The sequence below is a fragment of the Gossypium arboreum genome, chromosome 1, assembly GCF_025698485.1.
Source record: "Gossypium arboreum isolate Shixiya-1 chromosome 1, ASM2569848v2, whole genome shotgun sequence".
Taxonomy (NCBI): Eukaryota; Viridiplantae; Streptophyta; class Magnoliopsida; order Malvales; family Malvaceae; genus Gossypium; species Gossypium arboreum.
The window spans coordinates 93,474,516-93,546,604 of record NC_069070.1 but is presented as its reverse complement, the minus strand read 5'-3'; the positions used below and the strand labels follow the sequence as shown (position 1 = coordinate 93,546,604).

At 34.2% G+C, this 72,089-nt stretch overlaps 1 protein-coding gene across 1 annotated transcript; it reads right to left on the bottom strand.

The window, feature by feature from the left end:
- Positions 1-18,222: 18,222 nt before the first annotated feature.
- Positions 18,223-50,424, bottom strand: LOC108482899 (ABC transporter A family member 1). Its single transcript, XM_017785998.2, has 40 exons — positions 50,088-50,424; positions 49,902-49,981; positions 49,656-49,824; positions 49,341-49,420; positions 48,564-48,780; positions 47,885-48,114; positions 47,703-47,763; positions 47,467-47,553; positions 45,981-46,213; positions 45,772-45,886; positions 45,595-45,684; positions 39,640-39,860; positions 39,444-39,556; positions 38,781-38,887; positions 37,872-37,934; positions 36,737-36,823; positions 35,670-35,768; positions 35,399-35,583; positions 34,853-34,907; positions 34,675-34,746; positions 28,255-28,953; positions 27,843-28,021; positions 26,667-26,877; positions 25,414-25,497; positions 24,574-24,615; positions 24,397-24,493; positions 23,677-23,801; positions 23,485-23,589; positions 22,616-22,762; positions 22,034-22,285; positions 21,805-21,940; positions 21,410-21,489; positions 21,201-21,308; positions 20,807-20,957; positions 20,130-20,266; positions 19,976-20,050; positions 19,570-19,873; positions 19,238-19,371; positions 18,912-18,970; positions 18,223-18,545 (listed from the first exon to the last, which is right to left on the bottom strand). The coding sequence occupies exons 1-40, from the start codon at positions 50,172-50,174 to the stop codon at positions 18,464-18,466; spliced, it is 5,658 nt and encodes a 1,885-aa protein (XP_017641487.1). The 5' UTR covers positions 50,175-50,424; the 3' UTR covers positions 18,223-18,463.
- Between the last annotated feature and the right edge of the window lie 21,665 nt (positions 50,425-72,089).

The window sequence follows — 72,089 nt, the reverse complement described above, 5'->3', positions numbered from 1 at the left end:
GTGAGTGATATTAAGGGAAATATGGTAAATTGGTCTTATTGTGTTAAATTAAAGGTTTAATTGGTGTTATTAATGACTTAATTGCATATTGGATGGTTGGATTTGCAAAAATGGGTTTTATTTTATAAAAGAGCAAAATGGCAATTGATTTGGTATGTTGTGTATTATGTTTTTAGCATGATTAAATTGTATGGAATAAATTGATATTTGGAGCATAAATTGTTGATTTATTGAACATTTGATAAAGATGTTCTAATTGGAATATGAATAATGGGAAAATGATATTTACTATGCTTAATTTTCTTGATGTTAAAATCTCTTAGCAACATGCTTTTACTTGTGTTTTAACATCCTAAATTAAGTGATTAAACAACAGATTTTATGCCTTGTATATATGATTATATTGGCAATATTGCATGGTGGATCCATTGGATATAGTTGGCATGTCATAGGATTTGTGAATATTCACCATTATTTGTGATATTGTGAGCATATGGCTCTTGATGGACTGATTTGTTTGGAGCAGATAAGGGAGTGTTGAGCTTGAGTCTCCACTCATTGAGTTATTTGAGGTGCTATAAGGGAGCGTGTGCCCTCAGCCCACTCAATTTGGAGGACTGTATTTGATTTGTGAGAGTTCAGAGATCCGTTTATCGAATGTATAATCACATGTTTACTTATTTCTATTGATGTATTATGCCAATATAATTGATTGGTTGTGCCAATATAATTGAATGTTTATGTGTTAAAAGATTATTTTACATGCCATGGAAAAGTTTATTCTTAATTCTTGAAATAGCATGTGATGTTATGGTGAAATGTTAACATGTTGTGCCTGAAAATTTAATGCTTAATTGCTTTGATTTATGCAAATTACTTGATGTTTTTACTATCATTCATTGAGCTTTTTAAGCCCAAACCCTCACATTTCGTGCAGAGAATTTCCAAGCATAAAGAGTCGAGAAGCGAGTGCAAGGGTGATCCAAGAATAAGGCTCGGTAGTGGCTTAAGAAATTTACTTTGGAGACTATATAGGGGCATTATGATGCTTTTGGGACTAGTGTTATTTTACTTGTAATGGACATTGAACATTAAATTTTGGACTTCAATTTTGGTGATTCTATAATTGCTTTAATACATGATTTTATGTCTAATTGATGTTTGATTTATGGTATGCTGATGAGTGTTCATATGGTGGTTGATAACACGGTGTATGAAGCATGTATTTTATACTAACAATTTTAGTTGAAGCTTATCATGGAGTGGATTGCTTGCGACTAAGGTATGTAGCTTATGTGAATTAATTGGTGTTTGCTAAGCGTGTAATTGGACGTTAAATTTTGATTAATTGTTGTATATTTGTTGTAAATAAATTAAATTGGAGATGTGTGGATGTTTATGGTAATTAACTGTAGCTATTTGAAGTTTAATGGGTAAGTAAAATATATAAAATTGGATAATTAAAAAGAATTTTTGACAAAATAGGTGCAATGGCCTACACATAGGTGTGTAGAAATTCCACATAAGCGTGTGCGATCGGCCTGAAATTTTTTCACAATTTGAACATGGGTTTTTAAACGACACACGGGCTGGGGACACGGTCATGTAGGTTTTGGGGGGTTTGGTTTTTGGTTTTTGTAATCGAGTATTCTAATGTGCTTAATTTATAATTTAGTCCTAAAACTTGATTAGATTAATCGAAGCCTTTAATGATAGGGAAACTTGGTAATAATTTAAGATTAGACTTGTAACTGTTAATATTTGGTAGAAACACTCTTAATTTTTTATTTGGAAAATGTACTAAAAGTTTGTAAAAGTTACGATTTAGTCTCTAATAATAAAACTTGAATTAGACATAGTAAATGGACTTGAATTAAGCTGAATTTTTTAGGGCTTGCATAATTTGACTAAAAAAATGTCAGTAACTATTTAGAAATAAAATCGGGATAGTTTAACTTTAGGTGGTAAAATGACTAAAATAACCTTAGGTTTAAATACTTAGAAAAGGTTTTAAAATGATTCACAAATTGCTTCTACTAATAAATGTGTGACAGCCTTAAAGTGACCCTAGTCGGAAAGCAGTTTCGGGACCGCTAAACCGAGTCACTAAATTATTTGAATATGATATTTATTGTCTAAAATATGTGAATATGAATGTGTGAAAGTTTTAAGCTTCGATTTAGTAAATTGCATGTGAATTTAGTCAATAGGACTTATGTGTGACACTTTTGAAATGTGGTAGGTCAAAACATAAGGATCTATTAGTGCATGTAATAAAAAGGGTGGACTTGCATGTCAATTTCCCCCTAATTAGTAGTGGTAAGCCATGACAAATAGGGTGGACAAAGTGTGATGGGCAAAACATGTCATAAACATGTTATGTTGGTGTTTCATGGGAGGAATGATAAAATAAGGAGCATAGTAATAAAATAATGGAAGGGAAAATGATGAAGACAAAGAAAAAAAAAAGTGTCCATCCTTTTACATTTTTTGGCCGAAAGTTCTAAGGAAGGAAGAAGGAAGGTGCTCTCTTGCTTCATGTTCGGCTTGGAAGAGGATTAGGAAGAGGTTCGCCATACTTGTATCTAGGTTAAGGTATGTTGATGTTGTTCCATGAGATTCATGCATGCTTTTAGTTGTTAGCTTGAGTTCTACCTAGCCCATGGTTCAAATCTTTGCTATGTCATGGAGATGATATTCGCTAAGGTGGATTGGTGTTGATGTCATTTGCATGCTAAAAGTGAAGCTTTGTAAGGATACATGTGAGGGTGGATTGATGACTTTTGAATTTTCTTTCTAGCATTTTTGAGTTAGACATTAAGTTCTTTGTTTAACCATGACCAAAATTGAAATGGTATGGTGTTTTGATGCATTCGCCATGGTAGGAAGTAGAAGAGAAATATGGTTGTTGTTCACGTTATTTGGATGAGAAATGGTAGTAAGGTGAAGTGCAATTGTTAGTGTTTGATTTACTAGTGTATATAGTTGTACTAGCGAGTTTTGAAATTGAAAAGGGCTTGAGCACCATGTGTGGTATTGAGATTGTTTGAGTAAATTCATAGTCATTTATATGATGAATTAGGTTGTAGATATACATGCTTGAATAAGATGCACGCATGAATGAATAGATGGATTGGTGTTGCATGTGTTCGGTTATAGGTAAGCATGATGATGAATCTATCTTGACTTGGATAATCGGCTCAAGGAGAAATTGCTAAAGTGCTTAGTAATTGATATTAGGTTAATGATGTGTGTTTTCGGTCATAAAGGTGCACATGAGGAAATGTTAGATTAATTGTATTAAAATACTCAATGTGATTAAAAATGCGTATGACAATTTTGTATTTGAGCTAAAAGTGGCCATATGACCTATCAAACTCCTTGTCATATTCGGCCATAAGCTAGCATAATGAGACTTTAATAAGTTAAATTTGTTTGAATTAGCTCAAGAGCTTAGAGGACCAAAGTTGGATAAGGGAAAGGAAAAAGTGATCGAATAGCCGCCGAAATCGTTCGACAACATCAGAGGTAAGTTTTCGAGTAATGAAAATTAGATTATGATTCGATTAGATTATGTTATAAGCAAATCAAAATCATGCCCTTTGTATGTAGCTTTTGAGCTGAAAATGTTAATGCTTAATACGTGACTTGTGTTTGAACTCTAATTATGAAAATGAGATATAAATGTGTAATGATTTATTGATATGTGCGTGAATATTCGGATGATAACCGGGCTAAGTCCCGAAGGCATTTGCGCTAGTGACTAGTTCCGGGCTAAGTCCCGAAGGCATTTGTGCGAGTTACTATATCCGGGTTAAGTCCCGAAGGCATTTGTGCGAGTTACTATAGTCGGGCTAAGTCCCGAAGGCATTTGTACGAGTTACTATATCCGGGTTAAGTCCCGAAGGCATTTGTGCGAGTTACTATATCCGGGCTAAGTCCCGAAGGCATTTGTGCGAGTTACTACATCCGGGCTATGTCCCGAAGGCATTCGAGCGAGTAGCTATATCCGGTTAAATCCCGAAAGTACCTGGCTTGGGAATGAGCGGTCTTGCTGTAATAATTTCAATTAATACGCTCGTAAAATCCCAGCGATGAGGTATGTTTCGTATTTGCATTGAATTGGTTGATTCCTTACAAATAGTATTCGCTCAGTCGATAAATGAGCTACCGGCCTTTGGCTAAATTGATCTTTTGTGTATGAATATAAGGGTCGGTAATGTGAAGTAAGTATGATATTGAGAATTTGTGCATATGAAATTATCCGTTTAGCCATACGAATGTTATACTTTAGTTGTGTCTAATTTCATGGCTCAAAACTTACTAAGCATTAAATGCTTACTCCGTTTCTTTGATTCTCTATTTTATAGATTTTGGTTCGTCAGCTATCGGACTCGGGATTGTCGAAGTCGAAGTCGTCCACACTATCAAAGCCCCTTTTGGTACACTTTTGGTTGAACTTTGAAATGGCATGTATAGGACTACCCTTTTTGATGTTGGTCATGTACCTTTCGATATTGTACAAATTTGGATAGCCATGCGAAAATGGCTTATATATATTTTTGAGCATAATGTTATAATCATTTTGTATGTATATGGTTATTTAGAGGTGTGAATATGCTTGGCAATGATTGGCCATTGGAATGGTTAATCACGATCATACTATGTGCTATATATGCTAAAGGGTTAGTTGAATCATGGAAACTATGTAATAGGTAAAGTCTACCTTAAAGGCAGATGCTGACAGCAGCAGTGGTGTGAATTTGAAAAATTACTAAAAATAGTAGGAATGGAATTAAATAGTGAATAAATTATGTAATCGAACCTTGATGAATCTACTTCCATATGGAAGAAACGAAACGGTCATATGAGTCGTATTTTAAGAGATATTTAAGTTTTCGTGGGACAGGGCCAGAGTGATTTCTGGATCCCCTGATCTGATTTTGGAAATTCATTATAAATTAACCAGAGATAATTATAAGTTATTCCATATATTTATAGATTCCTTTTTGATTCTAGTTTCATTAGAAACAAACGTCATAAGTATTGAAGCCCTGTATAAGGAGTTATCTAAGTCGCAATGCAGGAAGGTCAGTGTAGTCGAACTCTGTAACAGGGGAGACTTTAACTAATAAACTGTACTAATTGGCTCGACCAAAAATTCTAGAAAAAAATTTGTGGATGGATATATGAGTCTAGTTTTAGGGAAAAATTACAAAACTGATGTTCGAGTTTTGGAACTCAAGATATGATTTTTAAGGTGACAGTGACGCAGTTAGCCAGCTGTCTGGAAATTTTTAAAATGGACTGTGAACATACATGAATTATGTCTGTTAGCACCTCGTGGTCGCTTCCGACAACGGTCTCGGGTATGGGGTGTTACAATTTTATTGGTATCAGAGCTACGGTTTAGTCGATTCTAGGACTACCGTAATACGTTTGGGTCTAGCTATACATGCCATTATGTGATTATTTGATAGTGTGGTGATTTCTGACAATTGAAAATGTGTTTATTATAGTAATGGATCCCGATCCCGACCGAGCGGTAGCTGATGATCTTGAGAGTGTAGCGCCTGCTCCCGCACAAGGGACAGCTCCGGCGGACTCTCAACCTATTGCTAGTAATCCGAATGATGAAGCTAGACAAGCTTTCTATAGCGTGATGAATGATTGGTTCAACCAATATATTCGAACTAATACGGCTGTTCCACAACCTCCATTCCCGACTAATGCCACCCCCACACCTACAATACCTCCGGCAACTGACCAAATAAGGTCAAATAAGCCCCCAGTTGACAGAATCCGAAAACACAGGGCTACTGAATTTAAGGCTACGGATAGCGATGATGCCGAGCAAGCTGAATTTTGGTTGGACAACACTATCCGGGTACTCGATGAGCTATCTTGCACACCGATGAGTGCCTAAAGTGTACTATCTCCTTGCTACGTGATTCTGCCTGCTATTGGTGGAATACGTTGACTTCTGTTGTGCCCAGAGAGCAAGTAACTTGGGAGTTTTTCCAAACCGAGTTTCGGAAAAAGTATATCATTCAGAGATTTATGGATCAAAAACGGAAGGAATTTCTTGAACTTAAACAAGGTTCCATGTCGGTTACCGACTATGAACGAAAATTTGTGAGGCTTAGCCGATACGCACGAGAATGCATTTTCTCAGAAGCCGTAATGTGTAAACGTTTCGAGGATGGACTGAATGATGATATAAAGCTGTATGTTGGAATCTTGGAAATTCGAGAATTTGTAGTACTTGTCGAGCGAGCTTGCAAAGCCGAGGAGCTCAGTATGGAGAAAAGAAAAGTTGATATGGGAGCAAAGGAGTTTCGTAAAAGGTCTTCGGGGAGGCCCTTTCAACAGTCATCGAAGAAATTTAGAGATGATCTAGGCCGATCTAGAGACACTTCGGCTTTTCTAGACGAGATCGCGATCGACCCCTGTGAGTGCACGAGTCACTTGATCATGATGTTGGAAATGATCGTCGAGACGAGCGGAGTGTCGATGATTGTGGTAAATGGCATTCGGGAGTTGTAGATTCCATGACCGCTCCTGTTACAAGTGCGGATCAGTTGACCACTTTATTAAAGATTGCCCGAGGTTGTCTGAACAGAATGTAACTCAGAGTGGGAAACCGGGTGCTACTACTGCTCGAGGTAGACCATCTAGGAATACGGGCAATGCTAGTGGTGGTCAGAGAGGATCTAGAGATGCTACAACCAGATCTGAGGCTCGTGCTCCTGCTAGAGCTTACGCTATACGCGCACGCGAGGATGCTTCCTCGCCAGATGTTATTACCGGTAGTTTTACTCTCTTTAATACTAATGTGATTGCTTTGATTGACCCTGGTTCTACTCATTCTTATATATGTGAAACCTTAGCATCCAAGAAGACTCTACCGTTGAGTCTCTTGAGTTTGTAATTCGGTGTCAAATCCTTGGGTCGTTACGTGCTTGTCGACAAAGTGTGCAAGAAATGTCCCTAGTGTCTGAGGTTCTGTTTTCGGCCGATTTGATGCTTTTACCGTTTGACGAATTTGATGTTATCCTCGGTATGGATTGGTTGACCGTACATGATGCAATTGTAAATTGCAAAAGAAAAACCATCGATTTGAGGTGTGTAAATAATGAGATAATCCGAGTCGAGTCTACTGACTTGAATAGGTTGCCAGCTGTAATATCGTCGATGCTGGCTCAAAAATGTGTAAGAAAGGGGTGTGAAGCATACCTTGCATATGTACTTGATGACAAAGAGTTAGAAAAGAAGCCTGAATCTGTGCCAGTGGTTTGTGAATACCCGGATGTTTTTCCCGAAGAATTACCGGGTTTACCACCTGTTCGGGAGGTAGAGTTTGGTATTGAGCTTGTACCTGGGACTACACCGATTTCGATAGCTCCGTATCGTATGGCACCAACCGAGTTAAAAGAGTTGAAAACTCAGTTGCAAGAGTTGACGGATAGAGGTTTCGCTCGACCAAGTTTCTCACCTTGGGGTGCACCAGTATTGTTTGTGAAAAAGAAGGACGGAACCATGAGGTTGTGCATCGACTATCGTCAACTGAATAAGGTGACAATAAAGAATAAATATTCGATACCGCGCATTGACGATTTGTTTGATCAACTAAAGGGAGCCTCGGTGTTTTCAAAGATAGATTTGAGATCGGGTTATTATCAGTTGTGAATTCGAGATTCGGATATACCCAAAACTGCTTTCAGAACGAGATATGGTCACTACGAGTTCTTAGTGATGCCGTTTGGGCTCACTAATGCCCCGCGATTTATGGATTTGATGAATCGGATCTTGCATGATTTGGACCGGTTCGTAGTTGTGTTCATTGATGACATCTTGGTCTATTCAAGAGATGAGACCGAACATCTTTGAGCACCGAGATTAGTGTTGCGAATTTTACGGGATAAGCGGTTATATGCTAAGTTCATGAAGTGTGAGTTCGGTTAAGAGAGGTTAGCTTCTTGGGTCATGTGGTATCCGACGGGTATTCGAGTTGATCCGAACAAAATTTGACCATACTTAACTGGAAGCCTCAGAAATATTACCGAGGTTCGAGCTTTTTGGGACTTACCGGTTACTACCGACGGATTGTAAAGGTTTCTCGATGATAGCCACACCAATGACGAAGCTACTTCAAAAGATGTTAAGTTCAAATGGACGGAAAAATGTCAGAAAAGTTTTGATCAACTGAAAACTTATTTGATGAAGCTCAATTCTAGTGCAGCCGAATCGAGGCAAAGAGTTTGTCATTTATAGTGATGCCTCCCTACTTGGGTTGGGTTGCGTATTGATGCAAGAAGGTCGAGTTGTGGCCTATGCGTCGAGACAATTGAAGCCACACGAGAAAAATTATCCGACCCATGATCTCGAATTAGCTGCCATCGTATTCGCTTTGAAAATATGGCGACATTACTTATTTGGTGAGAAGTGCCATGTATTTTCGAATCAAAAAAGTCTCAAATATTTGATGACTCAAAGAGACTTAAATCTGCGACAAAGACGTTGGCTCGAGTTGTTGAAGGATTATGAACTTGTCATTGACTATCACCCGGGAAAGGCTAATGTGGTTGCGGATGCCTTAAGTCGTAAATCACTGTTTGCTTTACGAGCGATGAATGTACACTTGTCTGTTCTATCCGACAATGTGTTAGTGGCAGAATTAAAGGCCAAACCATTGTTGATTCATCAAATTCGTGAAGCTCAGAAAGTCGATGATGAATTGGTTGCAAAATGGGCTGAATGTGTTCCGAATATGGAATCAGAGTTTCAAGTTGATGATGACAATTGTTTGAGGTTCAGAAATCGTTTGTGTGTTCCAAGAAATTCAGAACTCATTTCGATGATTCTGAACGAAGCTCATTGTAGCCGAATGTCAATTCACCCGGGGAGTACGACCTAAGACGTCAGTTTTGGTGGCATGGTATGAAACGAGACATTTTCAATTTTGTCTCGAAGTGCTTAGTATGTCAGCAAGTGAAGGCGGAACATCAAGTGCCTACTGGTTTACTTCAGCCAATCATGATACCTGAATGGAAATGGGATCGAGTCACGGTGGATTTTGTATCTGGGTTACCAGTGTCAGCAAGTAAGAAAGATGCGATTTGGGTTGTTGTTGATAGACTGACTAAGTCAGCTCACTTTATCCCCGTACGCACGGATTTTTCAATGGATAAACTAGCTGAATTGTATGTTTCTCAGATTGTGAGATTACATAGGGTACCTACTTCTATTATGTCGGATAGAGATCCGAGATTCACCTCACGATTTTGGAAGAAATTGCAAGAAGCTTTGGGTACCAAGTTGCATTTTAGCACCGCTTTTCATCCCCAAACCGATGGTCAATCCGAGCGGATAATTCAGATACTTGAGGATATGTTGAGATGTTGCATCCTCGAGTTTAGTGGTTCATGGGAGCGGTATTTACCTTTGATTGAATTCGCTTACAACAACAGTTTTCAATCAAGTATTAAGATGGCACCTTACGAGGCTTTGTACGGTCGTAAATGCTGTACACCATTGTTTTGGACCGAGCTCGGTGAAAGTAAAATTTTCGGAGTTGATTTGATTAAAGATGCTGAACAGAAAGTAAAAGTAATCCGTGAAAGTCTGAAGGCAGCCACAGATCGTCAGAAATCGTATGCGGATTTGAAACGAAAAGACATTAAATATCAGGTGGGAGATAAAGTGTTTCTTAAAGTTTCTCCTTGGAAAAAGATACTTAGATTTGGCCGTAAGGGCAAGTTGAGTCCGAGATTCATTGGGCCGTACGAAATCTCCGAACGAGTTGGTCCAGTCGCGTATAGATTGATTTTGCCCCCTGAACTTGAAAAGATTCACGATGTCTTTCATGTTTCGATGCTTCGACGTTACAGATCTGATCCTTCACACATAATAAGTCCCTCCGAGGTTGAAATTCAAGCCGATATGAGTTATGAAGAAGAACCAATTCGTATCCTAGCTCGTGAAGTGAAAGAGTTGTGAAACAAAAAGGTTCCTTTAGTAAAAGTGTTATGGCTCAAACACTGGATGGAAGAAGCTACTTGGGAACCCGAGAACGCCATGAAAGAACGATACCCAAACCTATTTACCGGTAAGATTTTCGGGGACGAAAATTTCTTAAGTGGGGGAGAGTTGTGACAGCCTTAAAGTGACCCTAGTCGAAAAGCGGTTTCGGGACCGCTAAACCGAGTCACCAAATTATTTGAATATGATATTTATTGTCTAAAATATGTGAATATGAATGTGTGAAAGTTTTAAGCTTCGATTTAGTAAATTGCATGTGAATTTAGTCAATAGGACTTATGTGTGACACTTTTGAAATATGGTATGTCAAAACATAAGGATCTATTAGTGCATGTAATAAAAAGGTGGACTTGCATGTCAATTTCCCCCCTAATTAGTAGTGGCCGGCCATGACAAATAGGGTGGACAAAGTGTGATGGGCAAAACATGTCATAAACATGTTATGTTGGTGTTTCATGGGAGGAATGATAAAATAAGGAGCATAGTAATAAAATAATGGAAGGGAAAATGATGAAAACAAAGAAAAAAAAAAGTGTCCATCCTTTTACATTTTTTGGCCGAAAGTTCTAAGGAGGAAGGAAGAAGGAAGGTGCTCTCTTGCTTCATGTTCGGCTTGGAAGTGGATTAGGAAGAGGCTCGGCCATACTTGTATCTAGGTTAAGGTATGTTGATGTTGTTCCATGAGATTCATGCATGCTTTTAGTTGTTAGCTTGAGTTCTACCTAGCCCATGGTTCAAATCTTTGCTATGTCATGGAGATGATATTCGGCTAAGGTGGATTGGTGTTGATGTCATTTGCATGCTAAAAGTAAAGCATTGTAAAGATACATGTGAGGGTGGATTGATGACTTTTGAATTTTCTTTCTAGCATTTTTGAGTTAGACATTAAGTTCTTTGTTTAACCATGACCAAAATTGAAATGGTATGGTGTTTTGATGCATTCGGCCATGGTAGGAAGTAGAAGAGAAATATGGTTGTTGTTCACGTTATTTGGATGAGAAATGGTAGTAAGGTGAAGTGCAATTGTTAGTGTTTGATTTACTAGTGTATATAGTTGTACTAGCCGAGTTTTGAAATTGAAAAAGGGCTTGAGCACCATGTGTGGTATTGAGATTGTTTGAGTAAATTCATAGTCATTTATATGATGAATTCGGTTGTAGATATACATGCTTGAATAAGATGCACGCATGAATGAATAGATGGATTGGTGTTGCATGTGTTCGGTTATAGGTAAGCATGATGATGAATCTATCTTGACTTGGATAATCGGCTCAAGGAGAAATTGCTAAAGTGCTTAGTAATTGATATTAGGTTAATGATGTGTGTTTTCGGTCATAAATGTGCACATGAGGAAATGTTAGATTAATTGTATTAAAATACTCAATGTGATTAAAAATGCGTATGACAATTTTGTATTTGAGCTAAAAGTGGCCATATGACCTATCAAACTCCTTGTCATATTCGGCCATAAGCTAGCATAATGAGACTTTAATAAGTTAAATTTGTTTGAATTAGCTCAAGAGCTTAGAGGACCAAAGTTGGATAAGGGAAAGGAAAAAGTGATCGAATAGCCGCCGAAATCGTTCGACAACATCCGAGGTAAGTTTTCAAGTAATGAAACTTAGATTATGATTCGATTAGATTATGTTATAAGCAAATCAAAATCATGCCCTTTGTATGTAGCTTTTGAGCTGAAAATGTTAATGCTTAATACGTGACTTGTGTTTGAACTCTAATTATGAAAATGAGATATAAATGTGTAATGATTTATTGATATGTGCGTGAATATTCGGATGATAACCGGGCTAAGTCCCGAAGGCATTTGCGCTAGTGACTAGTTCCGGGCTAAGTCCCGAAGGCATTTGTGCGAGTTACTATATTCGGGTTAAGTCCCGAAGGCATTTGTGTGAGTTACTATATCCGGGCTAAGTCCCGAAGGCATTTGTGTGAGTTACTATATCCGGGTTAAGTCCCGAAGGCATTTGTGCGAGTTACTATATCCGGGCTAAGTCCCGAAGGCATTTGTGCGAGTTACTACATCCGGGCTATGTCCCGAAGGCATTCGAGCGAGTAGCTATATCCGGTTAAATCCCGAAGGTACCTGGCTTGGGAATGAGTGATCTTGCTGTAATAACTTCAATTAATACGCTCGTAAAATCCCAACGATGAGGTATGTTTCATATTTGCATTGAATTGGTTGATTCCTTACAAATAGTATTCGCTCAGTCGATAAATGAGCTACCGGCCTTTGGCTAAATTGATCTTTTGTGTATGAATAAGGGTCGGTAATGTGAAGTAAGTATGATATTGAGAATTTGTGCATATGAAATTATCCGTTTAGCCATACGAATGTTATACTTTAGTTGTGTCTAATTTCATGGCTCAAAACTTACTAAGCATTAAATGCTTACTCCGTTTCTTTGATTCTCTATTTTATAGATTTTGGTTCGTCAGCTATCGGACTCGGGATTGCCGAAGTCGAAGTCGTCCACACTATCAAAGCCCCTTTTGGTACACTTTTGGTTGAACTTTGAAATGGCATGTATAGGACTACCCTTTTTGATGTTGGTCATGTACCTTTCGATATTGTACAAATTTGGATAGCCATGCAAAAATGGCTTATATATATTTTTTAGCATAATGTTATAATCATTTTGTATGTATATGGTTATTGAGAGGTGTGGATATGCTTGGCAATGATTGGCCATTGGAATGGTTAAGCACGATCATACTATGTGCTATATATGCTAAAGGGTTAGTTGAATCATGGAAACTATGTAATAGGTAAAGTCTACCTTAAAGGCAGATGCTGACAGCAGCAGTGGTGTGAATTTGAAAAATTACTAAGAATAGTAGGAATGGAATTAAATAGTGAATAAATTATGTAATCGAACCTTGATGAATCTACTTCCATATGGAAGAAACGAAACGGTCATATGAGTCGTATTTTAAGAGATATTTAAGTTTTCGTGGGACAGGGCCAGAGTGATTTCTGGATCCCCTGATCTGACTTTGGAAATTCATTATAAATTAACCAGAGATAATTATAAGTCATGCCATATATGTATAGATTCCTTTTTGAGTCTAGTTTCATTAGAAACAAATGGCATAAGTATTGAAGCCCTGTATAAGGAGTTATCTAAGTCGCAATGCAGGAAGGTCAGTGTAGTCGAACCCTGTAACAGGGGAGACTTTAACTAATAAACTGTACTAATTGGCTAGACCAAAAATTTTAGAAAAAAATTTTTGGATGGATATATGAGTCTAGTTTCATGGAAAAATTACGAAACTGATGTTCGAGTTTTGGAACTCAAGATATGATTTTAAGGTGACAGTGACGCAGATTAGCCAGTATGTCTGGAAATTTTAAAATGGATGTGAACATACATGAATTATGTCTGTTAGCACCTCGTGGTCGCTTCCGAAAATGGTCTCGGGTACGGGGTGTTACAAAATGATAGTTAAATAATCATAATTGAGGTGTTATAAGGTTGGGGTGTGTGCCGGGTGATCCTTAACTAGAGAGTCGCTTCAGTGGCTAATATAACGCTTCGAATTCGGGTCAGTCCGTCTTGATCTAGTTTAGGGTGTCACATTTGGTGGTTTTAGAGCTACAGGTTTAACTTTAGGTTAGCCTAGATTTGTTAAACATTAGAGATCTTGGCAGGTAAAGATGAGAATCAAGTCTTGTTTCTATTACATGACTCTCCTCAAGGAGGTCATTCAAGAATTCAAGCCACTTTGTTCAGAATCAAGTCCTGTTTCTATTGCTCAAATCTTAAAAAGCAAGCCAGCTATTATGTGTAATAGTGTGGCATTTGTCAAAGAGCTAAATATGAGAATATAGCCTAACTAGGACTGTTACAACCAATTCCTATTCCTAACCAAGCTTGGAAGGTAATTTCTATGGACTTCATAAAGAGGATCCCAAAATCTATGAAATAAGATTACATACAGGTAGTTGTTGACAAGTTTACCAAATATGCTCACTTTGTGGCCCTATCTCATCCTTACACAGCCCCTTAAATTGCAAAAATCTACCTACACCATATTTACAAACTCCATGGTCATCCTAAATTTGTAATTTCAGACAAAGACAAAGCCTTAACCAGTTTATTTTTGCAACAACTGATGAAAAACCTAGGCACTACAACCTTATCTAGTACAGCATACTATCCTAAAATAGATGGTCAACCAGAAAGGCTTAACTAGTGTCCTGAACAATACTTAAGGTGTATATGCCTATTTAAACCAAGTCTTGGGAAAATTTGCTATCTCAAGTAGAATGGAAGTATAATACAAATTACCACATAGCTCTAGAGAGGACTCCATTTGAAGCATTGTATGGCTACAGACCTCCTAACCTAGTATAGGACACATATTCTCCAGTGGACAGTGTGCAAGATGTTATGCTAGAGAGAGAGTAGCTCAATGATATTCTTAAGGAACAGTCAAGGAAAACACAAAATAGAATGAAGGTATACGTAGATAAGAGAAATAGTGAAAGGAGCTTTGAGGCAGGAGATTAAGTATACCTCAAGTTGCAACCATTATACCTCAAGTTGCAACCATATAGGTAAACTTTTTTGGCTCTTCAGAGGAACTCAAAACTAGCTGCCTGTTACTATAGACCCTACATGATTGAAGTAAAATTTGGGCCAATAGCTTACAAATTAAAGTTTTCAGACTCTACCAAAATCCATCTAATTTTTCACATCAGTCTATTGAAGAATAAAGTGGAAATGGAGTCAATACTTGCCTAAATCCCTAAACGTTAAAGCAAATGACCTAAGGTGTAGGCTAAATTTGATAAAAATGCCCAATATAAAAATATATAGGGAAATGGGTCAGATTTTATGATATTTAGGGAAATAGGTCAATTTTGAAAAAAGAAATAGAAAATGCATCCAGCAAGACACCTTTTTCTGCCATGTCAAATGAAAATGTGTCCTGCTAGAAATACTTTTAGTTTCTCTCTTCAGCCTTTTTTTAAAAGGTTTAAGGTTTTTTAGGGTTTAGAGTTAGAACTTTAAGGATAAAAACCCAAATGTGTTTGTGTTTTTGTTTGAGGTAGACATTGTGATAATTTAAAGGTACATTTGAGTTCACGATGATGTGATAGCGCTCAGAGACCCACACATTTCATTTGATGTGTCGAGATGGAACCATTACCTTAGAATCCCGTCGCATTGCAACTCAGACTCGGAGTTCACAGTGTTTATATGGTCATGGGTTGAAGTATAAGTAAGGGTCCTAGTTGACAATGGTTATGAGGTAACAAGTTGGAGTATAACTTGGGAGCCTAGTTGACAGTGGTTATGTAGCCATAGGTTCAAGTTTTATGATACCACAAAAGGATGTTTTATAAACCCGATACAGAATTTTGAGACCATAATCATAGGGAAAACAAACGGGCTTTCTAGTATAATCAACTTATTCTTTTTCACCATCTCCAACAAAAGCAAATCCTAAACCTAATTTTTGAAACCTGTGATAGAGTTGGATGCAAGACGACTATTAGATGGGAGTGTCTATTGTGGTGGAGAAAAGGTAAAACTTGAATCGGGTTGGCAACGATTATAGTTATTAAAGATTTCTTTAGTCAAAGTAACTGCTTTCGCCCTAAAAAGACCTTCAACTTTTCTCCACCGAAACAGTCACTCCTCCCCATGAAAGTCCACTTGCCCTCAACTCTGTCATAGGTTTCAAACAGGGAGGTTAAAGATACTGTTTTGGTGAAGATGGAGAAAAAGAAAAAGTTGATTATACTGGAAAACCCCTTAGATTTTCCCTTTAATTATGGTCTCAAACTTATGTATTGGGTTTATAAAGTATCCTATTCAGGTAGCATGAAACTTGAACCTGTGACTGCATAACCACTGTCAAATAGGGCCCCTACTTATACTTCAACCCATGACCGTATAACCACGTGAACTAGAAGCTGAGTTGCAATGCGATGGGTTTCTAAGATGATGCTTCAATCCCCACACCGCAGATGAAATGTAGGGGTCTCTGAGTGCCACCGCATCATTGTAAACTCAAACATACCTTAAAACTATCACATTATCTCCCTTAAACACAAATTAATCTTTTCGCCCAAAAATCACAACACTCAACAAAAAAAAACAATTTAGGAGAGATTTTTTATGGTTTAAGGATAGTCGCCGAGAGAGTTGATGGAGTAGGGGGAGCAAACCCTCATTTATATAGGCAACCAAGGGGAAAGAATAGGAAAAAGAAAAACAATGTACCAGCTAGATCTGAAATTCATCCCGAGATTCCCGAGGTGTTTAAAAATTATCTTGGGATTCTCAAGGTGTTTAAAAAATATCTCGAGTTCTGAAAATTTTTCACAAGTTAGGGTTAAAAATGGCAAGGGGAAACACACTCTGGAAAACGCGTTTTTAGTTGAGGTGGCAAAATGTTTATTAAAAGCACGCACTATAGGATGTGCTTTCATCCTACATGGCAGCCATGTCAACTGAAAATACGTCCTACATAATGCACTTTTAGTGAACATTCTGTCACCTCAGCTGAAAACGTGTCCTGTAAAATGAATGCCCGGGCGTATTGTTGTCTTTCAATGGCACTTGCGGAGTTGTCGAGATAATTGAAATTTTCTTCCAACCATTTCATCTCTATTCAGCTACCAAAAAAATTCTCTAAAACCTTGCCTAGTAGTGCATCGTAAATGCCGCTCCAATCATGAATGTCCACTACCCTCGTAACGATTGGCCCATCCACCGGTAAACCAATACGTTGTGACGCTATGTCCTCGAGTGTGATTGCACATTCACTGCATGGAAGATGGAATGTGTGTCTTAGGTCTCTATCTTTCCACCAATACGCTGATAAGTGTGGGATCCCCCCCCCAGCATACGAGACACATGCAAAAATCATGCCTTTTACAAGTCTTCTTCAATTTCACATGGTGCCCTTGCAGATAATTTATGGATGTGCGTCTCTAAAATCCAATCTTCGGCCTAGTTATATAAACATAAAAGAATTATAAATTTTATGATGTAAACAACTTAATAATAAACTTATTTAAAATTAAAAATTAAAAATTATTTTCTTACCATTTGCAATTGGATATTTGAAAAGGTGCTTATCATCGAAATGAATTAGCATAATTTCCATTATAAAAATCAATTAGAAAAATAAATTACAAAATATACAATTAAAACAGTAAGATTTTTAGAGAAATTATCTTTTAAAAATTAAGAACTAAAACCTTCAGAGAATTGACAGAATGGATGAAGTGTGAGAATTGAGAGAATTAGAAGAATGGGATTTGAATGCAAAAGGGAGAAAACAGCTTAGGCTTATATAACAAATAAACTAGTCGTTTATAGCCATTAAAAATAATTTACCCGTCAGGATTTTTGACCGTTTGAAAAACTTACCATTGTCTGAAAACACGTCCAGCAAGAGGCGTTTTCATCTGCCATGGTAGGAAAGCATGTCTAATAAGACACGTTTTCTTTCTGTCTCTAAAATCTACTTTTTTTCCCTAAATAGAGGCCTAATTTACCTATTTTTTTATAAAATTTGACATATTTCTTTAATTTAACCCCAAGGTATATCCTGCTGCAGCCCTTGATAAACAAATAGTCAAACGCCAAAACAAGGCTGTCACATAGCTGCTGATCTAGTGGGTAAACACGGAAACTGGACACCTGGGAAGACTTCACGGTTAAGCGCATTTCCCAGATTTTGATCCTTGGGGACAATGATGGAGTTGATGAATAATTTATTTGGTACAGAATTCTTGCTATATATATACAACCTGCAACGACTGAATGAAAACAGTATTTTTCTCTTCTCAATTTGAAATCTCTAAATTTCCCAAATTTCTTAATTATTCTCCATTTATTCCATTTCACTTCTCGGTCACATGCTAGCTAGATTGTGACAGATTAAACCTTATGGTAACTTGATCCGATCGATAAAGGAGAAAAAAAAGGTTGCTCCTTGGACGTTATTCAGATTATAAGTTAGATGTACAGGGGAAAAAAAAAATAAAGATTTAACAATGTCATTGCTCATTCACCGTATTCAATATATGTTAGCATGCGGAATTTCTTCAATAGATATTTAAACTAAACTTATATTCAAATATAAGTATAATCATCTAAATATATAAAAACAAATCTTTATATCCTGCACCTTGACTTCATCTTTTCAAAAAACAGCCAAAAACAAACATGACCATCTATATCCTTAATTCCATTCAAATAAAAATATGAGAACATTAAATATACGTTTTAATTTGCTTTCAAAAAATCCAAAAGAAGTTTCTTTACATATTTCAATTGTTTGCTTCTCTACTTTTTTTTCTAACTAATATAATACACAATGCCTGCTTATGATATTCACATTTTACCCTCAAAATCTAGGTACAAAGTAACAAGTTGAGCCTTCATGAATTAGATGCAAAATGATTGAATATAGTCTCAAGAGTTGATTGGCTGATACTGTATTCAGCTATGCCCGATCCATTTCTGACGTAAAAATTTCTAAATTCAGTGAAAAAATCCCCCAAAATAATATTACTGAATTTATAAAAAGAAACCCTTCAACATTATCACTTTCTTTAAATAATTCTTTGTACTTTCCTTGCACCTAAATAAACACTTATCCTTTGATTTATATCTAAGCTCACTCTTATTTCAAGTGAAAAGTTAATTCATGTTAAGGTTTACTTAAATAAATTAAAGTTAAGGAGCTAATTTCGGTATGTGTTTAAAGTTTCAGGTGCACAGGAAGTACAAGGGGCTTATTTAAAAAAAAAACAGTGGTAAAGCGTAAGGGATTTTTAATTAGTTTAGCCAAATGAAAAAGGAAAAGGCAGTTTGAGAGATGCTTACCTGTTTCTCTCCAAGTGCCCAAAAACATCCGCTAACGAGAGACCTTCCCCATATGGTAACTGCATCAAAAATTTTCTGGATCAGTTACTATCACTTGACTAAAAATCATGAATCCGCAATATAATGTACAAAAGCGTGATATATTATTATGTTACTCAAACTTGATGAGTTTTGGGCATGAGTATGTCTTCAATATGAGTATACTCTTTTTATTTCTTTCTTTTTTAAAATGATCAAACAATTGAAAACTAGTTGGAAACTAAGGGAGATTGCTTGCTTAGACGTTACGGATGGCGTAAGTAGCTGAAAGTAACTATGAGTTTTACCTGATATTTAACACTTAATCCATTGCAGCCATGGAAAGTTGCACCAGGAAATGAAGAGACTATAAATGAATCAATGGCTGAAAACTTCTCTCGAGCTAGCCACCACTCGGAAAATATTGGCAATGGTATACCACCTATGGAAACTCATAATAAGTCAAAAATGCTGTAAGAAAGGAAAAATAAACAATAGAGGATGATAACACAATAAAAAATGTCTGTTTTACTATGCAGTATAAGTTTAAAATAGTGATAAGAAACAGCATCTTCAAAAAAAAGAAAAAAAGAATCTGCAGTGAATGGATATTAAAGTAACATCAGTATATCATTTATACCTTCCCGAACCAACTGCTCTGACAACTGTTCACCAAAAAGCCCATCAGAATTTGACCTTGAAGAAATAAGTGTCTTCACTCTTTCTTCATTTCCAAGCCAACGTCCAACAACAATTATCATCTCCTTTGACAAGCTAATTTCTGCAACTGATGCATTTCCAGATGTAATGGAGTCGGTGGCCCCAATACAGACTTCAAGATCGTTTAGTAGGCTTCTTGGATGGGAAGGAATGTCAAAGAGCATTTCTTGAATAATGCGGCAAAGATTTTCCAAATCAGAAGCGCTCACTTCAGTGGGTTTAATCTGATCAAAGGTAAGAAGTTAAGGAATTATGAGTTTTCAAGAGTTTCAACTCACATTTGCACATTATTAAATCAACGAATGACATCATATTTAACCACATACCTCCAGCTCAAGATGATTTCCAAACCTTGTTTTTAAGTGCTGGGGACTTCCGATGCACCTTAGCCTGCCTCCAACCTAAATGGCAGACATTGCACATTAAGTGAATGCCAAAAATAATTTTCACAAGGTTTTAGGATGGAAGGAAGATTGGTACCATTATCCCAATTCTGGTACATAGAGCTTGAGCTTCATTCATGCTATGGGTAGTAAGGATCACAGCTGTCTTTCCTTGTCTGGTCGATAGGCGGGATATAACTTCCCACATGAACCTTTTTGCAATGGGATCCATACCTAAAATAATTAACATTAACTAATTGCCAGGAAACAAGGAAAGCTCTAAATATAACTTGCTGAACTTTACATAGCATTCCATTCTTAGACAACAGTTAGCTAGACTGTAATCACGCAATACTCTTAAACGATACACAACAGACTAGAAACTGCCATCAAAGGCTATATCCCTGAGTTGATTATTACCAAGAAGTATGTAACAGGGGTAGACATCTGTTTGCAGAATGGTAGTTCCAGAACTCAAACATGCAGTGTGTAAGAAAACTAATTTAAGACTAAAAATATCAAGGAGCCTTAGAATAAACAAAGTGAAATTTTTGGGACGGAATAACATACAACCACTAGAGAAAATGCAAACCAACGTGCATACAATATATCAAGGAAGCCAAGCCAACATCAAAGATAGATCAGAAGATCTACAAGCTATTTCATAACATTTTAACGTCTAAAGACGGAAACTATTTGCTAGAAAAGGGGAGATGCATGCAAAGCATTCATCAAGTCCTTACAAGAACTTGAGTTTATGTAAGCAGTTTATACCTGTGGATGGCTCATCAAGAATGACAATTGGAGGATCTCCAATCATTGCAATTGCAACAGACAATTTACGCTTGTTCCCTCCACTAAGGGTGTATGATGGTTTATCAGCATGCTTTAGTAAGTCAAACTCCACCAGCTTTTCCAGAACAACCTGCCAAAGCAGTTACATGCATAAAGTGCATTATGTGGTCATTACTGCATCAGCATCAAATTAGTATATTGATGCTAGTGTATTAGCTGGTGTCATGCATTTCAGTTAGAGCTTATAAGACTCAACCAGATAAAGCCTCTCAAATTATTGTACCATGTTGAATGCTTCAAATCAAACTAGAACCCTTCTACCATACTGATGAGGGAGTAAAATGATTAGAATAACTATGATAGATACACATACATCATTCATTCTGTAGTCTGAAACTCCTTTTATCCTTGCATAAAGTTCAAGGTGCTCTTGCACAGTAAGATATTCCAATAAAGCATCAAATTGAGGGCAGTATCCAATCTGTAGGATATTCGTTAAAGAAATTAGTCAAATTCTTTCTGATGAACTATTCAAACTGTTAGATCAAACATGAGTATGATAAACAAAGGAATCTAACTTACATGACGACGGGCAGCCTCTGGATTCAAAGATATATCTTTTCCAAAAATAAAGGCAGTTCCTTCAGTTGGAGATTCTTCTCCTGTATGGTGGAAAAGAAAAAGAAATTGATGTGGTTCAGAAGTCTTAAAATCTTACAATTGCCATAATCTCTAAACAGAGTTGAGTTCTCATAAAGATTTATGAACCAGATACTATACAATGTAGCAGAGTTTAAGAGAAAGAAATAGTATAAGTAAATTACTAATAATGATGGAAGCTTAGTCATTGTTCGTGAATTCAATTATTCCACAATATTAAGAAACACATTAACAAAACAGCCAGGCATAAAATAGGCTAACTTTGTAGTGTTCTTCAGATAAAATATTGATGTCTAAGCAGGACAAGTGAAGAATACCAGTTAGCATTGACAAAGTGGTAGTTTTCCCGGCTCCATTTGTTCCCAAAAAGCCAAAACATTCTCCAGCCTGAACAGAGAAAGTTAAGGAGTCTACAGCTACTTTTGCACGGTGATGATTTCCTCCAGGATAAACCTGAGATTGATTGATGAACGTTACTACCAAGCAATAATGAGAGTACGAGAATGACATGACTAAAATCAAGGACAGTAGAGTTCATAGAGATACCTTCCGAAGATTACGCAAGAAAAGAATGGTATTGTCAATGGAACCAGAAAGTACCCTATTTCTTTCTGTTCTTACATCTATGTCTTCATCAAGGTGAACAGAGGTCTCAGAGGAAGATTTCAGAAAAGGTTCCAAAACAGAATCATCACCCTGAATTTTTTTTTTCCTCCACCACTCCATTAGTCTTGCAGGAGTCAATTTACAAGTAGGCAAGAGTTCAAGCCCAAGAGTCAGAAAAAAGTAACCAATGGCCTGTCAAAGAAAGAAAATTGAATGAGATCCAAATCAACTTAATCTTAAAGGAAAATGGCCTGTCACATCAAGAGACATGTTTGTTTTATTTGAAACTACATCTAAAAGGAAAATCAAGATGAAACAAATGGCTATTTCTAGAAGTTCTACAAACAACTCCTAGGAGAAATGAAATTAGTTTTCTAGTCAGAACAAAATGGGATACAAAAGGGTAATGATGATTCTCCACGTGCACTACTCAAAACTGTATTCACCAAGGACCTACTCAAAAATGATGATAAGCATAATAGAAGAAGACAATAAAGCCAAAAGAATGAGAAAGATAATAACCTCAATTCCAAGATAACAAATGGAAGCACCAGTTACATTCCAATCAAAAATCCCATCACTAGATTTATCTTTCATCCCTTGCCGAAGAAGAGCCAGTGAAGCAAGCCCATCGGCAAAGCAGAACCCAGGAGATAATCTGAAGAAATTCTGGAGAAATACATAACTTCTTAGTCAAGTTCACCAATATAGCAAGCAATCTTGCAGGATATTGAACAAGGTATGGGAGACCGTGTGTAATTTAGGTTCTAATCAGTTATTGACCAAACATTTGAAAGATGTTAGTAGCGTTAATTCTCTCCAGATGTCAGCAAATAACGTTTTGCAAGCTAATATAATTGTGAGGTAAATAAAGGTATTGGAGCAGTCTGAATCATTCAGGAGTATATATAGCAACATGTTCAATTTAAAACACATAAGCAAGTGCTTATAAATCAAACTTGCTACTAGACTAACACTTGAAACTAATAAATCATTGTTGACATGAGTGACAAAGAATACCCAAAAAAAAACAAAAATAAGAATAACAGATAAGAAATCAGTGATCTTGAAAAGCCTGTGAGGCAGTGTGAATTTCCATAAAAAAAGAAGGTTTTAGTTTCAGTTTCATAAATTTATTATTGTTTACACTAAAAAAGTGCCACTATATCTAAACTTGAATGTCAAGATTCAGCTCACTAGCTGAAGGTTAGGTTATAACAATCATGTCGGCTCTGATGATTGAATATTAGTGATATTGAGGAAAAGAAAAAGTTGAAAGAAGTCTACATTTTTTTTTTTTTTGCCAACGAAATAAGTTTACATTTATTTACTCTGAAACATAGACAATCATAGCAACTGGCAATCTAACTACTGAGCTTAAAGAAACCAACCTTCAGAAAAGAATTTGCACTTGCAGTTGTTTTTATAAGCCCCATGATAAATGAAATAACCATGAGAATGAGTCCTGTGAAAAAGTGGATCAGGAGAACCACATTCTGCCCATGCACAACAACATTTTTTTGTTATTAACAAAATGTCTTAAATGCTGATGATATAACCATGAGAAAAGAATGTTACCCTACCTGGGCCATAGAGTGGTCAGAGAAGAAGAATGTAAGACAATATGTTGATGATGCAATTGCCAGACCATACTCCAGAAACATGATGACAGTTGGCAAGAAGCCTCTTCCAATGAATTGATCAAGACCTACAGAACCAAATTAAATTTACATAACAGCTTAAAACGAAATTAAACCAGGTAAATCTGCATGACAAAGTGATGATATAACATGGAGAAAAAGATGGATAACTCATTAAGTCAAGTTACATATCTCATGAGTCATGCACCAAGTGTCAACTGTCACAAGGTGGGATATAAACAGCCAAGTAGCATCTCATTTTTGTCGGTAGAAAACTTAGTACTATCTTTTTCAAAATTATTTATTTGCAAAAAATTATCTTATGAATAATAGCCGAACATCTCTGAGAAACTACTGCACATGATGTCCACATTCAATACTTTCCAGGGATTTGAAAGTGTTATGGCACTTCGGAAAATACAAAGCGAAATTAGATTCCACCATTGTTGATGTTTAATATCTCTCGTTAATTAATAGAAAATATACAAAATTCAATACATTTAATTACTATCTTGGATATCTAGCAACTCCCGAAGCATTTTGGACGCTCAACATGTTCAATGAATGCATGACAGCCAGTAATAATCAATAATATGAGCATTATCAGTATGTTTTTGCTTACATGAGAAGAATACAATTAGGAATGCAAGCATAGGAACATACCAAACACATAGAAGAGAACCATGCCAAAAGTTGAAGGAAATAAGAAACTGATGAAGTCCCATATGTACGTTGAAACCCAATATGAAATTACAGAAACCTGAGAAAAAATATTTTATAATGAAATACATATACTGCTTAAACAAATTTAGTTGGATTATTGGGTGAAATAAAACATACACCACTGATCAGTTGTTGGTGCTTAGCTTTAACTTCCTGTTCCTGCATCAAATAAGACAGCTGAAATCAGGGATGAACCTTTTTTCCACAAATATGCAAGTTTTCAATGCGGACATAACTGAGGTAAGAGCTTCAATAGCAGTTGTCTATGTTACATGCAGAGATAAGTGAATTAATCAGAAAACAAAAATATTTCATCTAGAGACAAACAACTATTTAGTTGCTATACATTTGACTGAAAGGGATTGGAGGGATGAAATAGTAAATGCAGAAAAAGACTTACACCCAGTAAACATGAGATTATGAAGAGTAGAATTTAGACAGGGAACAGTACAGAGGAAGCAAAAGCTAAATAGAAGTGTTTGATAGAAAAGGTCAGATCCCCATTACTACTCAAGAAAGTTGTACTTGACATTCTCCTAGGAAACAAGAATACCAAACTGGCACCCTCAAACTAAATTTGATGAGCGCAACAGAATGCACAACCTATGGTACTGAATCCTGGAAACACTTGCATTAGCCAAATGTTGGTCCACCAAGAAATCTATGAAACAAAATTCAGCCAAAAAAAATAGACTTTGTACTAACCAAACCTCATTAATGAGCAAGTGAATGTTTTCTATGAATATGAAATAGTATTAAGAAAGTTCCTACTTTATTTCCTTCTCTTTTTTCCTCTTTCTTATTCTTATCTCTAGATCACTAAAGAAAAATGAGCCAATAAAAGGACTAACTGAATTTTCAACAAAGGCAAACAACATCGTCTTTCCACATCTACAATTTATTGTTTGTTATTGAGAATAACTAAGTATCCTATGACGCTGCAGCCTAGGATTATACCTTTACGAGGGGAACAGCAAATGAAGCAGGAATGAATGAGAAGGCTATGTTAACAATAATTGCAGCAGAGAATGCATCCAGATCCTGTAAAATGTAAATGATAAATCGAAGTGAATATCCAGCAGGTGTGGTTAAACAAAATGAAAAAAGAAAATCAACGAGCAGTACATCATTTAGAAACTAAAATATTGGTTTAAAAAGTGCAAAACAGAGACTCAAGAGCAATTCACTTATTTATGTTTGGAGATATAGGCAAATTAGCAAGCACACAAGTAAACCATCAGCTTGCATGCAAGGTCCACTTCAAATGTACCAGTTAGAAGAAAGATACCGTACTAGTTAGAAGAAAGATGCTCGTCTTAAAGGATCAAGGGTACAGAATGGCCCAGGGTATGCCATCTGCATCCATAAATAAACTTACTGGTACCTTCCATCCAATCTAGCCCCAGTGATAACCCCTCCTCTTCCCTTCCTTTCCTTAATAGAACAATTGTGTGCATTCCTTTGATGATTTATTAGACCTCCCACATTTTTCTACCTTGGTAAATTCCTTGCAGTAGTTCATCAATATTATGAAGAAGTGCACACGCACAAAAAACACAAAAAAAATAATCTTTGATTTGAAAGCGTTTACATGCATGTTAGAAACATTTTAAACATTTTAATCCCTCATTTTTTCTCACATAAATATTCCTAGTGCCAATTTGTCAATATTCAAGATGGCAGAAAACAAATTATTAAGATCTTCTTCATAGGCAAATTTAAGGGGGTCAGGCAGGGGCCTCGGCCCCCCAAAAAATGAAAAATATTCAATTTAGTCCCTTTTTAATAATGGAAATTTAAGTTAATATATGGTAAAATTGCACTTTGGCCCCTCAAAAAATGAAAATTTTCCGTTTAATGCCTTTAAAAATGATGAAATCATAAATTAATAAATAATAAAATTATATTTTGACCTTTCAAAAATTATAATTTAATTTCAGCTCCCACTAAAAAAAATTTGGATTCGCCCCTGATCTTATTAGTTTTTCTTTTCAAAAAGCAAGAATGTTAATTTTATAACATAACATCTACCCTAAAACCAAATAGAAACAGGTACAGAGATTGTTTTATGTGTAAACTTTAAAATCCTAGAGTACCCCAAACTTAACACTGTGGAACTTATTTTCTCAGAAATTAACACAAAACATTACAGGGTGTAAATATATGTCAAAATTGCAACCACATATTATATTAATAGGAGAGAAGCTTACATGATGCTGTAAACGCTGGCTTTTTGTCATCGGAAGAGGATGATTACGTGCTCGAATCGTCATATTTTTGTCCCTAGTAGCAAGCCTAAGAATTGCAGAGTTCATCAAGTTGATAAAGGTTGGAGCAGCATGCTGACAAGAACTATTGTGCAATACAGTATACCCCAAACTCCCATCATCATACTGCTCATCCATCACAACTGCCCCATACCTATCAATACAAACATAAAAGATAATATATATATATTTAAAAAAGTAACAAACATGCTTTAAGTAAGCGATTCCAATCCCAGTTGCCTTCCATCATATTGGAATACTCAAACAGAGGAAGGAAACTACAGGAAACTAAAAGTTTTAGGCACATTATTCAACTCCCGACAGAGTAGGCTGAAACTAGAGAAAAAACCATAAAGCAAAAGAGAAAAGGCATGTGAACCCAAGTTGGAGATAATGCTGATTCCAAAATGGCTTGCCAATAAAACATAAAATCAGAAAAATAACACAATCAGAAAAATAATGGCAACAGAACCCAACTCAAAAACCTTCATTGAACTATTTTGGCTTGGTTTCATGAGTTCTTTTCTATGTTCTACATACAAAGCAGCAGCATCCTTATGCCACATGCAACAAAGTCCCTTTTACCTATTTTACTTAATCTCAAGATCTTCCATTTCTGCATAATCTACTTGAAATAAAGTAACTCCTCTAACCTCATACCAAACACACGCACACAAAAAAAGGAAAATGCAGTTTCACTTTGAGATATCGAAAAATATAAGCTCAAAATATGAAGAACATTCCACACCAATTAAATCAAAAGGCTTGACATGTCTAACAACAAATATAAAAGGCTGGACTCTGTGCTAGTGAGGCTTGAAAAATACATCTACAGCTGTGAAAATAAACACAATCTTAAAAGAGAACAAGCAATAATAAATTTCTCTTATTAAAGAGATAAAACTGAAAAAAGTACAAATAAACAAGTGTTGAAAATATGATAAACAAAAGCTTTTAGAGGGCATAACCATGCAGTGATGGACTTTGCATGCTACAAATAATTTAATGTTTCTCACAAAAATACAAACATGATTGATTACTATCAAATAAGACATCTTCTGCATCAAGACCAGATAAACAGAATATAAGAAAATAATTTTGTGATTAAGGAAGATCTACCTTGACTGGTATGATTCGTTAAAGCTAGACATTAGAAATTCACTCATTGAAAGCAAAACAGGTCCTAAAGTTGGTCCTGCTGCCTCTACAGCATCGGCTAAAGCCCTTTCTGAATCAGGAAATTTGTATGAAGTCGGTTTAAAATTTTGAATCCACCCTCCTTCAACATTTTTTGCTACCTACAGTTGACAGCTTTAGAGAGAGGAATCGTATCTCTTATAATGTCACCATCAAAAGAAGCATGAGAAGCATGACAGTATCATGACTTAAGCAGTATACTACTTTGTACCAAAATAATAATAAAGCACTATGCTCGTTCTAATGAAATCAGAAAATAGAACTCGACAAAAGTTAAAAAGAAAAAAGAAAAAAAAAAAGGAAGAAGAAGAAGAAGAAGGAAAGAATAACCAACCTCTTTTGCAATAGGCCAGGACAGATCAAATGGAATTGGACCACCACCACCAGAACCACTTAAAAGAGGATTAAAAACTGAAGTGGTGAATGTCACAGACTGCTGCTCAGGATGTGGCTTAAGCTTGAGAAAAAGAAGACCAAAAAGCAAGAAGATCACAGGAATCAAAAGCTGAAAAACAATTGTTTTGCGGTCTCTTCGTGCAGAAACAGCTCTCTTTATGAGCAACGCCTTAGTATGTTGCCAAAAGATTGACCTAGAAATCATGCAACAGCTGCAGCATTGCATACTTAAGAAGTGCATGAAACTTAGAAATATAGAAACAAATAGGCCACAAAATCTGGTCACTATGGAAGATATGCCCTCAATAATCTTTTTATAGCTTCCCGAAAGCTTCGCATAGGAAATTCTTTTGGGCACTTGCTCGCCAGTAGGAATAGAATCAATTGAAACAAAATTATTTCCCTCTTGGACAGATTCAGCTTCATCAAAGTCGCACCCAGCAACCCTCAAGAACACTTCCTCCAAGGTTGTAACAGATATGCCATAACTTTCAATGCCAAAATAATTTTTATCCTCGCTAATGCTTGTTTCTGAGTTAGAAACTGATCTTCCTATACAACTCTCAATCTCCCTAAACATACTTTCAAAGACTGATGAAGCTGCCAGAGGAAGCTTGAAGGAAATTTCAGTTCCAACCTGGAAGATAATAAACAATTATATTACATAATATAGAACATATATATTTTCAGACCCACTTTTACCAGAACTACCATCATGGATAAAGAATTCTGAGTTATGGTTCACTTTCACTTTGTCCGTAATTATAGCTAGCTATAGTTTCCTTCTATTTCTTCGCCTGTTTGCACATTTTTTCTGGTATAAGATAGAACTAGCATTACAGAAACTTCGGCTCTATTTGGATTTAGAAAACAGAGGCCATTTTCATTTTCATTTTCATTTTCATTTTCATTTTCATTTTCATTTTCATTTTCATTTTCAAAAAGGAAGAAGACAAGAAAATGTGTTTGGTTGAAAATTTTAAAAACTTTTGGAAAATGAAAATTTGTGAAAACTAGAAAACAAAAAAGTTGTTTTCATCATTTCCACTAAAAATGCTTTGCAAATTGGAAAAGTTGAAAACAAGGGTTTGTGTTTAGCTTTAATTGTAATTTATGAATTGCCCCTAGTTCAAATCCATGTATACACAATTTTCCAACATTTTAAATCTCAAATCTCGAACCTTGGTTCAAGTCCTATAATTGTAAGAACTTTTTTGTTTTTATTTCACATTAATCTACTATGAGAAAATAGATAAAAACACTTTAATTATTGGAAAAAAAATTATTTACCAAAAGTATTTTCCAACTTTTATAAGCAAAAATTATATATTCCACCCTACCTTCTTCACATGTAATAAAACCATCGCATTACATGCCTTCAGTAACAAGCAGATACACTAAACAATAATCAGAGATCTTTCTATTAACTCCTAAACAATTCAGACTCATTGAGGAAAGAATACCCAGTAATTCAAACAAAATAGTTAGCCCGTTAAGCATTAGGTGTATGTAGGAATTATAGAAATATATGAACTGTTGTCATCCCTTCAGTTAAGGGATTCTGTAAATATTCTTTTTATTACAATCCCTTATTTTAAGGGATCATATCACCTAATATTAGTATCTTTCCTAACTTAGAGTTTCCTAAATTAGAGACATAGTTTGTATATATAAAAGATGTAATATGTTCTATTGAAAAATAAGAAAAAGATAGAGAATTACTCTGATTTCTACATGGTATCAAATTAGGTTACGGTTTCTTTCCAACCTAGACCATGTCCGACACTTCTTCTTCTCCTACTCCAGAGATTACTTCAAATCCAGAAAATTTTTCTGGTTCTGATGCTCAATCAAATTCAAATTCGTCTAGATTGACTATCACCTACCATTGATTGAATGGCAACAATTTTCTTGAATGGTCCCAATCAGTTAAGATTTTTCTCTTGGGCAGAGAAAGATTGGGCTATGTTACTGGTGAAATAAAGAAGCCTGCTGTGACTGACACTGGTTTTGCTAAGTGGATGCATGACAATGGTCAGGTTATGACTTGGCTCCTTAATTCCATGGCCCCGAGTATTAAGCAGAAACTTTCTTCTTTACACCACAGCCGCTAAAATCTGGAGTGCAGTCCGCGAAACCTACTCTAGCACTGATAACATTGTCGAATTGTATCATATTGAAGATCAGGCAGCCACCCTTAATCAGGGAACCATGCCCGCCACTCTCTACTACAATACCCTTATCGCTTTTTGGCAGCAATTAGATTTGTATGCACAGCACGATTGGGCAGATACAAGAGATGCTGCCCTTTATCAGCAAATTGTCACTCAGCGAAGGCTTTTTCAATTTCTCCAAGGCTTAAACAAGGACCTGGACGAGGTTCGCCAGAGGGTCCTGGCTATTTCTCCTCTTCCCTCCCTTCGAGAGGCTTTCTCTATGGTCAAGAAGGAAGAAAGCCGAAGGTGTGTGATGCTGCCCGATGAACCATATTACACTCCTGAAGGATCTGCCTTACTGACCCATCAATCATCTTCCTCTTCCAAACGGGGGAGACCTTGGTGTGATCATTGCAAAAAGCCTGGCCACTCTAAGGAGAAGTGTTGGAAGCTTCATGGTAAGTCTCAGGATTGGAAGTCCAAGAACTCTCAAGATCATAAATCTAGCCTTGTCGCTGCCACATCTGTCACTAGCTTCACCAAAGAACAGATTGCTAAACTTCAAAAACTGTTTGGAAAGTTTCAGGGGTCTTGTGAGGGTAATCTGGTCATGAAAGAACCAGAAGATAACCCTTCTTCCACAGCATTTTTCTCCTCCCAGTTCACTCCTAATTGGATCATTGATTCTGGTGCTACGGATCATATGACTGGTAACAAGGCCTTGTTTCACAATTTTTTCCAAACCTTTGGTAAAGTTGTCAGAACAGCTTATGGTTCCTTATGCAAAATAGGACATGGCACTGTTGTTCTCAATGAACAGATTGCTCTTAAAAATGTTCTCTTTGTACCAAATCTGGCTTGCAATCTCATTTTTGTTAGTAAACTTTTCACAGACTTGCACTGCTCCACAATTTTTAATGATCTTGATTGTACTTTGCAGGCACTGAACTCGAAGAAGATGATTGGTAAGGCCAGCTTGCAGAATGGCCCCTATATCCTCCCTTCCTCTCCTAAAACCGAGATCTCCAAATCTTTCACCGCTTTAAAAAAGTTGATACTATTATGTTATGGCATTTTCGTTTAGGCCATCCTAGTTTCCAATACCTTGCAAAATTGTTTCCTGCTCTATTCATTAATAAAAGGCCAATTTCTTTTTCTTGCACAGTTTGCTCTCTTGCCAAACATACTAAATCATTTTATTTTCCTTCTACATACAAGCCTTCTCACCCTTTTGTTTTAATCCATAGTGATATTTGGAGTCCTTCTCTGGTGAAGAATGTTAATAATTGTAAATGGTTTATCACTTTCATTGATGATCACAGTAGGATAACTTGGACTTATTTGCTGAAAGATAAATCTGAAACTGCTGGTATTTTTGCACAATTTTATAACATGGTTCTCACTCAATTTGGGTCTAAAATTCAGCTCTTTAAATCTGATAATGGAAGTGAATTTTTTGCTAGGTCTTTGGGTGATTTTTTTAGGGAAAAGGGCATAGTTCAGCTTAGTTCTTGTGTTGGAACCCCACAACAAAACGGCATTGCCGAAAGAAAAAATAGGCACCTCCTCAAAGTTACTCGTTCTCTTCTGTTTACCACTAATGTTCCCAAATATTTGTGGGGGGAAGCCTTATTAACTGCCACATATTTAATCAACCGAATGCCTAGTAAGGTTTTAAAATTTCATACACCTCAATCTATATTTTTGCAGCACTTTCCCAATTTTAAGCCTATCTCCTCCATTCTGCCACTTAAAATCTTTGGCTGCACTGTTTTTATCCAAAATATTGCTCCTAATAAGTCCAAGTTAGGTCCTAAGTCTTTAAAATGAATACTGGTTGGGTATTCTTTAATCAAGAAGGCTTATAAATGCTATCATCCTCCTTCTAAACGATTTTTTACCACTATGGATATAACATTTTTTACCACTATTTTCGCCTTTACCTACAGATTTGTCACCCGTGACTACTCCCATTGATTCTCCTGTAATACCTATCACTAATTCAACCACACCTATTTTAAATACCCTTCCTGAAAATACACCTACTCCTATTGAAAGTCTTCCAAAAACAACACCACCCAGACAGCTTCGTGTCTGCACAAAAAAAAGAAATATATCCCTGAGACTGTTTTGCAATCTGATTCTTGCCGAGAATTAGATTTGGGTCTAACTGCCGTAATGGAAGAAGAAATCAGTAAGTCCACTACTCTAGATGACTTCCCTATTGCTATTAGAAAAGGAGTAAAACAGTGCACCAAACATCCTATTGAAAAATTTGCTGGTTATAATTCATTGATGCCTTCTTTTCAAGCATTTACAGCAACCTTGGATAAAGAACAGGTTCCCACAAGCATAGCTGAAGCACTAAAGGATCCAAAATGGAGAAGGGCTGTTGAAGAGGAAATTTGTACACTAGAAAAAAATGCTACTTGGACCGTTACAGACCTTCCTCAAGGAAAAACAGCTGTCGGTTGTACATGGATCTTTGTTGTAAAGTATAACTCCAATGGAAGTATCCAACGATACAAAGGTAGACTAGTGGCCAGAGGCTTTACGCAAACATATGGGATAGATTTCACAGAAACTTTTGCACCTGTGGCAAAGCTTAACACTATTCGAGTACTCCTAAGTTTGGTTGTAAATTGCGATTGGCAATTACACCAACTTGATGTAAAAAACGCATTTCTTAATGGCAAGCTAGAGAAAGAAGTCTATATGAAATTGCCACCTGGCTTAAAGTCTACTGAAGGTAGCAACAATGTTTGCAAGCTCAACAAGTCTCTATACGGGTTAAAACAATCGTCCAGATCTTGGTTCGAGAGGTTCGCTAAAGTTATTCTTAAAAATGGCTACAAGCAGTCCCTTGCCGATCATACTCTTTTCATCAAGGTAACTTCTACAAATAAAAAAGCTATCCTAATTGTGTACGTGGATAACATAATTCTTACTAGAGATGATGAGGAAGAGATTAGCAATTTGAAGAAGTTGTTAAACAAGGAATTCGAAACCAAGGACTTGGGAAAGCTAAGGTATTTCCTAGGAATGGAGGTGGCAAGATCAAAAGAAGGACTTGTGATCAACCAAAGAATGTACTTGATTTACTCAAAGAAACTAGTTTTCTTGGTTGTAAGCCGGCTGATACACCAATGAAAGCAAACTTGAGATTCAACAAAGAAGATGGGACCTTAGTAGACAGAGAGAAATTTCAAAGATTAGTTGGGAAACTAATTTACTTATCCTTGACGAGGCCAGATATAGCCTTTCCCGTAAATGTGATAAGTCAACACATGACTAATCCTACTGAAGAGCATATGGCAGCAGCAAATAGAATTCTCAAGTACTTGAAGAAAACTCCAGGACACGACTTAATGTTTAAGAAGACACAAGATAGAACTGTTAAGATTTTTACAGACTCTAGTTGGGCCGGAGATCTCACTGAAAGAATATCCACCGGTGGCTACTGCACTTTTGTTTGGGGTAACCTTACAACTTGGAGAAGTAAAAAACAATCTGTCGTTTCAATGAGTAGTGCTGAAGCTGAATTTAGAGCACTAGCTTTGGGAATATGCGAAGGAATTTGGCTACTTAAATTACTAAACGAACTTGGCACTAATTAGGAGGATCACTTTGAAGTTTTGTGTGATAATCAATCTGCCATTCAGATTGCCAAAAACCCAGTTCAACATGACCGAACAAAGCATGTTGAGATTAATAGGCATTTTATTGCTGACCAAGTCAACAAAAAGACAGCCATTCTTTCATACATTCCTTCAGAAGGACAGATTGCAAACATTCTTACTAAGGCTTTAGCAAAGCCTGTTTTCAATAAATTCCTATTCAAGCTGGGATTATACAATGTATATCCTCCAGCTTGAGGGGGAGTATAGGAATTATAGAAATATATGAACTATTATCATCCCTTCAGTTAAGGGATTCTGTAAATATTCTTTTTATTACAATCCCTTATTTTAAGGGATCATATCTCCTAATATTAGTATCTTTCCTAACTTAGAGTTTTCTAAATTAGAGACATAGTTTGTATATATAAAAGATGTAACATGTTCTATTGAAAAATAAGAAAAAGATAGAGAATTACTTTGATTTCTACAGTGTAGACAGATACGATGTTATTACAGAAGAGTACTCCTTAGATTTAACATTAAATTAATTTAATACAAATACAAAAGCATAAAAGCATGTACCTCGCTAACACACGTAGCTGATGGAACATATCGATAAACAATATCAGCAGCTATAGAAACAGTTGGTGCACTCTGAGAGGAAAATGAATAGTCAAACCACCAAGGATGACATGAAAATATATAAAAGTAATAGTTCAACAAAATCATAGGAGAAATAATAATAAGAACAGAAGCTAACCTTCACTAATGTAAGTGTATAACCAACACCATACTGATGCTTCAAGAATAGGGAACTGTTACAAAATAGGCATTAGAAATTATGGAACTGCTGCTAAATATTTCCAACAAAATAACAAAAAGGGTTCTGGCCAAAAAATAACATAAAAGATAACATCTTGTACAATACTTTTAGCCTATAATCAAGTGTAAAATCCCGCATTATGAAAGATGGGTGTTCATGTATTACGGGTGAGAAAAACAATAGTAAGAAGGTAGAGAGATCAATAAATAATTTTATTTTAATTTTATATTGGTCGGAAGAAATCCCAAATCTTTAGTGCCCTTCATCTAGATGATTCATACAGTGTCAGCAGTCTTGCAGGAGTCCCAAACTACTAGACACTAATAATTTCAAATCCTTTTCAAAAGCAAGAGCACAAATTATATCTCTGTTATTTAGTTTTGGAAAAATGTGATCCATAATGCCTGATTTCTGATTTCTTTCAAGGAAAGCTTTTCAAAAAAATTGGTCTTATGGAGAAAAATTTTGGTTAACAATGTCAACCTTCCACAGCATTTCAAAGAACCATCAGCCATGATGGCTATCCGATCCCCCAGTTCATCAGCCTCATCCATTGAGTGTGTTGTTAGTAATATTATTCTTCCCTTCTTTATTTTTTTTATTAACTGCCAAGTCAAGCGCATTGAATATGGATCCATGCCACTAGTAGGTTCATCAAGAATAATAACCTGTAATAAGAAAAGAAAAACAAGAATTAACAATGACAACTTCCAGAATCAAGAAACATTAATCATGACCTGGAACAATTTCACACCTTACTATTTCCTATCAATGCAATTCCAAGAGATAATTTCCTCTTCATACCACCAGAAAGTGCCCGCACAACAGTGTTCAGTTTATCTGCTAAACCAACCTGACCATAAAAGTAGCAGTTAAAAAATGCAGCCATCCAAGGGCCAGTCATAGAGAGAGAGAGAGTAGACACCATGTGAAAGGTCCTTTGGACTTTAAGATTGAGACAAAAAGGCATATCAGATTCCTTTTTCTTTTCCTTATAAGAAATCTAAAACAAATTTCTCAGATGATTGAATTCACAGAGTCTCCCAAAAGAATTAGAGATTTCTGTTATGTGTAACCCCTAGAATTTTTGCAGAACACATTTATAAAAAATATATATCAAATTAATTGATTCAGATCCTATCATATTAAACAGTTCATTTTCAGAAAGCCTCACAGTGCAGAATACACTGTCCATACAAGGTCCCCAGCTACCCTCAGTTCAATTAAAACCTCTGATGCATATAGAATCCGAGCCCAACAGAATTGCAATAAAAGAACTATTCTGAGGATTAGGTATTCATCAGATAAAAGAAAAGTTAATAAATAAAGGCAAACGAATCTAATTTGAACATAAGGCTACAACAAACTCAACAAAAATGGGTAAATGCCACATGGAAATCCACAGTTCAAAAACATCCAAACCTTATAAACCTAAAACAACCTGAAATTAAACAATTAACCTTGAACTGTTATGAAAGCTAATTGACCTAAACATTCAGCTGCTCTCGAAAACTTAAATTTGAAAGAAGAGATTTGGATTTTAAATATAAGAATTAAAGAAATAATTCATAAAATGATGATTTTCTTGATATCAAATTTAATGATTTGCTGTATCTCTATTTACTGATGGACTTTATGGACTTTGAAGTTTTATCTATTTATACGCTATAAAATACACTATTGCAATTTCATGTTCTCAAGCATAGCTTCATAGATTTCAAAATAACAGATCTCATTTGCTGCTCTATAAAAAAGAAATTAAAGATTCAGAATACTAGTGAAGATATGAACACAAATCCAGCAAGGCAGATAGGAACTCACTTCATCAACCATCTCAGTTACAGCACTCTCTAAACCATCCTCCTTCACACCCTTCAATATAGCAAACATTTCCAAATGCTCTCTGACCTGAAAATAGGAATCAATCAAAATATCAAATTAATCTTTGCTACTTCAAGTCACCATAATTGCCAATCAGAAACTTCAAAGAATGTATAGATATCAAGGAAATGAAACAAAATTTGGAAATCTAGATTTTTCAAAAGAAAAGGAAGTTGTGTACTATAAGAAGATATTGGAAACAGGAAGTTGTGTGCAACAGGATTAGTTTTACAAGAAATTATTCTAGAGTGCAAAATTTAAGCATGCTAACTTCCATAAACAGCATTAGAAGAAGGCTTACAAAAACTGTTGTAAGGGAGGATAACCATTTCAGTTGAGGGAGACAAAATCTACAAAATAGATTTTTTTTTTTTTTTGGGGGGGGGGGGGAACTTCTAGTATCAATGCCATATATATAGACCTACATGCTCGACTCTACCTTTTTCTTAAAATAACTGTGTTGATCACTTATTCGACACCTCAAAGTGGAAACTAATACAGGCATCAACATTCAATTTAGTAACTACCGGACCCATTCCTGTGTCCAAAACTCAGTCCTAAGTTCGAGAAACATATACATACACCTATATGACTAAGATTAGTGGGCACATACATATTATTTGCATTTACTTGTGGATGCCCATACACACATTGAGATGAATGAGGAAAGATCTTACAAAACTCAAAATATTTCCAGTACTATCTAATGAGTAATTAGAGAAAAATGAACCAGAACCGAGTATAGTTTGATATGAACCTGCATCCAAACCTATATAACCACACAGCTTTTTCATAAACATGTGATAAAGAGGATATAACATGCAAAGCAAGACAATGTAAGAAAGAATAATCAAATAGATGTATATCATATTAGCCTCCTTGTGGCAAAAGCTTGTTTCTTCTACCATACAATCCAAAAGTGCCCTTGAAGTAACATTTGTTATGCATGAAGAACCAAATTTTTAACACTTATGGCATGCACTTAGAATGCTCAATGTGAACCAATTTAATTAAACAAAAAAATACCACAAATTTAAATATGTACAAATACAAAATTAGAAGATGCTTCTCTTACAGTCAATTCTGGGAAAAGGATATCATGTTGTGGACAGACCCCTAATCCCTTGCGTATCTCTTTCTACAGGACATACACATAATAATAATAACATTAGGAGAAAAAAATACAGCAAAAGAAACAAAAGTGATTGAAAAAGAAGAATGAAAATAAAACAATAATAATAACAACGTTGCGACAATAAAACTTAATCAGCTTAAAACTTATTTAAAGTAAGTTGAGAACCTGACAAGGCTGAAGCACCATATATCAAAAAGATGCAACAAACTCAAAGTTGCTTGAGACAATGTCAATTACCATGCATTCACTAAATAGAAAGGAAGAAAATACATAAAAGGGAACCAGGCCAAGGAGCATTTTAGAAGAGAGGGATAGACTAGAGAGTTGTTATTATGCATAAAAGAGCCTAAATATCATATTATCTAAAAATCTTATGATCATAAATGGATCTAAAACCAGCTGCACATACTTGAAAGATCATAAGTCCTGTTTATTATGAAGTCTGACAGGACTACAAATTTGACAATAAAACCCACAAAAGAGAAACAACAGGTGGAACCACTAGGTGAAGTTTTCAGTTTCAACAATATTAACCAGGATAATATAAAAGATAATTACAAAAGCACTTTACATGCTGCTGGCCCTTCAAACAAATTGCCCACCTCAAAGTGAGATGCTATTGAATAAATGTTGACTCCAAATATTGTCCGTTTAACTAATGGACCAGATCAAAACACCATAATGCAGCACTTACAAGCCACTAAGAAGAACAACCATAAACAGAATGGAAGTTTGCAGTACAAACCACACAAGATCTTAGCCAAACTCCTTTACAAATATTAATCAAGAAGCCATACAGCGTAATCATGTCGACAGAACAGTGGAAACACCATGAAAAATACAACATACCATGTCTGTTAGAATACTTTTTCCAAGCACCAAGGCATCTCCAGATGTTGGGGGAAGAAGGCCAACAAGCATGGATATTGTGGTACTTTTACCAGCTCCATTGTGCCCTTTAAAATAATAGCACAAAATTAATAGAATTGACATCATCAAATGCAATATGGAGATTCTATATATGGACAAGATTTCTTATCAATGCTACATGAAAAAAAGGGATCTTATGTGGAGAAGAACTAAAGCATCATATCCCCATTAAAGGATATACACAACTATATAATGCAGCCAATGGGTTGATCTCTCATGAACTAGTTCTCCTCTCACATAGAAAACTCAGATAAGCTTTTAAATGTTTCAATGAAATACACACCCATCAACTGCAAATCGGGATATAGTAAAAAGGTCAATGATTTAACAGCCTAATTATCAAAGGCTTCTTTAAATGAAATCAAATGGTTGGACTTAACAATAGGAGGCAGATCCTACCACTGCCCCTGAACAAAAACTTCAATGATCAATACACAAGCAAAACCTACAAGACCTTACAAGAAGAAGCAACTTTAGGCTATTGGAATTCCAACAATCAGTTTCAGATCTGATAAAATAGATGGCAGTTTAGGAGAAGACAAGGATGTGACAGATATTGAGGTTTGAAAGTTAGTTACTCACCAAGAAGAGCTAGAATTTGATTTTCATACAAGGTTAACTGTAAGGAGTTAACAGCACAGCACTTCCCTTTCTTGGTGGCATATACCTTATGCAGGTCCTTTATTTGGATACATCTGCATATCTAGCATTATATTTAATGAGCAAAACCAATTAAAATGAACAAAATAAGAAAGCATACTAGTTTCAGTACATGCACCTGCCATCGATTTCTTGTTGTTTCATCTCCAAGCTTATTGCTTCCACAGCTGGTCCAGACATATCCTTTCTAGGAAAGATGTTTTTCCTTTTGGAGATTGTATCATTAACTCTTACTTCATAACTGGAAACATGGTGTTTTATGGCACTTCTCTTTTTCCAAAAGCATTTTTGGAACATAAAGTTCCAAGGATAGCGAACTCCATTTTCACTGGGAAGAACCTGATCCAAGGAACATTTCATTGTGCATAAAATATTCTAGAGAAGGTAGACAAGGCATAACAAACCCATAGATCTGGCATACTTCCATGTAAGATTCTAGTCAACCAAATTAACTTGAGAATACTTTTACAATGCTGCTTAATTAAGCTATTAAATTAATTGCTACAGCATTGAATATTGTAAAAGATACTAGGAACAAAATTCTTGACTTCTAAGGATTATAACTAAAAAAGATACACTAGATCAAGGTATACCTGAGACATATAGTAAATATATATTAGTCCCTTCTAATTATTATACTTTGGAAGAAAAAATTTTCCAAAAAAAGAACTTTGGAACAAAGAAAATCTCCGTCAGAGACAAAATTCAACAACAAAACTTCAAGTGACAACCTGTCGACTTGAAAATACACTGTCTGGACAGATATTTCAACAGAAATAATAATTGTTGGAACCATCGGTTTGATTTTATGACAACAAAACACTTTAAGTGATACTGAGTTATTTTGCGATTTGTGCAGGGTTTAAAATCATTGATTAAATATTTTTATTTTGACAGTGAGGCAAGATCAGCAAAATATAGTTTAATCTTGTTCATTAAAAGGTTTGATTTGATTATCGGTATCAAAGAATTTCTTCAATAGAAGTGCTTCTGAAATGACCATCCTAATTTTAAAACCAAACTACAATGCAGTTGTTAGGGGGATTGTTTAGGAAATCAATAACTTGGACTTGGGAGTGTCAAGATAAAGGACATGGGTTTAGAGGAAGACAAAACATTCACCCTTATCATGTCTTTACTCCCTTAGTTACTTCATATACAGCTTATCTGTCAAATTTCAGTTTCCTAATTAAGGAATATTTGAGTGTATCAAATAGCATTCTGTAAATATTTTATCCCTAACTTTAAGGCTGTTTTTAGGTACAACATCACTAGAATTAATCTGTTTCCTAGTGTGAAGTTTCCTAAGTTAAGCTCACTATGTGTATAAATATTTATGTAATTTCTTGTGAAAAATATAATCAAAGTAGCCTGTTTTTAACATGGTATCAGAGCTTTTTTAGCCCGATTTCTGGGATTTTTTTTCTTTGTCTGGCGATTTTTTTTCCTGACTCCCAACCAGCCCTCAAGCTTGTAGAATTTATTCAAACGAAACATGACTAAAACTGTCAAGATTAGTAACACCGGGGATGTGTCAGAAGTTTCTCTGAACAACTCAAACCCAACAAGTGAGTTTCAGAACATCCAAGTAGCCTACAGGCTAAATGGGAAAAATTACCTGAAGTGGTCTCGATGGTTCAGACGTTCTTGAAGGGAAGAGGAAAGCTGAGTCACTTACTCGGAACTGGACCTAAAGAAGGAGACCCTAAGTTTGATGCTTGGGATGAACAAGACTCTATGGTAATGTCTTGGTTATGGAACTCTATGATGCCAGAAATCAGTGATACATGCATGTTTCTTAACACATCCAAAGAAATATGGGAAGCTGTGAAGCAAACTTATTCTAAAGTTCGAGATGCTACTCAAATCTATGAAATCAAGACTAAGATTTCATCCACCAAGCAAGGAAGTCAATCAATCAAGGAGTATTCCAATCTATTGCAAAGTTTATGGCAAGAGATGGATCATTACCAAGACATTCAAATGAAGTGCGGTGAAGATGCAGACTCTGAAAAGGTTCGTTGAAAAGGATCAATTTATGATTTTCTTGTTGGACTAAATGTTGAGTTTGATGCAAGAAGAGTTCAAATACATGAAAAAAGGAACTACCATCACTAAATGAGTCAATTGCAATTGTTCGTCTTGAGGAAGGAAGAAGAGGAGTTATGGTTGAGAACGATCAAGTGGATAGTTCAGCCTTGGTTACAAAAGCTGTAAGTGAGAGGAGATTTGGCTGGAGCGACCAACTAGTGAAGATAATAGACAGACAGAACGTACAAAGCCTATTAACAGGGATTCCGTATGGTGCACCTACTGTAAAAAGGCCCGTCACACTAAAGAAAGATGTTGGAAACTCCATGGGAAGCCACAGACAACAAACAAAAATTTTTCAGAATAGGTGGACAACCAAAGGGACAAGGACGAGCAAATACAGCAAGACAGCTAGATGGAAAAAATAATTCTCAGGAATCACCAGTTGAGTTCAATAAAGAAGAAATTGAGAAGTTAAAAAATTTGTTGGGATCATTGGAAAAATCTTCTTCAACAGGTACTTGTAGTTTGGCTTTTTCAGGTATATCATCTTCTCAAGATTCTAAAGTCTCAGATACAAATACCAAAAGTTCTTGGGTCATTGACTCAGGAGCTACGGACCACATGACCCACTCCTCACAAAAATTTGTTTCATATACACCTTGTCCTAGTAGTAGAAAAATAACAGTAGTTGATGGTTCTGTGATCACAATGGCTGGTCAGGGTGATATTGTTATAAACAAAATCCTTACTCTTAAAAATGTCCTTCATGTTCCAAAACTATTTACCAATCTTTTATCCATTCAAAGAATTACCAAAGACTCTAACTGTAAAGTGGTTTTCTATCACAATCAATGTTTTTTTCAGGAACAGAATAGGAGGAGGATGATTGGACATGCTAAGGAAGTAAATGGCCTATACTATCTTGAAGAATCTAGTGAAGAAGTTAGTGCTCTGAATTCCTCACCTTTATCTTTTATATCCGAATCTATTAAAATCAATAAAGACCAAATTTGGCTCTATCACCTTCGCCTTGGTCATCCATCGTTTAGAGTCCTTAAAATTATGTTTCCTTCATTGTTCAAAGGATTAACTGTTGAAAATTTTCATTGTGATATCTGTGAACTTGCAAAACATAAACGTACCTCTTTTCCAGTAAGCAATAAAAGAACATCCATTCCTTTTACTCTTATTCATAGTGATGTTTGGGGGCCATCCACTATTTCAAATATTTCTGGGGCACGGTGGTTTGTATCCTTTATTGATGATTGTACTCGTGTGTCTTGGATATTTCTTTTAAAACAAAAATTTGATGTAAGGTCTGTCTTTCCAACCTTTTACAACATGATCAAAACACAATTTGGAGCTAAAATAAAAAAGTTTAGGTCAGAGAACGCCAAGGATTATTTTAATCAATTTCTCTCAACATATTTCCAAGAAAGAGGCATTATACATGAGTCATCTTGTGTTAGTACACCCCAACAAAATGGTGTTGCCAAAAGAAAGAATGGTCACATTTTAGCTATTACAAGAGCCCTTTTGTTCCAAAAAAATGTCCCTAAACAATACTGGGGGAAGCTGTTTTAACTACTACTCATTTGATAAATAGATTGCCTACTTGAATCTCAAAGTCTTATGCAAGTTCTAGCAAAATTCTTTCCTGATTTCAATACTTCAAGTAACCTTACTCCCAAAATATTTGGCTGTGTTGCCTGTGTACATGTTCATTCTCAAAATAGAGGAAAATTTGATCCACGAGCTGTCAAGTGTGTCTTTCTTGGTTATTCTTCCACTCAAAAGGGGTACAAATGCTATCATCCAGCCACAAAAAAAAATTTTGTAATAGCGGATGTTACTTTTGCAGAACAAGAGAATTTCTTCACTCGTCCTTATCTTGTGGGGAGATCTTATTCACGGAAATAAGGACAAAGAATTCTTTCTTCTTGACATTCCGCTCTCGTCCAAACAACCAAACACTCTCGCCTCAGTCCTTGCCTGCTAACCAATCTGCCCGATTTGAAACAATGGCCCCTATACAACCTGAAACAGAGCCTAATACACCCAAATCACCAAGAGGAATTCAAGACACTACTCGTCCTTTACTGGTTTACTTAAGGAAGAAGGCACCGCTGCAAGTTCAATCATCTTCTCTCCTACACAACTTGAGGTAATTGCTGAACTTACTTTGAATTCCAATACTGCAAATTTAGATGATTTTCTCATTGCTATTAGAAAGGGGACTAGAGCCTGTACAAAACATCCCTTATACCTATTCATGTCTTACAAAAACTTGTCCCATAACCACAAAGCCTTTCTTACTAGCCTAAATTCTATCTCCATTCCCAAACTGTATTCGAGGCATTAGAAGATGAGAATTGGAAAAATACCATGAAAGTTGAAATGGAAGCTCTTGAAAAAAATAAAACATGGGACTTAGTGAAATTACCGAGAGGAAAGAAACCAGTGGGATGTCGCTGGGTGTACACAGTTTAACATAAAAGATTTTTCCAATAAGACATGGAACTTAGCGAAAAAAATATTGTTGAGCCATATGGGATGATATAATAATGAATTAGGACAAACCATCACCGGGATGGTATAATGAGTCTTGATTGCAAAAGTCATTGTTATCGGGCAACCCGAGATGACAAGAGTAGTATAGAAGTTATGGGATGTTAATTTGGCATAATATGCTTATATGTTTTTTAATATAGATAAGGTATGTAAACTACTATATGTATCGGTTGAAAACAAGCCTTGGGGGCTGATTGAATAATAGTGAACCAATAGGCTCGAAAATGGTTGAAATGTTGCCATGAAATTGAATATATATATGTATACATGTTGGTGATGGTAGATGAAATAATATATCTGTGCCTATAGTAGTCAATATGAATTAGTTTAAAGTTAAGTAGTGGATAACTGACTTGAATTGATTTTACTATTGCTATAGTTGTTCAAATGTGAATATGTTAATAGAATTATTTGGCATCATAGAACATGTATAGAATAGTCACTGATATTATATACCTTGTGACAATTCACTAATGCATATGTTATTTATTTTATTTTAAGTCATGGAAGTACCACTGAGCCATATTGCTCAGCCTATGGTTTATTTATTTTGTGCACATGTTCAAGTACCCTCTAAGTCTCGAATAAGTGAAGTCAACATCCAGACCGCATCCATCGACTCGATATAGTTTGTATAGTCCTTTTCTTTTGGTTAAAAGACATTTACCTAGGCTTTAGTTATTCAAATTTTACATATGATTATTCTAAGCTATAAAATTGTAAATTTAATGAAATGGTTAAGTGTTTTTGCATAGAAAAGTAGTTAATAGCTTAGAATCTTTATGTTAAACATGTTTGTATATGTAATGGCTAAATCGAGGATATATGTACTAGGCAAACATACTTACCAAAGGATTGTCTGGGAAGTTGTTTCAAAAATTAGTAAGCAAGCTGAGAATGGATTATATCCACTTCCCAGCTTGAGGGGAGTGTCAGATTTCAGTTTCCTAATTAAGGAATATTTGAGTGTATCAAATAAGATTCTATAAATATTTTATCCCTAACTTTAAGGCTGTTTTTAGGTACAGCATCCCTAGAATTAGTCTGTTTCCTAGTGTGAAGTTTCCTAAGTTAGGCTCACTAGTGTATAAATATTTATGTAATTTCTTGTGAAAAATATAATCAAAATAGCCTGTTTTTAACATTATCCATGCAGTTTAGTTTGGGAATTTGCAATCTTTTCTTAGATTTTCAGTCGTGAAATTCAACCAGCCTTTTATTATGTTGCCATTCTTTAGGAACTAAGAATTACTAGAGCACATTTAAGATGTAACACAAGAAGGTTAGCTTAGAACAATGTTTTAACTCTAGTATCAGCAGAACTATAACTAAAAAATTTCCCTTTATAAGGAGTAATTCTCCCTCTTGTTCTCCAATATATGCATCATAACCAGTGTACTAGGATAAAGTTGACAATTAGAACCCCTTGAATCAAAAGAGAAATGAAAAATTGTGTTTTAAGAGGTACCTTATCTAGGTACAGACCAACAACGCAGTACAGCAATGTGTCAAACAACATCATTAGAAGGCAAACCAAAAAGTTCACTCCAGATGATCCCTGCAGCAAAGATAATTTAAGTTAAAAACCAAAAAGAACCAAGATTAGATAACTAGCAGAAAAAAAATTCCCTCATACAGAACATACCCGCCATATGTTGCTCCAACGAAGCCCTACATGTGCACGTTCGTAGTCAGCAAAATTAATAGATCCAAGAGCAAAGGCCGTAGGGGACAGGAAAGAGGCAATGACCTTTAATACCCTGTAGTAGAAAATATTAACTGAAATCGCACACAAAAAAGAAAGAAAGAAAAAAAGATCAAAAGCATAAGGTATGTCCATTGCACAAGACTTACATCGCAACTGCCTCATCATTGACAGTGTAATAAGGAAAGAAGGCTCCAAGAAAAGAAAGAGTTCCAACTGCAACAGCAGTCTTTGTTCGTGTAAAGAATGTGGAGATCAAAAATGATAGCATGATCGCACTGAGTCCAAAGACAAAGAAATACACGAACACTACTGTCTTGTCACTATACTTGAAAAGGTTATCCATGGTACAAACTGTAATGATCACAGATGAAATAGCAAACTGCAAATGGAATCAAATTAAAATAACATGAGAATCCCAGAAGTAATGATTCCCAAGATAACTCACCACCACAAATGTATTTTTGCATACATAAATCTTAACTTAGAAACCAAAAGTAACAAGTTCTTAAATCATGAAAATGATAATATTAATCAAATTTTCTATGCATCTTCTGGCTCTCTAGTAAAGTAGGCATGATTTATAAAAGAAAACTGAACATACAATTCCATGGCACGACCAGACTACAAAAACATATTCGATACATGGCTCTTCAAAATTATATAAGGCTCCTAAAGTCAAATAAATTCTTTCCATTTCTCAGCCTAAATGTGTTGTACCAGAATATATTACAAGCCTCCTCCCACAGATACCATTGTCATCCTTTTCTAATCAACCACTAAAAATCATTGCTGAAGCAACAGTAACCACATCAAGAGCAATTACCAAAACAATATATACGTTTTCTTATTACTGCCACCATTATAGTAAAACTTTTGCAATCCATATCATTTACTGTAGGTAGGAGAACGGCTACTTCAGAAGTAAAGTCACTTTCTAGATGAAAAATATGAAAGTAAAAATAACGTTCTTAGTAGATTATGGCCTCATCATTGAAGCAGCTCTGTTACCTTGAATGGACATTTGAAACTGTGAAAATGAAAAATTAAAATTAACCAACGCTTTTAAGCATCTTCAATTACAGATTAAAAAGAGGATAACATAAAGCTTCATGAATTACACATTAAAATGGAATTCAAATATAGATGTATGTACTTTGCATCTTGCATAATGCACACTGATACTGTGCATCCACCACAAACAGATGAAAACCAGAAAAGCATAAGAATTCTCTACTAACTCGGACAAGTAAAATTTTCACAATATCACAGTAACCACAATTACTTATTTCCCATTAAAAACCATGAACTTTTTTCCCTAGACTCAAATCAGTTTTCTGCCACTTAACATGCTACAATCAAATATCAGTTCTGATTGAATAGTTGAATTATATGTAGGAAAATTAACACTTCATCTAATCTCGAATGAAAGTTTTGCCAGCTTAATGAAAGAGCAATTGATCCCCACAAACAGCATTCCATACATTTATAACCTAAATGATCGAATAAAGAAAAAAAAATTCAAACAGAAATAAATAATAATAACAATAGAAAACAACCTCACACTCCATCAAAAGTACAAAGAATGGGAAAAATACATGATTGTTCACTAGAAGTTCACAGCCGAAAATTAACCTGAAAAGCGTATGTAATGAGCCAAGAGAGATGGAATATCCCATCTTTCAATCCCATCATATAAAGACCCTCTCTTATCTTCTGCTCCTGAAATGTTGGAAAGGAAAATGATTTAGAGCTTAAAAAAACAAAAATAAAGAATATCTTCCATATCAAAAATGTTAAGAACTGAAAACAAAAGCAGAATTAAAAATATTAGATATGTCAAAATTATAACTGTTATAGTCATTAAAAACCTTCTCAAACACAGTATAGCTGATCAGGCGAGAGATTGGATAGAGAAATCCCAACAAGTACCTATTCATTCCAAAGGCAGGGCAACAATAAACAATATATCAACATGTAAGCAAATGAGAAAACTTTTTGATGTAAAATTAATAAAGACTAACACAGAGACATTAATTCAAGAGGCACATACAACAGGCCCAAGACGCTCTTAATGATGGATTGGAACTCATCATCTGTGTATTCTCGAGTTGGGAAAGGAGCTATTCTAATATTTGAAGGGCTAAACTGTGTCCAAGGTAACCCGACGGATGATGTTACACCGGTTGAGCACAATGCTTTTATTTCTATATCTTGACTAGCAATGGCAGATTCTGTTTGCTGAGCAGCAAATATGATATATGAATCTAAAACCTGCTGGAGCTGCAGAAAGTATAAAAGTTTCAACAACTATAGCAAGGTCTACTTCATCAAATTTGGGATGATAACTGAAGTACGACCATATTTTCACAATGTAGAGAATATGGCGAAAGAAAAAGGAAGATGAATAGATGAGAAAAAATCAGAGCACTCATATGATGTATTAACAGGTGGGGGACTCAATGAAGCCCGTATTCTGATAAAAAGGAAGCAAAGGAAAGGCAACATTTGATGATGTATAATATATAAAAGTGCATGCACATTAAAAATCTATTCCATCATTCGAAATTATGGTGCTGGAAATTGAAAAAAGAACAAAAAAATCCATCACCATTATTTATCAACTCTAAGGATAAGCATAACTGAGAAAAAGAATATCAACGAAAACTGTGAACCCAAGGAAACAAAATGTGACATTAGAATACTGTTAAGGAGGAACTATTGGTTCATACAGTCAAAAATCCACTGAAGCTGTATTGCATTGTTGGTATGATATTAACACCCAATTCCAAGTCATTGAGGTAAGGGCCGTTTGTGTCCATGATACTTTTAACATCAGGAAATCCAGAGAAAGCCCATGTGTGATTGAGGCGAATACTATAATCAAAAAACTGAGGACCTTGATTATGAAATACCACTGCTCCTTTAATTTTGGGATTTGAGCAATTCCTAGACCAAGAAAAACTCAAAGTTAATGAAGTTTTCTCACATGAGAAAAAGATATTTTAGATTATGAACAGAATCCAATGTAGGCAAATGTGAAGAGGGAATATCTGAAAAGATGAACAACAGCAGAACACTAAAGCCACCTCATAACCATACAATATAGAATAACTGTGAAGGTTCTCTGCACAACCCTTTTTTTTTTTTTTGGACAAGGTAATTAAAACATGTCTAACCACAAGATTCTAGAAGAATATATTAGAAAAAGGAAACAGGCCAACACTTACGTAAGGACTTCCTAATGCTCAGGATGTGATGAAAAAAAAATCTGTAAACCATTTAAGTTATAAGTTTTACCTAAGTTCAAGTTTATGTTAACTGCAATCTTAGTTATTAATTTAAAGTCCTTCAGAGCTATTGGAGAAGTGATCCCCATGGTAGAAGTAACCAAACCGTATGCTTCCCATTTAATTCTCTTAAAACTGTTCATGTCAACAGAGAAGCACATAACAACAATCGGCAAAATGCCCTGCTATCAATGTCATAGTAAAAAGAGTTCAACTTACCTGAAATCACAAGTACCATACAGATCTGACTGTATATATGTATCCAGCTCGAGCTCATCTTTGTATATTTTCGAGACTAGCTGCAACCAGGAAACCAAGTTTCATAAGGGTAAGTGATAAAATGAATGCAACAAAAAAAAGGGGAAATTGCTAATTACAGTAAAAGTAAAAAATCCAAAAAACAGGGATTGTAGCTCGCATGCAATAGCTAAACTATAACCTGGCTACAAGGAAGAATAAGAAATGAAGAATAAATAAATTTATTGCCAACATTCATAACAGCTAGATAAACAAAAACAAACCAATAAAGAGTACCTGCAATAAGGGAAATTTGATGGAAATTAAGTTAACCATCTGCCTTGTTTGTTCAGTATCAGGTGCAAAGGCTATATACTCTCTTTTGGCCAACAATAACTCCAAAACTTGTTGGAAATTAGGGGATATACCTTTGCCTATCTCCACAAACATATCTTTCCTTATATATCTAAATCAATTCAATAGCAATCAGTTCATCATCATCCATTCATAAAACAAAAATTAAGAAGAGAAAACTTGACATACGGTTGAGCTGGATGAATTTGAGTATCAACACGAGTCCTTATACCAATCAACAACAAAATTACGATCGTAGGAAGTAAAATCTGCAACACGACAACAAACAAACAAATAATCAATCAATGAATAGAAGATAAAACTGAAGAATTTAAATAAGAAATTAGCAACAAAGAGAAAACGAAGAAGTGAAACCTCAGCAGCAGTGATAAAAGGGTGACGAATCTTAAGAAGCCAGTTTTTCCGAAGCATAGCTTTGAGTTGTCTCTTAGAAGTCGCCATTTTTATTTTTTTTTTACTTTTTCTTTTGTTGAATTAAAGAAACTGAAAAATCAATATTAAAACCCTGGAAGACAGTTAAAGATGATGAAAGTGAAGAAAAGGGAAGAGAAAGTGGCGGAGGAGGAGGAGGAGGTGGCGAAACAGCAACGCTTCCCTTTTTTGTTAAAAGTGGTGGCCACTGACGCCATTTTGGAAATTGTAAAAAGCAATGTTAAAAACAAACAGGGAATTGTGAAAGGGAAAAAAGACTACTAAATTAGTAATTTAATTTTTAAGGTTAAATTTGATATTAGTCCATGTACTATATATAAGTTGTGATTTAGTCTATGTATTTTAATTTCATCAATTTTAATCCTTGTAATTTTAGTACTTTAAATTTTAGTCATGATTCATACGATAATAGTCATATCTTTAGATCATATTCTGCTAGTAGATCATATTATCTGTAAGTTATGAGCTCAGTTTATTTTTCTAATTTGATAATTTTTAATTTTAAACTTTTTAAATATGAAATTTTTAATTTGAATTCAAACAATAACCATTAAATATATTAAATAAAATAATGTAGCTTTTTTGTTAAGTATGATATGGAAACAGCAAGCCAATGCAGTATTACATGTATAATAATATATTTATTGCATAATATTTTGAAATTTGTATAATTTAATTTAATAATTACCATATGAGACAAGTATGAAACTTCAAAATTCAAAAAAAATATAAAAATTTATATTTATTAAATTGATTAAGATTTGTTTGATGTAGTGATTAAAGTGCAGGTAAGACATTTAGGTGACACGGATTTGAACTCTACCAACCCCTTCCTCAAAATTCAAAATTGTAATGATAAAAGAATTGATTGAATTAAAATATGATAATTAAATCTATAAATTACACAAAATATAAGGATTAATATTAAAATTTAACCATTTGAAAGTTAAAGTTAAAGATAGAGGTGGTGTTTTTTTAATCTTACGCATTAGAATTGTGGGTTTGGGGGACCCATAAAATGCCACTTTTGGCGTCTATGAAAGAGATTCTCGAGATTTTCGTTTCGAATGGATTTCTCGAGTGTGAGATAAGTGGGTTGTTGGATATGACTGTTTTAATACAACAAATAAAAATTATTTTTTCCCCTTAAACATTGTTTTTTTCATTTATGTGATTATACTTTGGCCGGTCCTCGTGTTTTACGAGTCACCTCGTACTTTTATTTCAAAGATATTTTATGGAATTTAATTCTCATTATTTTGGACATAATCACATAATATGGTACTTGGTATTGTATTAGTGCTGATTGTATTTATCGATTTATATTATTTTAATCTTAATTCTCGATTAAAATTTTAGTGTATTTAAGACATTTTAAATTGTTTAGACCCATTTTGATCAATATTGATTCATCTCAATTGATGCAAAATTTTAAAATTTTAAGCTAATTTTAAAATCTTCAGTTAAACCATTTTAATTTTCTATAATTATATTATTTTAATTTTCTATAATTACATTTGAAATTAAAAGTTATTACATTAAATTATTGAATTTAATTGATCTTTTAAAACTTATATTTACATGTAAATATATTTATATGGATGTAATTGAGATATATTTACATTTATATATAATATATAATTTATATATAATATATAATTTATATATAATATATAATTTATTTTTAATCAATAATACATAATTTGTTAATAAACTAAAATTTTAAACTATATATGTGTGAGAAAAATATTTAAAACATCGATAAAACTAAAATAGTACACCAAAATATGTTGATATCGATACATACCAATACCAAGATAAAAACAGTACGCCCACTGGTACAGTACTAAAGGCTAGTTTAGCAATACTTTTGAAATGTATTTTTAAAAAATGTTGTGAAAAAGTGCTTTTAAGAAGTGTTTTTAAAAAGTTTGCTTTAAAATTTGAGTGTTTAGCATTACTATCAAAAAGTAAATTTGAAAAATAAAATGTTCATTTTAGACATGTTATTATCAAGTAACAAATATGCATTTAAAGCATATTTAAATTAGCTAATATTATTATATTTTAGTAAGAATATAAAAATTTATTATAACTTGTTGTTAATATTTTAATATATGAAATATAAATTTTAAATATTTTAAGTAATAAATATTAATTATTTATAAAATTTAATTAGAATATATAAACTATATTTTAAATATTTAAAAATAACCATAAAATATTTGTAATTAGTATTTTAAAAATTTTTATTTTAATTAATAATTTTAACACATTTGTAATTAAGCACCAAGGGAAAAAAAAGTACTATGTTATTGGAGAGGTGAAAAAGTAAGTAAACATTAAAAATGCTTTTGGGAGAGGCAAAGTTAAAAATTTTAACTTCTCCTTTTCAAAAGTGCTTTTACCAAAAATTTCAACCAAAAGCAGCTTGTTTAGCACAGCTTTTCTTCCAAAAGTTCTTTTGGAGCCAGAAGTGTTTTCTTTAAACACTACTAAATAGGCCCTAACTATGTTGCTCTCAAGGTTCAACTCTAATTTTTGGTACCTTTTTTCCAACGTTAAAAAAATGTTTTAAATACTTGCCAATAAGACTTTGGCTCGTTGGTAACGGTGGAGGCCTTGGGTCATAAGTACTTAGGTTTGAGACCTACCATGTGCAATTATATGCGTAGGTCTCTAAATCCCATCATGTGTGAGTTTTAGTTCAACTAAGTCTAGTTTGTTGGCTTTAGTCTAGATTGCACCAATTCTTAATATGTTTTTGCTATAATAGTTTAATTTTACATGGTGATTACTTTGGATAGCTCGTTTGTAATATTTCAATACTTGTGATTACTCGAACTTGTATTTTGATTGTAGGCTCAAAAAAATTATTAAATACTCACACTATAAAAATATTAAAACTCAAACCAATTTTTAATTATCATAATGTTGAACTAAGCTTTATTTGATAAATTATTTTGATATAATAATTAAAATTATTTTTAACAAAGAATTGATGAAGTTCAAAGTAAAAACTTTTTTAAAGTCTCCAAATACCTTAGAGAATACTTTGAACACTTAGAAATATTTTGGGAAAAGTTCAAAACACTTCAAATATTTTTAATTCAGGTGAAACAATTTTAAATCGATTGAAAACTTTTTAAACAAGAGAAAAACTGCTCAAAACAAAAAGTATCGATATTTTTCAATAAGTATCGATACAAAGATATTTTTATCAATACATTTTCTGAAATCGATATGAAAATGTCCTTCTGAAATTTTTTATCAAATTAAAAATATTGATACTTATCGTTTGATACCTTGATATTTTTATCGATACTCTTTTCAGTATCTATACAAAATTGGCATTCTAACTTCAAAGAATTTTTTGAACAAACACATTCAATATCGATTCCTTTTAAAAATTATCGATACATTTTATCAGGTATCGATAATTTTCCTTTTGTATCAATGCAAATAAAGCTAACGGTCACTAAATTGATGCATTAAATGGTAATAGTATCGATATTGATAAAAAAATATCGATACTTGTTATTGCAGGTGAAATAAATGCACTGATATTTTCATCCCCAACAGCTTTATTCAATATCCCAACAACCACATGTTGGGAAATGTATCCCTATTGTAAACATGTAATTGTTTTCTATGTATATGAACGATGAATAAATAAATAAAGTTAATTTCACATTTCATTTTATATCTTTTGTGTTTTTGCCTTTCATGTTTTACATACATAGCAAAATTGTGACAAACAAATATTAGTTCATTGATTGTATAAATTCAAACTGATAATAAGTGGCACTGTAAGAACGTTTACATTGTGAGAAAGACAACTTACTTCAATAGATAATTTAAACGAGTTCGTAATCTCATAAAAAAATCAAAATGAGTATTTCAATAAATAATTTAAACGAGTTTGTAATCTCGTAAAAAAATCAAAATGAGCATTTGATTCAAATACTTGGAAGGATTATTATCTTGCCTACAATTCTAATTGGGGAGATGGCTAGTCTTGGCTATCAGAGTAGTTGACTCCACGGGTAGAGACATAAATGTACTCATTGGAAGAATGATGTATTGGACTAGGTCCAAGTTGAATTAATTCTGAACCCGTTTGTGAATTAATTCACTTGTGATGTTCATGGTGTGATTTACCTAAATTTTGAGTTAGTCACTAACCATACGTATGTAATTCATGTGCTTTGATATAAGTGGAGGCTTATGCTCTAAATATGATCAAGGTCATAGCTAGAATGTCGGGTATATGACTTGTGCATGGCATGACTTTACTAGCAACAATGGAATTCATAACTCGATTAAATAATTAACAATATCCTCTCATTGGCATTATATGGATTGATAAATATGGAACATGGCCACAGATTGCTTATTCTTAAAGAGCAGTTTATCACAATTATTTGTTAATAGTGGTAATATTAATCATTAAGAAGATATAATGATGACAATAAGATAAAATAGGATAGTATTGAGTGAACGAATTTAACTCAAAGGAATCAAGAATATCATATGAGGGTAACACACATATGATGAGGCCATTGAACAAAGTAGTTGGATGAATTGCTTTCGTAAAGAGTATACAATAAGGAGTTTTCAATCATGCTACTTCTTGTGGACTAACTCCGTGATTAAGTAAATTGCGAATTATCAGAACGATGCTTTTAGACATAATTGCAATTACTTGAGCCTAATTGTATGTGTCTAATTGGTCCATCTACTAGCTCAACAAAAGCATGATTGAATTGCATTTGAATTAGAAGAAAATTCTACGACTTTAGAAATAATTTAATTAGGTCAATTTATTCGATGTGGAATTAAATTAGGGGGTCATGAGAATTGTTCAATTAGAGAATTTGATTAAAGAATTTTCTTGAAATTTAATTTTGGAAAATCTCAGTGATTTTTTAAAAGTTTAATTTTGATCAAGCAAAATTAAATTAATATAAAAATTAATTTTGTCAGTAAAACAATTGGCCTAATGGGTAATTGAATTTGAAAATTGAGTTTGATATCGAAAATTAGGCTCGAAAACCCAAAACCAAGATCCAGACCCAAAAAAATTGGTCAAACTGGGTTTGGCATTTGAAACCCGGCTAACGGTCCAACCGATGGCTAGATCGGACCAGTCGGGCTATCACTAGGCCTGAACCTAATCAACTCGAGGTGCCGTGAGGGTGTCGCACCTACGGTGGCACCATCGGACACAACAATGTTAGTGGTGGTGACGATAACATTCTAGTAGTCGGTGGGTCGTTCTTCGACAATTGAGTAGTGGAAGAATCACACTCCTACTAAGACTCTACCAGATAATTTGATTTCAAATAAATTATTTCAAAAAAAATATTATTTTAATATATTTAATATTAAATTTAATTTAATACTTACCTTGATAATATTTTATTAATTTAATGTTAAAGTTATTATCTTAATATTAAATTTAATCTAATTTAATCTAATATTCATCCTGATAAGTATTATATTAATTTAATATTAAAGTGATTAAGTTTAATCATAGCTGAATTTTTACAACTTTCCCTATATAAAAAGAGAAAGTTGTAAAGAGAAAATTCTCTTAATAAACTATTTCAAAAGATTTCTAGAGATATTTTTCTTATATACAACTTGATTCAAAAGTTTAGAGAAATTATGAAGTTACCCCACTGGTAATTTTGTGGAAATTTTTTGATTTGAAACGAGCCCACACTCGACAGACGTGAGTTTTAGGATAGCGGAGAAGACTATTTAGTCGAAGCGTTCATTTTAGACGAATCGAAAAGGTACAATTTTGATTAAGTGTTTATTACTTTAGTTATCAACCAAATTCTAGTTTTGGAAAAAAATTAAAACTCTGATTTTTCTTTAAACTTATTTTCTGCTGTGTTTTCTAAATTCGATTTTTCAACAACACAACGGTTGGAAATCAATTTACGAGTGTAAATACCATCTTCAAAAGATTTTACAACAAGAGAGATCAAAAAGCTAAAAGTGTCATTCTATCAACCTTACAGCACAAATTTTTTCATATGTTCTGTATATGCACTTGTGAGCATTAATTGTTTTCATTTAGCTCAAGTTTTTTTTTTGTATTTTGTGCTTAATTACCGAACACTTTGATCTTGTAAGGATTATCTTTTTGTTTGCTTATTTGTTTTTCTTTGAGAGGATTTGAGTTTTAAGATATTGGTAGAAATCTTAAGAGAGTTGTAAGGTTAAATATTGTCCTCAAAAGCTTATCAAATTAGTGAATTTAAGAAAATCCTTAGTTGTTGAAATTTAAGGTAATAGAGTAGGCAATTGAGGCTAAATTACTCTAAATCGTTGCGTTCATTGTTTCATGTTCTTCCATTGTTTCTACTAAATTTTTAAAGGGCCAATTCAACCCTTTCTTAATTATTTTGATTGAGTTATTGAGATAACACATCATGTAAGAATTGTTTTTCACATTAATTTATAATTTGTAATATTTTGATTTTTCATATGTTGTTGGTTATCCTCATTACTATTGTTTTCATTACCATTATAAAGTTTGATTATAAGAAGAAATGAGGTTGATTCAAATGTATAATCCTAAAATCTCAAGAATTCAAATTAACAAGAAAAATTGGAACGAAAATAATTAAATTAATAATTTCTTTAACGGTAATAATTAAGTTAATGATTTTTGGAATGATCAAAACTTTATATTGATTAATGGAATAATTTATCCAAGAATAAATTTTATAACAATAACGATTTAATAAAATAACAATCTTACATAAAATGTAAAAACTAGACAATGTAAAACCAAACATCCTTTAAATTTAAGTAATAAATATAATAATTAAGTATATATAATGAATTTTAAAAATATGTCCTTTATTAGTAGAAAACCCTAAAATAATTGAAGTATGAGAAGAAGAGAAATTGCAAACATTATCGTGAGTTATAAAAGAAGCAGCCCAACTCTCTCTACTTGTACTTTTCTTTTCGTTGAGATAGAATAGAATTTTCTTAAGAAATTATTAACACACGGACACAACAGCTCTGTCCCCTTAAACACGTGTCATATTCCTATTGGTATGGAGACTATGGGGCGGGACCCATTTCTTTGCTTTTACGTTGAAAATTATGGATCCCTTTCATCCCTCGATAACGTTCAGATTAAGCGGCTACGGAGAAAAATATTTGGTGACCGGATGCGTCACGGACCCTCGGTGAAACCTATAATGGTCGGCGGTTGTTTGTAAGGAATGTCGCTGTCAACTTGGTATATTCCAAAGCATTTCCGGATTTATTCTAATCTTTTATTTTAAAAATATTAAATAATGTGGTATTTAAAATAAACTAAAGTAATTTGATGATAACAGCAACCAGGATGGATCCAAGGGGCATGGTTGCAGTCCCTCCGTAGAATTTGCAGAATAAATAATAATTTTCTTTCAATATATTTGGTGGCATATATAAAAAAATAGTTTAAGATTTTTAATAAATTCTATCATTGATGAGTATAGTTTAAGAATTTTAATAAATTCTATCATTGATGAGTTTGATTTTATGAAAAACAGAGAGTACAATTTAAAATGCCTAATATTGAGAATATGACTAAGATCAAGTTTTTTAATTTATTTTTGAAGTTATAGTGATATTTATGAAATTTTAGTATAGTATTACTTATTCTTTTTGCATATTGGAAAGAAATATTTAATTTTATATAGTGTGATTTTTTTAAATTATTCTTACAGTTAAATCATTCATACTTTTAAAAAACATTAAATTAATTTGTTTGATAAAAAAAGTATACGAGAAGAATTAATACTTTTTACGTTTAAAAAAAGTCATTCAAATTTAAAAGTTTTGCCCCATTGGAGTAAAATCCTAAATCCGTCCTGACAACAACTTTATACATTCTCTATGTGAAAATATTTTTTTAAAATAGAAATTTAGATTATGTTTTGATGGTTTTAAAAGGTTAACTTTTTCCTATGAACAGCAATTTAGTTCTTAAATAATTTAATACCATGAAAACTTTTAATATTAAAAATATTAGTTTAAATTATTGTGGCAAAAATTAATTAGAATATGAAAAATATTAAATTACCCACTTTTTTAGGTCAGTTAATATTTTATAACACTTTCATTTATAATTTTATCAATTTGCTTCAAAACCACATGTATATTAATTAAATTGCCCACTTTTATAATAGATTGGTTAAATTGCTCCTAAACATATAATATAAGGACCTATTAGGTAATTTAATCTTTTAAAATAGTTGGTAGGGTTTTTAGAAGTAAAATTTGATAGTTTTATTGGGATAATGTTGTATCGAATATTAAAATAATTATGTGCATTTGATTTTTCTTTTTTATAATTATATTTGATTATTTTGTATTCTTTAATTAATTTAATTAGTGTTATTTAACTCATAAAATTCCATGATGTGGGTAAATAAAATGATTTGAGAAAAGTACTTTTCATTTTTAATTTAATATCCAAATTTATAAAAATATCAAATTTGAAGTCGTTGAATAATTTATCTTTACACGCAAAACACAAGCAAATCACTTGTCAAAGTATTAACATTGAATTAGATTCCTTAGTGTCTAAGTTTGTAGGCACTTCTCCATGTACAAAATGAAAAATAGTAAATATACATGACACAAGAATATGATTATGTAGTTCGGGTTCTTTATATTTGCGAAGCCTAACTTAGTGAAAAATATGCACTCTCTTCAACGATTACAAAGAAAACCTACTCAATTATACGCACTGTGATTCCTTCTTGGTTTAACCTTCGATATAGGTTGTGCCTCTCATCTTCTTCGCCTTCGTCTGTAGTTGATTGCGATCGGTTGCTCATTGGTTGCAATCGTGTATCTTTCGATCTAGAAATAGGTGGTTGTGAAGATGGTCCACCTTGGTGGAACATTGACCCTGGAGGTGTTTTCGACACCATCAGCGTAGGGGTATAGCTATATTGTGTCCAATACACCAATGGCATAACGATTGGACTCCCGATCGATGCCCCAAACATGGACGGCCTATATGTCATTGTCGGCATCGTAGTCGTCGAAAATGTCAATGGCGTCAACATGTAATATGCCGGGGACGAAGGTCCATAAGAAAAACCTGGCATCGAAGTAGAAGCAAAAAAAATGTGGTGCAATGTGTGGTATTTGTGTAAAAAATAAGGGGTTGGTATAAGCACCAGAATAAGTTGAGTCATACTGACCAGTGGTGGTGCGGCCATCAGTGTTAGTTCTTGCATCGGTAGAGACGATGGACTCGCCTCAGTAGCTCTGTCGTGGCCTCCTCGTATGTGGTGGCTTGCCTCTCGCGTCTTCACCTAACAAATATAGCTTACCTTGGACCCTAAATTATGGCATGTACTTCGAATAACAGACTAACCCGGGAGCGAAAATAGCCTTGCGAGTAGGTAAAAACTTGTACATATTGTTCTAAATATTGATATATTAGGCGTGGAATGTAGTTCAATTCTCATCCGTCCTTCCCTACAAGTCTACACAATGCAAATCTTTGAGGTCTTGAGGTGCCATTAGAATCGATTGCCTAAACCTGAATTGCTACAACACTCTATCTGACTCATGTATCTCCATGGTAGCCTACACTACCAATGGCACCTTCACATGCTAGATGTTGGGATTGACCAAGAATTCTGATGGGATGCATTCTTAAATTGTTGAATCGGAGTAAGGTGTTCATTCAAACTATATTAAAAAAAAATAGTTATCTATATACTACTAATTTTTAAATGAACTACATTAATATTATTTAATTCAAATTTAAAAAATAGATACATCCATTTCCGATTGTTGGTCTAACAGAAGTCACATATCTCGAAGCTTAACAAGTAGTCCCACATAACCCGGCCCATAGTTCCACATATTGAAATAATATGCTAACACAACAATTTAAAATTTAAATAAATTTATTATGGTAAATATATTAACTAATAAATTTTACCTTGTTACGAGTGAGAATGTATAAGGGTAGCCCGCTCGAGGATGTGAAAAGGGCAGCTGGTACCGCACCCATGATTGTAGTAGAAGCATGCAACCATCGATTTTGATTTTTTATTGTTCAGTCTCTCGACACATCTCCCGGTACAACGTCCCCAACATGATTGACCCTCAACAGAGTTCGTCTGCTTCTCTAAAGTTGATGAGTTTTAGAAGTCACCTTAAATGGACGAGATTTTGTGACTTATCGAGCATTAGGAAACCATCGATAATCATAAGGATGTACGCCCAAGCGTGCTATTCTCTTTGGACTTTAGTTGAATCCTCATTGAGCCTACCGAAATTTCTTCTTTGCCAATTCATATCTATTCAAGCTTTAAAAATGGTTTCCAAAACCCCCTCCAAAAGTTGCTTGCATACGTCTATCTAATCAGTTGTGTGAATTGACCCAATCACCAGCCCATCCACCAGTAACCCAAGCTGTAACTATACGTCCTCCAGAGTGATAATGCATTTGCCGCATAGAAGATGGAATGTGTGCATCTCGGGTCTCCACCTTTCCACCAACGCACTTACAATTGTGGGGTCTAATTTACACCCTCGACCAATAAGGGCCACGTGCAAAAATCTTGCATCTCTTAAATACAGTTCAATTAAGGGTGATAGAGGAGCGGGTAAATTATGAATATAAGTCTCCAAAATTTGATATTTCACCTATATATAAAAAAATACAAAATATTAAATTCCAATATAGCAATAAAATATTTAAATTAAATTACATTAAATATGATAAAAAAGCTTACTATTTGTAATTGATCGATGGAAATGTGCTTCTTATCCAAACGAATTAAAAATTGTGCCATTGTTAATTTCAAAAAACACGAAATAAATTGTAATATAAAAATATTTTACGAAAAACTTATGACAATTTCTTTAATAAAATAGAGTCGAGAGAGAAATAAATTTTTAGTGAGAAATTATGAAGGAATTGAGAGAAATTTGAGAGAGATTTGAGAATGTGAGAGAGAGTTGAGATTGAATTGAATAGAAAAATGAAATTGGGGGGATGACCGTTGAGGGGGGAGCCGTTGGTCCCAACGGCTAATTAAATGGACATTGGGTTGAGTGACTGTTGGGGGAAATCATTTCCAACTGGAAGCGTTTTTAGCTTATGCGGTGAAAGCGCTTTGAACTAGAAGCATTTTCCTACAAATACTTTGAAAACGTTTCTAGATGTAAGCTTTTTTTTTGCATTTCACTTGAAATCACTTCCAACTAAAAGTGTTTTCATAAAATCGGCCTATTCCCGTCATTTTTCGAGAAAATGGCTTAATCTAGTAATTATTTTTTAAAAATTGGCATTTTTAGGTAATTCTGTCTTTTAATGTAATGCCATTCATAATCAATTTTCAATCTCTTGCTATTATTATTGTTGCGTTTGAATCTAAATACATGTTTTAAAGTTGATTTTAATCTTATCATTATAATACTTAATCACACTGCTACAATAATTAATCTCACTACCATTGATATTTTGAATTTCACCAAATTCAATCTCACTATCAATTCAAATGGAACTTAACTAACTAACTATAATTAAACGTAGGGACTCAAGGTATTAGAACCTTAGCTTTGCCAATACAATTATGGTTCATTGGCCACCTATATATACATATTTGAAATACCTATATATATTAAGCATATAATAAAATGAAATTTTATTATAGATTTCATAGAATTTAATGTGTTTTTATAAATATTTGATATAATAATAAATTCAACCTTTAAAGTTTATACATCCTATCGATAGGTTCTTATTCTTTTTTTAGTTAAATTTAGTTATTAACCTTTCAAAAAAGTTAAATTGTTTTTATTTAATAGAAGCGCCAATATTATTATTTTAATGATATTGGTTTGACAATTCTTATGATTGTCCATGTGCACTTCATATTAACATGATACTATTTGTCTTATATGTCATATTAACAAATAATTTAAAATTTATAAAAAATATTCAAAAAATTTAAAAATCAAAATTAAAAAAATTAAAAAATAACATAAAGTTCACGTAAAGTGAAAGACCAAATTACCAAAAAAAATCCATATTTTTAGAATTAAGAAAATGGGCCAGTTTCTTTTAAAATGACAAAAATAGGCCGTTTTTGCTAAAACGCGACCAGCTTTTGTCGTTTTCAGGGAAAAATCAGATAAACACTTCCAGCTAGAAGTATTTTTCCCCTCTGACCAATAAAACGCTTCCAGCTCAGCGTACTAAGCAAAAACGCATCCATGTCAATGCATTTTTCCTTGTGTTTTTATTAAGGCTTTTAGAGTTTATTAATTAAGGTTTTATTATTAGGGTTTTAGGTTTTTTAGGGTTAGGGTTTTATGGTTTTAATTGATTAAAATTTAACGTAATAATTGTAATAATTGAATTCAATATTTAAAATATTCGTATTTACACCAATTGAATATTATTTTTGACTAAAAATCGAAATGGGTTCTGAAAAATTATTTTGATGAGATAGGTTCTGGAAACATAATTTTGACGAGATGAGTTCTGAAAAAATAATTTTGACGAGATGGGTTCTAAAAAAATAATTTTGACTAGATGGGTTCTAAAAAAATATCCTGAGATTCCCAGTGTAGACACTCAATTTTGCCCGGACCCAGGAATAATTTTAAAAAAAAAGTCCAAGTCCAGCACAAAACTACAAACATATAATTTGGCCCAATCGAAATGGCCCATTACTTGAAAAGATTGAAAGTCCATCTATGAGCTTGACTAATATGGAAATATAATCTTTAAGGATATGCAATCTTTGATATGATACAATCTTAGATATGATATGCAATCTTGAAGATATGATCTTGTAATCTTGGAGATTTAATTTGTAGATATCCTTTAATCTTAATCGTTGATGTAATTGATCTGTACCGTTGGATTTGGGGAGGCTCAACTATAAATAGATGCCTCTCCCTTCATTGTAAATCACTTGAGTTTTGGGAAGCAATAAGAATTCTTGAGAGCATTCACTCAAATTTCTCTCCCTCTTGCGTTCTTACTCTCTGTGGTTTGTTCTTATCTTCGTCTATCTTAGTTTTTCAACCCTTTTTTTATTTTAATTTCTTCATTTTTCAAATATGTATATTTATTCCTATCTTTTATACATTTGATTATGTATTTTATATATTATAATATTTAACCTTTCTATATAGTTTATTTTCAAATATATATTTTTATACATGTATATATATTATATTATCATTTCATGTATTTTGAACTATTGCATTATATTTTTATAATTTGTAAATGTTTTATTTATTCATTTTTTTAGTGTATGTCTTTTATCTTATTTGTGCATAGTTTTATTTTTTATATGCTATGTTTAATTATTTCTTTTATGTGCTATTTTATGATATATATTGTTGTATAATTTTGCATGTATTATGTTTTTCTTTTAGTTTACTCATGTTTTTATTTGTTTATTATCTTATATTTACCCTAGTATGATTTTTTTCATTAAACGTATGTTCATGTTATTTAGTTTTTTCATAATGATATTATTTATGTTTGTATGGAAATGTTAGAATATTTTGTACATCTATGCTTCATGATGCATTAATATGTCATCCTAAAATGTCATTTAAAAATAATATTCCAAGGTTTTTAAAAAAAAAAAATTAAAAGGCAATGCTTGATGTTTGGAAACTTCGAGAAAGGTAGTGCCCTAACTTACTGGGTTGCTACTTTTCTCGTTGAATTCGAATAGTCAAGCACCCTTCTAAGTGATTTTGAGTTTTCAAAACTTAAACAATTATTTCGAGATTTCAAAACATAGTGTCCTAACTTACTGGATATGGCGTTTTGTTGTTTTGAGATAGAAATTTTCGAAAGACGAGCTTAGTTTCGAAGGTTTTAAAATGTTGCGTCCTAACTTACTGGATGTGATGTTTGACTCGTTTGAAATAAGTGAGCCTTAATTTTCAAAATTGAGACATTCTAATTGAAAGAGGTTTGCATCTTAAAACTTTCAAATTTCCGACATTAAAGACACTTGATAATCAATTAGGTACTAATTTTTGGGCATTACGAGGGTGCTAACCCTTCCTCATACGTAACCGACTCCCGAATCCGTTTTCTCGACTTTCGTAGACCAAAATTAATGTTTTAAAACAAAACATTTTATAAGGTGATCCAATCACACCTAAAAAGATTGGTGGCGACTCCCGTTTTCGTTTTTCTTAAAGTCGATTCCCATTTTCCAAAACTCGATTTAAAAAAATGGTCTCGACACCCAGGATATCTGAAACATTTTTGAAAAATGCCTCGGATAGTGGGGGTTGAAATTTGTAAGGAAAAAATGCTCCAAACAGACACACTATCAGCAAAAGTACTGAAAATGCTTCTAGGCGAATGCCCTTCTCAGCACTACTGCTGATAGTGCTATCTACTTGGAGTGTTTTTTCTTTACAAATTTTAATCCCCACTATCCAGTACATTTTTTCAAAAACATATAGGTTGTTGTCCCTTGGGCTATAAATGACCCATATTTCAACCTTTGGTGGCATAAACCATGGAAATAAAATTTGAAGAAGTTCAGAAGAATAAAAGTTTTTAAGGAAGGCATAAGTTGGAGCAACGATACTCTTTGTATAAAAAGTAAGCATAAGCATTGATTTTTCTTGTTAATATTTATTTGAAGCATTATATTTTTTACATAATATTTTTGTTTCAAACTTCTCTCGACAAATAATTTGGTTAAAAATGAGTGGAAAAATTATTACTATTATTTATTACGACGGTGAGGTCTGTGACATAGAGAACAACGTGGTTCTTTTATCAGGAGAACACAACGCGATTGGCTTTTAACTAGAACATAGAATTGTCAAAGCTTAAAACAAGAATTAGGTGAAAAATAATTGGATCTATAGGAGAGAGTATCGTCTATTAAGTACCAATTTTGTGCTTCAGTCAATCCCATGAGATATGACGCATTCGATATCAAAGGTGCTTGGGTCTTGGAGGTGATGGTGCAGACGAAAATCGACAGTGGATCACCGATTCTTGAATTATATGTGGAATTTTCAAGGTCAGATGAAGGCATTCTGTCGTCAACATCTCTTCTTGTTCGAGAGGCGAGAATGGTTGAAAATGCCGATAGTCCAATCACTTTGTTAGAAAGTTCCCATTATGATATACCAGAATCATCAATGGGAAGACACTCATCCATCTCGGCTTTAGATTTCAATAAAGGGAGACAGAATACCGAACAATCGAGTTTTGGTGGTAGAATGGAATACACAACCCCTACAAGACACTTAGTTAGTAGATGAGACATGAACTTCGGTGGGTCGATGTTCAACGTTGGGAATACTTATTGAGGAATGGAAACCACTTCCAACGGTTGATAATTGACATGTGATTTTGGATATTCCGACATGTATATGAGAAGGGATTATGCACTCCCTACGACGTCCACCAGTGAGGGGACCTCCAACACGACAAATGTTGATAGGTTTGAGAATAAAGATGACAATAAATTTGATATGGATCCAGTCCGGGAGTCTGTGCCGACAGTTTAGAAATTGCATTATTTTCTAAACCAGAGCCTATTCCAACTAAACTAGAAGTTGGTGAATGGGGTGAAGATGAAGAAAAAGATCCATAATTTACGGCATACTCGTCTCCAGCCTACATGAATAATGTCGATTTATCGATAGAGAATAAGTTGGAGTTTGTAAAACTACCACATAGGAGGCTGGGCAACGCAGGTTCTTCGTTAGATTCAGGTGAATTGGAAGTGGGTAGGGAGTTTTCCACTAAAGATGGTTTTCTCGCTACTGTTAAGCGATACAACATCAAGAACGAGGTTAACTTCCACATGATTAAATCTAAATTTGAAAAGTTTGATGCCAATTGTGTAATGCGATACGGTAGATACGGATGGAAAATCATGGCTTATGTAAAGAAGAAGACGGGGTTGTGGACAATAAAGAAGTTTACCGATCTGCATACATGTGTTTCCATTAGTACAATATAGAGCTGATCATGGGCCGGGTGGCCCGCCCTGTCCCGAAGGCCCGCCCGAAAAATGGGAGGGTTTGGGTAAAAATATAGGCCCGAAAAATGGGCATGGGCAAAAAAACGAAGCTCGTTTAGAAAACGGGCCGGGCCTCGGGTAAAAGTTTTTTGGCTCGAGCCCGGCCCGGCCCGACCCTAATTATATATTAATATATTTTTATTTTATTTTTAATCATTTTAAAATTTTAATATAACCATTTTTATTATATTGTCAATTTGTGTATTGTTTTAATAATTGTTTTAGTATCATTTTATTTGTTTTAATATTTGTTTTATGTTTTTAAATATGTTTGATTTATTATATTTTTAAAATTTTTTATTCAATGAAATAAGAAAAAAAATTTAATATGGGTCGGGCCGGGCCGGGCTCGGGCTTCGCGATTTTATTCAAGCCGGGCCGGGCCCAGGCCTAGTAGACGGACCTAAAATTTTGTCTGGGCCCGGCCCAAACCCGACCCGGCCTGGCCCATGATCACCTCTAGTACAGTATCACGGGTATAATACTACTAATGGATACGTTTTCCCTGTGTTTTTATTAAGTTTTCTTATTGTTTAGGGTTTTTAGGGTTTTATTAATTAGGATTTTAGATATAGTTCCACTTAATTTAACGTACTCGTGGGGTTGCAAATGTTTCACGGGGTCATCCGAAGTTGGATTCAGATATGATTGTGGGTATAATACTACTAATTTTGAAAGTGGATTTAAGGACTGATGTGTTAGTTTTAATTGCAAATATTCGTAGGCAATTGAACTACACGCCTTCGTACCACAAGGCATGGATAGAAAATCAGAAAGCCTTGAAGAAGATGCACAGTGGGTGAGACACGTCATACAACGAGGTATGGCAATGGTGTCAGGTGCTGAAGAGGTATGTCCCAAGTTGCGTAATTGATCTTGAAACGGGACCCCCGTACCATAACGATCACTTGCTCCATGGATGCCGAGCGTTCCATTGTCTATTTTGGACCTTCAAGAAATGCTTTCAAGTATTGCAATACTGCAAGCATTGGTATAAATAGACGGTACATTTATGTATGGTAGATATACCCATCAGCTATTGTTGGCTGTGGCACAAGATGGTAATAAGAGAATCCTTCAAATTGCGTTTGTAATAATATCGAGGGAGTCAGTAGACAACTGGAATTTCTTTTTGTCTAGGTTGAGGAGCCATGTCAACCCCAAATTTTCTATATGCGTCATCTTAGATCGGGAAACTAGAATACTTTTTGTAATTGGACGATAAGGAAGCCTCTAGGACCGTGTTAGCTCAATAGAACAAACCAAAAATGCCAAGAGGGGGTGAATTGGACTTTTAAGAAATGTTGGAAGTAAAGAGAAAATTAAAACTACTGACACAAAGATTTAGAGTGGTTCGGCCCCAATTGCCTACTCTACTACCTTAGCTTTCCACCACTAAGGATTTTCCCAAATTCATTAATTTGTTCAACCTTTGAAGACAACATTATAACTCCTTAAGATTTCTACCTCAAATCTTAAGTTACAAACCCTCTAAAAGAGATATGAATAAACAAACAAAGAAACAATCCTTACAGGATTAAATTGTTTGCAAAATGAAGCTCAATTACAATAAAATACACTTGAGCAAAATAATAGACTCACAAATGTATGTAAGAAGAATATGAAAGTATTAAGCTCTAAGGTTGTTTGATTGATAATTTTTGCTTGAAAGTGTTTTCTTGTTGCTATAGGTCTTTAGAGGATGGTATTTATACCTTCTAACAGATTTCCAACCATTGCGGTTGTTGGTGTAATGAATATGGTCGTTGGGGATGAAAAACCAGAGCATTTATTTCACCTACAATTTTCGAGTATTGATACCTAATAAAAGGGTATTGATATTTTTTTTGTAATAAATTCTAATTCAGTGACCGTTGGGATTTATTAATTGATACCAAAAATATTTTTATCGGTACTTTTGGAAAAGGGTATAGATATCGGATCGATACTTTGTAGGGTTTGTAAAAAACAAAATGCTATTTTGGTATCGTTTTTAATGAATGTATTGATTTTTTTTAGAAAATATCAATACCTCAAAAATGGTATCGATAATTTTTTTAGATTTCTGAAAACAGAATTCAAGATTGTTCTCGATTTTTCTAAGAGTATCAGTAGTTTCAAAATCATCGATAATTGGCCAAATGATATAAATACTTTTGGCTTGAAGCAATTCTGACTTGTTTAAAAAATTTTGATGTGTTAAAATGATTTTAACTTGGTTGAAATCATTTTGGCTTGGTTAAAATCATTTTAAATTGATTTTAAAATTGTTTCAAAATTTTTTAAGAGTTTAACGTAAGTATTCAAAATTTTATCTCTTAGACATCGATTTAAAAATAATTTTGTCAAATTTAACTTATATCCAAAAACACTTCAATTTATTATATCAAAATCTTTTATTAAATAAGGCTTGAATTAACAATCTCCTCCTTTTTATAAAACAAAACATTTGGTAAATTTGTTTTTGAATAATTACTACCCCTTAATAAAAGACATTTTAAATTTGAGGCCAAAATAAAACTTGTCATTCAAGTTGGCATTCATTTTTACTTTAAGGAAAATTGATCACAAAATTTGCTTTTAGTTAGCATCAAAGAATAATCAATCAATTTACCTTAATTTACCTTTTCTTCTCCCCTTTTTGTTATATCAAACATCAATAAAAGCTCAAGGAGAAAAGAAGTTAGTTCATCACAATAGATAGATAAAATTGAATGAACAATGAACTAAAAAAAATCAGTGTATCTCAAAATATAAATAAAGCAAGAAAGTGCAATAAAAACAAAGACATAGGCATAAACATAGAAAAGAAGGTGCAAATGTTATGAAAATGAAATATATGTCCTACAGCTACTCTAATCTTCATGAGGAAGGGAGAAATGAGGCATCGAAGGAAAACGTGTAAGGAGAGACGCTATTTGAGACTTTAACGTAAATAGCTGAGAATTAATGTCTTCCCTATAAGATCAAACCTCTTCTAGAATACTCCAAACTTCTTGATACGTGATATTCGTGACAGGTTTTAAAGATTTATGAATGAATCATTCTTGAGAATAACTTATTATCACGATTAAGGCAAGTGTACCTATAGTTCAGCAAGACCGGATTGTCGAACCCAAAGGAACCACGAGTACTAGTATTTACTTCATTTTTATTATCTACCCTAAAATTTAAGAGGTTTGGTTATCTAAACTAATTACTAAACTAAGAATGCACAGAAATTTTTTTTTGGAAAAGTACTTTTGGGAAAATTCGATTGATTAAGACAATACCTAAGGAAAAATCCACCTAGACTTTACTTGTTATTTGACTCTGAATCAGACGATTTATTCATTCGACTTGATCCGTAGAAATCCCTAAGTTATATTATTATCTCTCTCAAGACTAAAAACGTCTAACCCTAGGTTGAATAATTGAAATCTCTTTCTAATTAACACCCTAGAATTGCATTAACTCGATCTGTGGATTCCCTTATTAGGTTTCACCCTAATCTGGCAAAATCTTGTCACCCTATCTCTAGGCGCGCAATAAACTCCGCTTAATTATGATAATTTTACTCTTAGACAGGGTTTATTCCTCCTCTGAATAAGAGCTTAGCTTGAATCAATATCCTAGAATATTAAGACAAGAATTAAGAACACATAATTAAGAACAAGTCAAATATTTATCGTACAATTTAGATAATAATAACAAGATCCATCTTAGGTTTCATTCCCCTTAGGTATTTAGGGGGTTTAGTTCATACTTATGAAAGAAAACATCTCAAAAGCATAAAGATAACAAAACATAAGAAAACCCAAAACTCCTGAAGGAACTTGAAGGGAGATATTCAATCTTGATGATGAATTCGACTTCTGAGATGGATCAATCGGCTTTCCTTGAGTAATTCCTTGTTTCCTACTATGCGTCCCCTTCTCAAGTGCCTCATCAGGTGTTTAAATAGGTTTTTGGATGCCTAAGAGCCCTACAAATTGGCCTTTTCTGAATAGGACTATACTTGGGCTCAGCAGGGACAGGCCCGTGTGCCCCTGTGTGATTACTCCAGCCCATGGTCAAGGCTGTTGAATAGGCACGGGCGTATAGTCTACCCGTGTAAGTCGTGCTTTAATCCTGCCAAATAGACACGGCCATGTGACACGCCCGTGTGAGGAAGTCCAGGCCGTGTTGATTTCCCACGTAGGTCCATTTTCTCTGTTTTCGGCTCGTTTCTCGCTCTTTTTACTCTCCTATGCTCTCCTAAGTATAAAACATGAAATTAAAGGATTAGGAGCATCGAATTCACCAAATATAAGGAGAAACCATTCACAAATGGACTAAGCATGGGATAAAAATATTTATAAATTACAGTTTATCAAATACCCCCACACTTAAGTATTTGCTTGTCCTCAAGCAAAAATCTTCAACTCATAATCAAAATAAAATCTTCTCAATTTATAATCCCTATCAATAATATCTCAAAATAATCCATAAGTACTCATACATTGAAAGTTTAACTAAAAGTACATCAAAGTTTCAAACATTCCAAGTTGAGCATTTTATCACGAAAACATAGGTGTCTCCCCTTATCTAAGTGATTACCTTTGATCAAAATATCACAGAGTTTAACATCCTCACTAAAGATTCACTCAAATCGCTCAAGGTGTTTAAGGACATCAATTAAAGCACTCATTAGTCAATATGAAAAGCTATTGCCATAGGCTTGCTTGAAAATCAAATTTCCACCACTATATATTGAGCTGATACATCAATCAAAAAGGTCTTTTAGAGGGTTGTAACGTGGCTTTGGTTAGAGGGTTGTAACGTGGCTTTGGTTAGAGGGTGTGGTCACAAGCTGAAAGAAGATGTTAGAATCGAGATTGAATTGAAAAACTACCCAGCTAGAAAAATAACTAGTCATTAGTTGAATACAAGTGAGTTTCTTCTCAGAATATGGAATTCACACTCAAGCTCAAAAATGACGAATTACTGCTAATATGTATGTAAGTATTGTTTTTTTTTTAAGAACAAGTTAAATATTTAGAAGAACAAAACATAACTAAGCAATTTGTTCAAATCAAATCTCGACAAAAATAGGAATCAAATTAGGGGATTTCAACAATAATGAGTTATGGGTTAATATTGAGGGTAAATCAATTAATGGCTTTCCTTGAGTAATTCCTTGCTTCCTACTCTATGTCCCCCTCTTAAGTGCCTCCTTATGTGTTTAAATAGGCTTTTGGATGCCTAAGAGCCCTAAAAATTGGCCTTTTTCGAATAGGACTATACTTGGGCTCGGTAGGGACACACCCGTATGCCCGTGTGCGATTACTCCAGCCCGTTGTCAAGGCTGTTGAATAGGCACGGACGTGTAGTCTACACGTATAAGTCGTGCTTCAATCCTGCCAAGGAATGTTTGGCATCGAGAATGGCACTATTGACTTCCGATGAAGGTTGAGCGGCATGTGATGAGGAAGTCAGTGGAGGAGCGTGCTCGGGTGCTGAAAAACCTTCAAACGCGGTGTTGATGTCATCATCTTTATGTTCCGTCAGATGGTCACTTTTAAGCTATGTATCGATGTTGACTTCAAAATGATATCCCGAATGATGAAGGGCCCCATAAGTAATTGATTGGTTCTAAGTAACGAGGTGTCTCCATGGTTATGAATACCTAATTGCTTAAAAATGCATGTCAAATACGTGCCATAAGGAAGGGTGACATTTGCATTCAACCCTCTTCCTATAGCTTTAGTAATGTAACACCCCCTACCCGTATTCATTGCTGGAATAGGGTACGAGGCATTACCAGAGTTTACTGAACATTTTCAGATAATTTTGAGTCATTTATTATTCATATTTTGAA

What these genes read in the sequence shown, in the direction of transcription:
- LOC108482899 (XM_017785998.2), bottom strand. Translation starts at nt 50,174, where the DNA reads ATGGCGACTTCTAAGAGACAACTCAAAGCTATGCTTCGGAAAAACTGG. An exon ending in GAAATCATCTTGAGCTGGAG is followed by an intron (nt 19,874 to 19,975) that starts GTATGTGGTTAA and finishes ACCTTTGATCAG; the next exon opens with ATTAAACCCACTGAAGTGAG. An exon ending in AGAGCAGTTGGTTCGGGAAG is followed by an intron (nt 19,372 to 19,569) that starts GTATAAATGATA and finishes GAGTTTCCATAG; the next exon opens with GTGGTATACCATTGCCAATA.